The following is a 72,089-nucleotide window of genomic DNA, read 5'->3' as shown; positions in this document are numbered from 1 at the left end:
AATGACAAATAGGATTATATTTCCTAAATTATTAGAGTCCCATTCAAGAAACCATTGGCTTTACTAGTATCTTGAAGTGTTTTCACCATGTCTTCTGGTAGTTTTGATCCCTTTTTAGTTTATTTTCTACAGGATGAGAGAGGAATCTAGTTTCATTCTCCTATTTTACAGAGCACCACTTGTTGAAGAGGTTATATTTTTTCAACATATGTTTTTTGACTCCTTTGTCAAAATTCAAATGACTGTAGATATGCAATTTTATTCCCAGTTCTTCTATTCCATTGGCCTACATACCTATTTTTCTGTCAATATCATACTATTTTTATTAAAACCATTCTATTATATATTTTGAAATCAGGTATTGTAATGTAGCCATCATTACTGTCTTGCCCAATATTGTTTTGGGGTATTGGGAGTCTTTTTTGCTTCGATATGAATTTCAAGATCATTTTTCTAGTTCTTTGAGGAATGTCATTAGATTTAATAGAATCTATAGATTCCTTTTTGCTGGCATAGTCATTTTATTTTATTTTGTTTTTAAAATATTTTTTAATTTGTTGATAGACATTTATTTATGGCATGGTCATTTTAACAATATTAACTTTATCATTCCACAAATATAAAAGATCCTTCCATCTTCTAGTGTTTTCTTCAATTTCTTGTTTTATATTTTTCATTGTAGAGATCTTTCACCTCCTTGGTTATATTTATTTCTAGGTTTTGTTTGTTTGTCATGCTATTGTGAATGAAATGGTTTTCCTCATTTCTACCTCAAGGAGTTCATTAATAGTCTATAGGAAAGATAATTATTTTATGTTGATTTTGTACTCTACTACTTTGATGAATTTGTTTGTCAGTCAGTTCTAAGAGGCTTTGGGTAAATTGTATTTATAATATTAAAGTAGCAATTAGTATTGGAGTGTGAACACAAAACCACAGTCCTACCTCGTGAGACCATCCCTGTTCTTCATACTTATTCTGGGATAAACATCATCACATATTTTTGTTTGTTTGGGCTAATTTCCTAAAGGCCAAAAACTGTCCACCACATATTTTTAAAAATAAACTTGTATTGGAATAAAAATGTACACATTCATTCATGAATTTTTTTTGTCTGTCTTCAAACTGTATGGCAATAAGTCCAATAGTTTTCAGAGAGACAAGATGACCCATGAAGCCTAACTATTTACTCTTTGGCCTACACAATGTCCAGTGTGTGACCTGGACAGATAAATCTTTGGTATGGCAATTAGGATGAGATCCACAGATGGGCGGTCGGAAAGAAGGGGTGAGCTTGTAAGTGTACAAATAATTCCAATGTGTCCCTCTCAAAAGCTCTTCTCTTTCCATAACTTCTCAGGATTTTCAGTGTTCCTTTGGCTCCCATTTTTGATATTCTGGCAAAGATTTTGCTTATTTCTAGGGTCTATGGTTAAAGAAGAGAAAGAGAAAATATTATAAAGCAATGAGGGGGCTGAGGGTGTAGCTTAGCAGTAGAGTGCTGGTGTCAAGAAAGAGCAGAGAGAGGCCTTGAGTTCAGTCCCCAGCAACAGAAACAAACAGAAAAAAACAATTAGGATTGTCCTCACTATCATGGACCTACAACTCCGCCAAGCGGTGAGACTTTCCTATTCTTAACTTTTGTTCTGTGAACTTAATTAGCTGCTACTGTCACCATGACAACTGTGAGGCTTGAGGGTTGGAGCAGTAAGGATGGGGGAGGAGGTAGGAAGAGGGAGAAGAGAATTCTGCATACTTCTTTTTTTTTTTTAGTTGTAGATTGACACATTGCCTTTATTTTATTTATTTATTTTTTTAAATTGTAGTTGGACACAATACCTTTATTCCATTCATTTATTTTTATGTGGTGCTGAGGATCGAACCCAGGGCCCCTGCGCATGCTAGGCAAGGTCTCTACCACTGAGCCACAATCCCAGCCCTATTTTATTTGTTTTTATTTATTGATTTTTTAATGTGGTGCTGGGGATCAAACCCAGTGCCTCATGCGTGCTAGGAAGCACTCTACCACTGAGCCACAATCCAAACCCAGTATTCCATTTTCAATCCTCAGACTAGAGCTGCCTACTAGATATCAAACAGAGAACTTTGCCCTAGGAATCATGTTATATTTTAAATTTCCATGAATTTACCTAATAATGGCTCTTTATTCTAGTTATTTTTTTAACTTGTTCTAATTAGTTATATACGATAGCAGAATGTGTTTTGACACATTGTACACAAAAGAAGCACAACCTCTTCCTCTGGCTGAGCATGGTACAGAGTCACACCAGTAGTGTAATCATAGATGTATATAGGGTAATAATATGCATCTCATTCCACCATCCTTCCTATCCCCACCTTTTCTTCCTCTCACTCATCTCTGCACAATCCAAAATGCATTGCTTGATCCAGAAGATTTTGAGATACAGTCAAGTGTTGATTAATGATGAAGATAGATTCTGTTAGGCAGTTTCACCTCTGTGTGAGCATGATATAGTATACTTACACAAACTAAGACAGATAAGATATCATTAGGCAACATAATCCTATGAGACCACCATCCTATCTGCAATTTGCCATTGACAAAAATATTATTATGAATTCCTTAAAAACCTTATTTGTCTACACAGAGGACTAAATAACTAAGGTAAGGAGGTAAGAGATAGCATACATGTTAGTGTTTTGCAAAGAAACCATGTGTCATATCCATGGATTTGAGAAAAAAATAGCAAAAAAATGGGGATAAATTGATAGTTAGGATTCTTACTAGTTTTACTTATATACAGCAGAAAGCCACTGAAGTATTTTAATCTACAAAAATAACAAATCATATTCGGTGTGCCTAAAAATAACAAATCATATTAGGTGTGCCTAATTCCAAAGGGAACCTGATGCAACATTCTATTCACTTTTTATCTACTGAAAAACTGAGGAACCACATGGCCTGTCCTCTGCCTTGAATGGATGATAGCAGGTGTTCAGAATAGAGAATGAGTCTGCTGCCCCACATATAGCAATCAAGTGGACATTCAGCCAAAGGACAAGACTTCCCATTGCCATGAAAAGGATGCAGGGAACTGAGGATGTAGCTCAATGGTAGAGCAGATGCTTAGCATAAAACAGGTCCTGGGTTCAGTCTCCAGCAGCAGCAACAACAAAATGGATGCCATTTAAGAAGTAACAATAAAGCATGTCTAGTAGAATAAAACAAACAAAAAGGCATAGTCCCACAAAAAGCCTGAGCATTAAAAATTTTGAAGCACTATAGGAATATTAACAAGAATATGAAGCCCATCTAGATTTTCAAATCATCTTTGCCATAGTCATGAGTTCTGGGTTTATTAATTATTCACCATCTTAATTAGTCTTAGGAATGCCATGTTTGTAATTGCCAACCCTTCCCTTTGAAAAGGGGAACTTTGAATGGATGATAACAAGTGTTGTTCTGCCAGAATTGGACCCTGTTTGGGTTTTCATTTAACTGCCTCCTCATTCAGGTAAGTCACCTAGAAATGAACTCTGGAGTCAAACTATGGAAGTCCCTCCCTATTCATATTCTAGCTACCTCCTCATATACTTTGCATTATTGTCTTTCTGAGTTGTGTCTTGATAATTGATTTTGAATTTTTAGGTTGTTCTGTGAACTGAATGATTTTTTTAAATACAGAAGTTTGTTCTTTCCTGGCTCATGATCACCCCTTTTGTTTTTCAACCAGGCTAGAATCAGATCTTAAAATTTACTGGGCATGATGGTACATACCTGTAATCCCAGTGGCTCTGAAGGTTGAGGCAGGAGGATCATGGGTTCAAAACCAGCCTCAGCAACTTAGTGAGGCTCTAAGTAACTCAGTGAGATGCTGTCTCTAGATAAAATATATAAAAAGGGGCTGGGGATGTGGCTTAAGCGGTAGCGCGCTCGTCTGGCATGCGTGCGGCCCGGGTTCGATCCTCAGCACCACATACCAACAAAGATGTTGTGTCCACCAAAAACTTAAAAAATAAATAAATAAATATTTAAAAAATATATATATATATATGGGATGGGGATATGGTTCAATGGTTGAGTGCCCTGAGTTGAATCCCTGGTACCATAATAATAATATTTTTATTATTTTCAAAGGTATACATATCACATAAAATTTGGGTAAATGGGAAGAAAAATTACTGCCTAAAGTTTGTGTGGTTATCCTACCTATAATATTTTAGCAAGCATGTGTTTTCAATTTTGTCAATGATATTCAAAATGTTAACAATAAATAGTATCATACAGACATTAAGAGTACATGACCCTTCAATTTTTTCATAATAGAGTGCAACCTAAACTTCTGGATCTTCCAGAAGGAAACTAGTTTTACTTATATACTACAGAATGCCATATATAATGTGAAATTAGGAAAGCATAAGAAAACTAGAAATCCAGAGGCGTTGCAGTTCCTGTCTGGTAAGCCCTGATATAGGGGCATTTGGGGGACAATTGTGGCCACCTGCCTCTCCCTCCCCAACCTCTGCCTGGGACCACAGCCTACATCCAGAGCACCTGGTTAAAGAAGCATGGCCTCACCCAAACTGGGAGCTGCGGGAAGGTCACCTTGCTAGAGGAGAAGGTAGTGCTCCTTAAGGACCATTCTAATGGCACCTGCATAGTATGGATGGGGCAGAGGGATATTCTGCATAGCTCCTCCCACTCCCCCAAAAGACACATGACCTCCAAATACCTCTCTTGTCCCTGTGGTTTTTCTACAATTGGATTTTCAATAGTAATAGCCATCAATGTCAACATTTCAGTTTTTATCACTTCAAAATTTTAAAAATATATGTATATTTATATGAGCTTCATTCTTTAAGTATTATTATACTCATTGTACAGTATAAGTTATTGCTAGTACAGTATTTATAAAGATGTAGTTTATTCCTGGTGCTGATTATAAGTGTCTGTCACAGTTTAATATGTGTGGTCAGTGTAAAGAGGAAAGGTGGGATTGAATGTGAAATTAGGAAAGCATAAAGTGGTGAGGTTAACATTGACCCAATTTTCCACTGCACAGACCACATTCCTCACTATTGAGCTGGTATACCCAGCACCATATTGAAATTTTGAAACCCCTGAGAATTTGTAGCGGATAGCTTTTGGGTTCTTTTAAATTTTGTCCCCTTAAAAGTTTCCTTAGTCAGGCTCAGTAACTTGTGCTTATAATCTTAGCTACTCCAGTGGATAAGGCCTGAGTATCACAAGTTGGAGGCCAATATGGGCAACTTAGGGAGAACCTGTCTTGAAAATTAATCAATTAAATAAAAAATGGCCAAGGTTGTTGTTCTGTGCTATAGCCCTTGCTTCACATGCACAAGGCCCTGTGCTTGAATTCTAGTACCCCTCTGCATGTTTCCATAGTACATGAATGAGCCACACTTTCCTGTTAGTAGTAGTATTCAATATTTTTATTTATTTTAATAGTAGTAATAACTTAAAAGAAACCGTGTTGGGATAAGCATGCCTAGACATATAAACTAGAATTTAAATTTCTTTAGTACAGATTTGTAAGATCTTATGGGATTTCTTTAAAAGTCTTGCTAGTCCTTGCCAAATTGCTTTTGAAATCTTCTCCAAATATGGCATGGTTATCTAATTCACTTTTTCTATATACTCAGAAACTTTTATATTTATAAAATATAGATCACCCAATTTATAAATTTGTCACTTCTATGAGACATATCACTAGTCTTCTGTTTTCCTTACTGGATTCTTCCCACATTCTCTGTAATATTTATCACCTCAGCCAAAAGCAAAGTGGTACTAGCAAACCACAGGACAAAACAGAAATGAGTGAGAAGGAGGCAATGTTGAGGAAGGAATTTGAGGTGGCTCTTTTGTGCATTGTTGTTATTAGAGTTTTGTGCAGCACATGCTGCATGGCCATGTTTTATGCACCAGTATATGAAACAACACATAATACAATTAAAATGAGTTTATTTGACATATGCATGAAAAAAATTGAGCATCAGCAGGTCACTACTCTTCAAAGAGCAGGTGTTTTTTTCATGGATTCAGAATGTGCCTGGTTTCTGTTTCTGCCAGCTTAGTATGTAGACTTTCTTCTATTCTCGAAAATGTGTTGATTCTCTTCTTAACCATGTGTTAGGCTCCTGATCCTTCTCCTAAGTCCATCTGTGTACTTCCTTATAAAATCTAGTTTTAGCAAGAACCCTAATAAACCACTTTATCAACTCCCATCCCTTGGTTGATACCTGATGAAGTTCCTCATCCTCCACCATTCTCCAGGTAATATGTAATCATTCTGGCTTGTCTTCTGCAAGAATCCTGCTTGATCATCTTAGCTATAATCCCCCTTATTGTTGATGTTGCATCTTAGTATTTTTCCATTCATTCTCCCTGACTACTTGCCTGTGCTATATTCTGGATTAAGCCCAATCTCTTTCCCTCACTACAAAACTCCCATCACTGCAATCCCTGATATCTGTCAGTCCTGAATAAAGTCTCTCTACCATGCATTAACAAGTATCATTCAATATTATTGTTTCTTTAACAGATTTTTTTATATTTATTTTTTAGTTTTCAGTGGACACAACATCTTTATTTTTACGTGGTGCTGAGGATCGAACTCAGTGACCTACGCATGCCAGGCAAGTGCGCTACCGCTTGAGCCACATCCCCAACCCTTTAACAGATATTTTGAGGAAAGGATTTGAGAGTCCACATGAGTAACAGTCTCATGGGGCACTTGTCCAGGTAAATATTTTCCCTACTTCTCATTCTTGCTAATAAAATTCTGAGTTCAGTAGAGCACTTTATGATTTTATTCAGGAGATGTCCAATTAATTTTCAATCAAAGCTGTATTAGTGGGGCTGGGGAAATAAGAGGCACAGAGGAGGCTAGAAGGCACAATGCACATCATGTGACCTATAGTATAGAATTGGTCTGTGAATGAGCAGGCCATGTGGAGAAGCAGGATGCTCTTCATGTAGTACTGGATACATTACAGAACATCTTCAGAAAAAAAATGTTCATATTCCAAAAGATTAAAATAAGCTTGTTTTTCAGCTTGTGGGGAGCATGTGTTGCTGTATGTCCACTACATGTGAGGGACTCACAGAGGAACAGCATATACAAAGTTGTCATATTCTCCATTATTTCAGTCCAGTAGGTATTCAAAAAACTTTACATAAAACTCAACAGCAGGAGAAAGAGTTTCACTTGGAACTCAGAAGACACAAGAGGAAAGGTGTGTCCATGGCACAGTCCAAGGTATGAGAAGAGGTCAGTTTGGAACAGTCATATATAAGGATGGTGGGGGCAGGAAGTCAGAGCATAAGGAGAATAGTCAGGTTAAAAGAGAGTGAATTAAGAAGCCATTCAGGGTCAACTCAAAAAATGCATCCTGTGCTACAGAATTTTGAGTTTGTGTCATGTCTATAGGATCTGCCTGTCAGGAAGACATTAAAAACAATTGACAATGGTCCTTATCCACCAGGAAGGCCTTTGTGCATTACTATGAGGGGTTTGGGTGTGGTGAGAAATAAGAATGGAGAAGAGCAGACATGTCCCCAAGTGGGTGGATGGACAGGCTCCTGAAACTTTGATTCTCCTATTCACCTTCCTTTCTCCATTGTTCAGAAACTCCCATCCCACCCTTGGTGCAAATTCCTGTCCCTCAGTCACTATTCAGGTAGGTATTAATAGTGGATCAGTAAGTCCCCACCTGTAGTCCCAGCTACTCCAGAGGCTGAGTCAGGAGGATTGCTTGAGCCATGGAGTTCAAGGCCAGACTAGGCAACAATAACAAGACTCTGAAAGAAAGGAGAGGGGGAGGAGGAGGAAGATGGGGGGGTGGGGGTGAGGGGGTGGGTAGCAGAAGAAGAAAAAGAAAAAAGGAAAGAATTCAGAGTATGGCCAACTGGTATGCATACTCTGAATGCTGAAAATAGCCTAAAAGGAATCTGCAGATAAGGGGCTGCCTGCAGCTGCATAGGAAAAGACCTGAGGCCAGCAGTACAGGTGAACTTGGCGGGACAGTACAAGGTATGGGCAGTGGAGGGTAGAACCTGGACCTTTACAGATGCTTCTCTGCCAAGTATATGTATATTTGTGGTCTTAGCAGCTCTTTGCTCCTACAAACCTCTTGAGTCTCTCTCTCTCAAGTAGAGACCATTCCTATTATAGTCCCCTCATCAGCTGTATGCCATGATGATGTATCAGTTAGCCAAAGCTAATATTGGTGGATTATTAACATGTCACTGGTAAATAATATTTACCTCAGCTCATTGTGTCTTTGATCATTCTCAGCTTTACATTTGTTCCTTTCTCTCTATTCTGTCTTCCATCTTTTCTTTTTGGCATGTTACCTCTGACAGATTCTCTACTTGATCAAACGCTGGCAATGCTCCACCTTCATTGTCCGAAAAGACTTGTGCAAACACTCTTACAATTTCTTTTTCCTTTATTTTAAAAAAAAATTCCCCATGGTGCCAGGATTGGAATCCAAAGCTTTCCTCATGCTAGGCAATAGCTCTACCATGGACCTTCACCCTCAACCTCTACTACAATTTCTATCACTTCAGGATCACAGACCTGGGTGGGGAAGCTGGGGTTGTGGCTCAGTTGTAGAGAACTTGCCTGGCCTATGTGAGGCTTTGGGTTCAATCCTCAGCACCATATATAAATAATTAAATACAATTTTTTAAAAAAGATCACAGACCTAAAATGATTCTATTTCCTGGTAAAGTATCTGAGAAAACTAGAGGCTCAAAGAAAATTTTGAATATATACAACACTTGAGAATGGGGCTCTACCTCCTAGTCTGTGGAAGGAAAAAATTCTACTTTTAAGTAATTGTCAGGTTGCAAACACATCTACTCTAGTCACATTTACATTGTACAACCCTTTGTATTTGGCGGGATGGGGGGTGAACTGCAAGTTGAACCCAAAGATGCTCTACCACTGACCTACATACTTTTTTGTTTTTGAGACAGAGTTGAACTGAGATCTTTTCACTGTTTTAAATTATTACTAGTTAAAATCCATCCTTGCCACTTTAACTAGTATCCAGTTTTGTTTATTGTTTTTTTTAATCTTACTAACTTTGCATTGGTCCTTTTTGGAGTATTATTGTTTTGTGCATTAACTTTTGGTATTTTAACTTCTGAAAACTGGCTTTTGTGTGCAGATGTACCAAGGATTAAACAAGGGCACTAAACCCCACTGAGCTACATCCCCAGCCCTATTTTGTATTTTATTTAGAGATGGGGTCTCACTGAGTTGCTTAGTGTCTCACCATTGCTGAGGCTGGTTTTGAACCCTTGATCCTCCTACTTCAGCCTCCCTAGCCACTGGGATTACAGGTGTGCACATCATCGCACCCAGCTGAAAACTGGCTTTTTGATTGCCTGGGTTTTAAGGGCTGTTGTTTTATATTTTACTTTTACTATTATGGTAATTTTTTTTCTAATATGTGGAAGGAATTTAAATTGTTTTGGTTGGGGCTAGAGGTATAGCTCAGTGGTATACAGTATGTGCTTAGTACTGTGTTAAATCCTCAGAATTATATTTTTTCAAGTAATATTAAAATCAATTTTTGTGGTGTCAACCTATTATTATTTTGTGGAGATGAAATTTCTAAAAGCTTTAAAACTACTATGCAAATATTCAAACACAAAGATAAATATTTTCAAACACATGTATAATACTTCACACCCAGCTAATTATTTGTTTCATATATGATGGGCAATTATATAACAACCCTTTTTTCAATTAGACTCATATAACACCTTTCATTCCACAATGTGCTCTTTGTTGTTTACATAGAGATTGAAAGACCTATGATGAAAATAAAAATATGAACAAATGTAAGTACTATTACAATTCGGACATTTTTATGCATATAAGTTATATAAGAGAGCAGGGCTGTGGATGTGGCTCAAGCCGTAGCGCGCTCGCTTGGCATGCACGGGGGCCCTGGGTTCGATCCTCAGCACCACATACAAATAAAATAAAGATGTTGTGTCCACCGAAAACTGAAAAATAAATATTAAAAAAAGAGGCTATTGTGAAAAAAAGGCTATTATGGCTTTTTTCTTCTAAACCCTTTAGCCAGCATCTGCAAAACAAGAAGTATATTCTCTTATAACTGCAATACCTTGACCATACCTAATCAAAATGAGGGGTGGATTTCTGAAAATTTTCTTGCTCCTTTTCTGCTTTCAGATTTTTCCAACACTTGGGTTTTCAATCAGGATGCACTGTAGATTATAAACTATAGTTGACACTTCTACTGTTAATGTCTTTGTGAATCATAGGTAATCTCCCAATGTGATTCCCCATTTTGGAATTTTAATTACACTCTTTGAATTTCATTTAATGGAATTTCTTCTTTATTTCTTTTCCCTGTTTTCCTGACCCTTCCAGGGGCATTTCTACTCCATAGCCACAAGGCATACTTCCATATTCATCTGTGTGAGAGTAGAGAAAGTAAGAAGCAGGAGACATGTAATCCCCCAAATTAAAATAAATTAGCATTTTTATTAATGAATGTATATGTTTGTAAACACACACAAGTACAGTTTTATTTTTATGTATACCACCTAAGCTTTGCAGTGATTTGTTTTTTGTTTTGCTTTGGAACTTTTTTATTCTAAAGAAAGACATGCATCGATTCCATGTGTAAGAATGTGAAATTAATTATTTGATTTTTTCACACCTTAACAAGGAAGATAGTTTATTATTAGATGCTGCTTGTTTTATTAAGAACCATGACATTTTCTGTTTCTGTGAAATTTTTTGTCTGTGAGACATTTTTATGCTAAGAGAAAAAGAAAATCTCTTTGATTGATTTTAAATTACAATGGTTTTGTCTTTAGTAAGCATTAAGAACTGTCAAGAGAGGCAGGCCAGGGCTGGGTTAGTTGGTCAATCATTCAAACAATGACACAGACACCTGGTTTCCATTTGCTCCTTACTTAAATGTGTAGTTCTACATGCATATGTTTTCGTCTCATAGGAGTGTCAGGTAACAAAATATATAGTCCCAAACATGGCAACTTGGCATACTGTGAATTTTAAGCTCAAGGAAATTGAGAAAATGCATAATCAGGAATATCACACTCTAATTTCTCCCTTGAAGCAGTTCATGTAAAAACTCTCTGATTTACATTTACTGAAAATAGTCATGAAGACCCTCATTACAGAGAGGTCTAGCGCTATACCAAGAGATTTAAAAAGAACTGACTAAGGCTGGGGTTGTGGTTCAGTGGTAGAGCGCTTGCCTAGAATGTGCGAGGCCCTGGGTTCAATCCTCAGCACCACATACAAATAAATAAATAAAATAAGTGTATTGTTTCCAACTACTTAAAAAAAAGATTTGATTCTGAATACCTATAAATTTAGGTGAATTCCTCTCTTCTTGGGGTCTTTAAAATATGCTAAGGTTCATGAACCTCATGGTCTGCCAGAGTATTACATTCCTTGTTCTCCTGTAAAGTTAGGAATACTTTAAGGTATAATACAGTTGTTTTCCAAAGAAATTTTATGTATATTATCTCTTTAAAGCAAGCCTTATTTCCTCAAAGTTGACTGGTTATTTCTCATTTTATGTATTGTTCTCTAAAGATATTGTAGTCAGAGTCTTAGTAATATAATATTTCCAATTATGCCCTATTATAAAGAGAACAAACTCTTATTGAACTTAAACAAATAACTACATTACCATGAAAGAACTTATACAAATAACTATATTACTATGAAAATGAGAGTACTAATAATTTATAAACTGAAAGGATCAGGTAGGGAGAAAAAAATTTCTTTTAATTGTTTAAAGTATAGTTGTGATAGTAGGAGCAAATGTGACTCCATTTTGTTTTATGACTTCATCCTGTAAAACAACCATGCCAAGTAGAAGAGGCATGACTGGAGCAAGATGTTCTTTTCCTTTTGCTATAGAAACCTTTAAGAACATGGAACTACCTAATGGAGTATTGTTTCTGTAACTAGGGTAACGGGGCTCTGTTTCTGTAACTGGGGTGAGTGGGCTAACTGTGATTAGTTAGGTTTCCCTCTGCTTGACTGCACTGTCCCACTTCTGTAACCTGGCTTTCTTGCATTGGCAAGACCCCCGAACATCCCTTTTGCGGTTTTCAGGCTTATAAGGAGTGCCCTTGCAATTGTTCGGGGCTGATCAGGGGAACAGCTTTATGTTCTGGTCAGCCGCCACCGGTGTGCTTCAATAAAGGCTTGATTCGATTATACGTGAGTGGTCTGGAAATCAGTTTATGAAACCCTGGGACAAAGCTTTAACTATAACATAGTCACCAGATTCTGTAAGCTTTGCATAGTTTAAGAGAAAAGGGTTTTTTTTTTAATCTTTAAAATAAAACATTAAGAACCAACAATGTTTCCAACAAAAAAATTCATAAAATGCTTATAATCATCTTAATCAGTTCATTAAATGCCATATAATTGATACTTTGATTGATATTGGGTTTTATGAAAATATAAGTTTCTTTATTAGGGCTCTAGAATTTGTTTTTGTTTTGTACCAGGGATTGAATACATACTAAGAACACATTTTACTACTGAACTACACTCCCAGTCCTGAGCTGTAGAAATTTGTATCTAAGGGTAGGGATGTGGTTCAGTGGTAGAGTTCTTGCCTGGTATGCATGAGGCCCTGAGTCCAATTGCCAGCATGAAAGACAGAAAGAGAGAGAGAAGTTGGGGGAGGGAGGGAGGGGGGGAAAGAGAGAGAGAGAGAGAGAGAGAGAAAGAAAAGACAATTCTTACCTAGTTCAAATGAGTACAATATGGTGAGACTACACTTAAAAGTCTACTCTCTTAGCAATTCTCAAGTATATGATATATTGTTATTAACTATAATCACCATGTTGCACAACAGATCTCTAGAACTTATTCCTCCTAAACCAAAGATACTCCCAGATACTCGTAACAACATTCTACTTTCTGCTTCTTTTAGTTAAAAGTTTTAGATTCCACATAAACATGAGATCATGAAGCATCTGTCTTTCTGTATCTAGTTTATTTTTAGTCATCCTCGGTGTGGTTGATCAACTGTGCTTGCTTTTGTAAATGATGGATGGATTAATTTCAATTCTTGGTCTAGAATATATACAAAATATTAAGTTTTTAAAAGAGCGCCTCCTATGCAGTGAACAAACTAACATGCTCCTAAAGCATATCTATAGGACTACTTTCCTCAGGACAGCTATTTCAAGGCCTTCAAACCATGGTTGGCATGTTCAAAATCATGAAGGTTTTCATCCTTCAGAAATTAATAGAACTTGCTGGGTGTGATGACACACACCTGTAATCCCAGTGACTCAGAAGGCTGAGGCGGGAGGATTAAGTTTGAGGCCAGTCTCAGCCATTTACAGAGGTCCTATGTCTCTTGCCTCAAAGTAAAAAGAACTGAGGATGTTCCTCAGTGGTTTAGTGCCTCTGGATTCAATCCTTGGTACCAGAAAAAAAAAAGTCATAAAAGAAACCCCTGAAGTCATCAATACAGTCAGAAAAATCCCATCAAGAAAATCAGACCTACTCAGACAGTCCCTCCAGGTTGAGGGGAACAGGGATTGTGTCAGAGATTCTGATGTATGTGGGAAACCAGGGCCAAATGATATTAGTATACAGAGTCACTAGTTTACATTTAAAGTAGTTCTGTATGTTCCCATGATGAATTTGAGACCCATCAATGGCAAAACAACCTATGTCATGAATGGTGTACTGGTATTGAAGAATTGGAAAACATGCTAGGACCCTGGTTTTGTTTACCTGTTCTCATTATACTGATTACACTGCTTACAATAGACCTGGGAGAACTGTAAAAGTGATCCATACAAAGCCATCCCACACATATCAGAATGATGACCACAGCCAGAATGTGGTACTCTGTTTGTTTTAATAGTTGCTTCCTATAGTCCCACTATACTAGTGTCACTGCAGTGCCTATATGTATAACAGAGGCATTGCTTGTCCACTGTCAATGTCTCTGCCAAGGCCCATAAACTAAAAGGATAGTGGGGTCAGGTCTAGGGTAGAGGTAGTAGCTTCCTGCCTTAGGGAAAAAAGAACACCAATTCATTCCAGTGGCACAATCCACCCCATATCCTTCAAATGTGTATACTTAAGGTCCTGGGTGACAGGTCTAGATTCCCATGATGAATTTGATCCTATACAAACTGGTAGCATCAAAACTGTGAAAGAAGGGCTGGGGATATAGCTCAGTTGGTGGTAGTGTACTTGCCTTGCATGCACAAGGCCCTGGGTTCAATCCTCAGCACACACACAAAAAAAAAAACTGTGAAAGGAAAAAAATACTATTTTTTAGGCACACTGTGATAAATAATAGAGACCAGTAATGTAATTGTGCAATTGTGCAGTAGGGAATAGAGATATGGCGCAATTCAGAATATAGCACAGGCAAGTGGGAATTTATATCTAAGAAGCAGGGGAGGGAATCAGTGGATGGAAAAATCAGTAAGAAGAAACATCAAGGGTAAGATGGCTACTGGCTAAACTCATATAAAAGGATAGCTGAATACAGAGTGATAAAATATCATGGGGAATGAAGGAGGATAAGAAAACTGATAATACACTGATTAATAATAAAGGGTGATTAGTAAAAAAGGGTAGAGAGGGAGGTTTCTTTACTGAACTGACTTATGAGAGTTTTTGCTAAAACTAGATTTTTACGAAGAAATATACAAATGGACCAGGGAGAAGATTCAGATGTCTGACTAGAAGTTTGGGATGCAGCTCAGTAGAAAAGTGCATGCTTAGCATATGGGAGACCCGAAATTCAATCCCCAGAACCATAAAAAAGCCTAAATAAATTTTAATCAACCAAAGAATTTGTCACCCTTTTTGCATATATTACACTCCCTTTCTACATTAGAGCTTACTCTGCCACGCTAATGTTATTGTCCAATTGATAGTTTCCCAATGTTGCTCTCCTTTTGGTTTTTATTAAATATTCAAAAAAATATAGAAGAAACTTATATCTGTTGCATCATACACACAACATAAGCCAGTTGGTATTACAAATTCCTCCCAAATTTATGAAGTCCCCATTTTTGGTTAATTATTTGGAATTTAATGTGGTGTGTATCTGTGTGTTTTTTACTGGGGATTAAACCCAAGGCATCAAAACCTGCTAAGCACAGAGTCTACTACTGAGTTATAATTCTAACCCTGGAAATTAACTTTTTAAATCAAAGACTATTGGGACTATAAAACATTTGAGAGGGGTGGGGTTGTGGCTCAGTGGTAGGGCACTTGCTTAGCATGTATGAGGCACTGGGTTCGATTCTCAGCACCACATACCAATAAATAAATTTTTAAAAAATTTAAAAATTCATCAACAACTAATAAAAATATTTTTCAAAATTTGAGAGACCAATTCAAAAAACATAAAAAGCTTTGTGACAAATTTAGAAATGACAGTCAGCTAGTTCCAGAGTTATATACATATATAACATGCATACATACACATACCTTTTTCATATTGATTTTTAAGGAGAAATATGTGTTATTACAAACTCAAAGAATTTAAAAGTTTGGAAATGAAAATGTACCACAGCCTTCTGATTATTGTAGTCACACTTTGCAACATCTACATTTTGATTTCTTTCTATGCAAATTTACACTTAAGAAATGCCTGAGGATATGGCTCAGAGGTAGAGTGCTTGCTTAGCATGTATGAGGCACTGGGTTCCATCCTCAGCACCACATAAAAATAAAATAAAGATATTGGGTCCACCTACATCTAAAAAGTAAATTTTTTTAAAAAAAAAAGAAATGCCTTGATGAGTGGGTGTGATGGCACACACCCATAATCCCAGCAACAAGGGAGGTTGAGGCAGAAGAATGGCAAGTTCCAGGCTAGCCTCAGCAATCTAGCAAGACCCTCAGCAACTTAGTAAGACCCTGCCTCAAAATAAATAAATAAAAAGGACTGGGGATGTAATCAATGGTAAAGGACCTTGGGGTAAATTCTCAGCACCAAAAAAAAAAAAAAAAAAGAAGAAGACAGAGAGGGAGGGAGAGAGGGATGGAGGGAAGGAAGGAAGGAAGGGAAGGAAGGAAAGAAGTAGGGAGAAAGAAATTGATGAGGGCTGCAGGTGTAGCTCCGTAGTAAATCACTTATCAGTGTGAGGGCCTGGGTTCAATACCCAATATGACCATAAATAAATAAAAGAAGAAAGGGGGGGGGGGGGGGAAACCGCTTTTTTTTTTTTTTTTTGCATTTCACACTGTTTTTTGTAGACTACATAATTGAATTAGAATTAAATCACACAGCAGCAGCCAGTGTCTTTAAAGAACATAGATGTGTCAAGTTTGAAATAATAATCAAAGAACAAATTTTTGACCGTCCTGTTTTCGTCAAAGTAGGAATATAATTAAGCTAAGGAAAACTTTGTTTTGAAATCTGTAACATATACCCCCCACCCCCGGCAATGATTCAATTCTTTCTGGATCAAATATTTCTCAAAAGGATATGTTTTTTGGTATATCTTATGCTGTCTTAATTTTTTAAAACTCCTACTTGGGCTGGGGATGTGGCTCAAGCGGTAGCGCGCTCGCCTGGCATGCGTGGGGCCTGGGTTAGATCCTCAGCACCACATACAAACAAAGATGTTGTGTCCGCCAAAAACTAAAAAAAAAATAAAATATTAAAAAAAAAAAACTCCTACTCTTGGACCACCCTGAGAAGATGAATTTAAGAAAGTTATTACATATATATATTTTTTTCTTTTTTCTTTCTGGCCAGCGTTTTGAAAACCGCTACTACTGAGGTTTCATTGCAAGTTCCGCATCCACCAAGCCTCTAAGGCGCTGGCTCAGCACAGAGTTATTAAAGCTCTCGCAGCCAGAGCCGCCAACAGGAAATACGCCATCAACAGGCGCAACCGTCTTAGCCTCGGCGCACTCTGGGAAGGTGACGTACAGATTGGAGATAATGGTGGCCCGCAGAGACTGAATTTTCTTGGGTCTTCACAGCCAGGCGGGGCGTGGGTTGACGTCACTCTCGATTTCTGTGTTTTCGTGGTTATTGGAGACGGACGTTTTATTTATATTTTCCTCTTGTTCTTTCGTTTTCATGTTTAGGGTGTCGCATTTTAAAACATGTATTTGTATCTGTTCTTGCTAATATACATTATTAATACAAGTTTTAAAGATACAAATATTTGCTTGTGATCCCACCAATCTATCACTTTTCTACAATTATCTTTAATGACAGAGAACAGAAACAAGGGATTTTTAGAGCCTATTTGCCAAAGTGCAACATGTTTCATCTGATTATATGGGCTTTGCTTAACCTATCGTTATATAGCTGTTTGGATTCTGGTGTGTGTGTGTGTGTGTGTGTGTGTGTGTGTGTGTGTGTAATTTAAAAATTATTCACTGAATTTTTTTAAAGCCTGGCAAAACTGGTTGGAATAGGTAAAGAGGCCACTACAACAGTCTTTCTGTGGGGGAGAGAAATTGGCTTAACTCAGAATACAGAACAGGCAAGGAGGAATTTATAGCTGAGGAGCAGGTGGAAGTCAGTGGCTGGAAAATTACTAAGTGGTATGGGTATCAGATATCACTTCCTGGGGGTGGAGGATGAGAAACCTAAACAGATATCCAGGTGGGGGTGTCTTTCTTAACTGAGTTAGCAAGGCTGTTTTCTAAAACTGGATTTTATAAGGCAGTCTGCAGATGGTCCTTGGGAAAGGTTCCAGATCCTGATTAAAATTTGATTAAGCCTAGAATCTTTGTCAGTGTGAGGATTATTATTATTATTTTATGTAGTACTGGAGACCAAACACAGCCTTGTGCATGCTAGGCAAACACTCTAACACCAGCCCAGGAATTCAAGTTTTCTTGAGAATTTCTTCTCCAGAATTTTCTCCACAGGGTTTGCTGTCTCTTTCACCAGACACTGAAGTTACTTTCTCTTCTGTAAATACAAATGTTAAGTATCTCTAGCATCTTCCTCTTTACCCTCCGTTTACAAGTATGGTCTAGTCTGCCACTTCTTCTGTTATAGATGCTTTTAAAACTTTTAACCAGAATCATTTTTCATACTGCGCAAGCTGTTATAATTTTATTTATAATTCCAGAATTCAGCCCTTTCCCTCTTTTTGGATATTAGCTCTTCTCCAACATTCTGCTTGACTCTATTTTCTGGCAAACACAGTTGTTTTCCCACTTGCAGGTACATTAGCATCGCCTGGGGGCTTGTTAAAACACTGAGTGCCACCTCCAACCTATGGGTTCTAATTCACAAAGTCTTGGTTTGTGGCCTGATTATTTGCATTTCTAACAGGTGTTGGGATTGATCTGAGGAACACCATGAGAGACTGGCCTGACCTCTTTCACCTCAAGTAGAGGAAAACCCCTAAAGTGTACCAAATCTGAGGAGAGATAAGAGCTGAATTCCAGTTTCAGTATGTGAATGAATGCTTTACACAGACTACCTCAAGGGCTAGGGGTTGGACTAGGGAAGTGAGTTAGAGTCATAAACTTAACCACAAACCTAGAATTCATAATGATTCATATGTTCATTATAGTTTCATAATCCATGGTCTATATTGCCTCCCAAATCTCAAGTATCAGTAGCAAAACTCAGCTCAGAAAGAATTTGGATGAATAATGCTTTTTGTTCTAAGTAAGTTGCCTTTTAAGATTTGTTATGGAGAATTATTCAACTGTGCTACCTTTCCAAATAGAAAAGGAGTTAAAGAGCATATCCTTGGCCTGGTGATATAGCTTAGTGGAGCACATGCCTAGCATGCACAAAGCCCTAAGTTCAATCTCCAACACTGCAAAATAAAACAATATAAGAAGTTTTTCCTAGATGTATTCTATTTTTCTCCCACCACCTTTGAATAGCTAACTGATGAGTCAGGTACTTTCCATGATTTGTCTGGTGGATATACAAATTCTGAAAGTGGCATAGAACCAAAGATAGCCACAATATTCTGGTTACCCAAGGTTTTTTAAAAATATTTTTTTAGGTGTGGTTGGACACAATGCCTTTATTTTATTTATTTATTCTTATGCTGTGCTGAGGATCAAACCCAAGGCCTCACATGTGTTAGCTGAGCGATCTACCGCTGAGCTACAACCCCAGCCCTCTACCCAAGGTTCTTTTGAGAGGTTCATCTTAATAAAACTTCATCTTTGTGAAGACTAACCATGCAGGCATATATAAGAAAATTGATATTTAAGCAGATGAGCAGAATTTTTCAGAGATTCATGGAGGGACTTTGTGAGGATGCAGGTGCATGCTATCGCCTGATAAACAGAATCATTAAGGATTTCCCCTCAAGAAGTGTTCCTGCAGAGTAGCACCTGAAGCATGGCTGTCTGTTCAGGTAGAATCATCCTTCCATTAATTCAAGGAGAAATCAGCTATTTACCAGGTAAAAGAATGGGATGAAAATGCAGCATGGGGCTGGGGATGTGGCTTAAGCGGCAGTGCGCTTGCCTGGCATGCGTGCGGCCCGGGTTCGATCCTCAGCACCACATACAAAGATGTTGTGTCCGCCAAATACTAAAAAATAAATCTTTAAATTCTCTCTAAAAAAAAAAAAAGGAAGAAAATGCAGCATGGGGTTGGGTTTAATCCAGGCAAACAGCAGGATCAGTTTGTTTAAATCATCCTGTGATTCAAGGGGTCCAACCAGAGAGAAAAGCTGAATACCAAGGGCAGCAAGCAGCCTACGGTTTAGTAAATTACCTTATGTTCAGCCTGGGCCTCTCATAAATTTCTGAGGTGCAGGGCTTGTTTCTTGCTTTGCGTTTGCCAGTCACCTGGTCAGTGCTGGAGAGTAGGAGGGCATAGACATGTAGGACAATTCACTGTGGTACTGCTTGGTTGATTAAAACAAGTGCTCTTTTGAGCACAGTCCAAGATTGTAAAAGATTGAATATGGCAGACAATGTAAATGTTCCCAGTATTGTTCAGCATCTTTTGAGTACTTATTCTGTATCAGCCACTGTTCTTGTTTTCCATGGTATGTTCTTTTTGACATATGATAAAATATTATATTTTCATATTTAACTCTGATATGTAAAAATTCAGTTTATTTTCATTGCAGAAAGTATTCTATCACCATACATATATATTTTACTACATATGTATACACAGTATATGTGTGTGAGTATCAGCATATGTACACTCACACCTTAAATATAGTTACACCATATATTTATCCCATAGTAGGTGAATCTCTTCTATGCCTCATAGTTGGGTTTTGTCTAGTTTGCAGTTATCAAAACTCTGCTGCTAAAAGTAGCTAAATTCATGTATCCTGATTTACATAGGTTCACATCTCTCAACAGTCTGTACCTGGAAGAGTGGAAATAATTCTGTAATTCAAAAAGTGCTTACAAGAGTGTTAACAAAAATAATTACTTTGGAAAAATTTGTACTATTTCTTACAAAAACATATGGTGTACCTTAGGCACCTGCCATTCAGCTCTGCAGTATAGACTATAGAATATTAAATGCTCAGTTCATGAAAATCTATGTATTTAAATCTTCATAGCAACATTATTTTTTAAAATGTTCATTTTTAAATATGAAAAGGGCTGGGGATGTGGTTTGGTGTTGAGCAACCCTGGGTTCAATCTGCAGTACCAAATAAAATAAAATGTTCATTTTTTAGCTTTATTTTATTTATTTATGTTTATGTGGTGCTGAGGATCAAAACCAGTACCTCTGGGGCTGGGGATGTGGCTCAAGCGGTAGCGCGCTCACCTGGCATGCGTGCGGCCTGGGTTCGATCCTCAGCACCACATACAAAGATGTTGTGTCCGCCAAGAACTAAAAAATAAATATTAAAAAATTCTCTCTCTCTCTCTCCCACTCTCTCTCCCACTCTCTCTTTAAAAAAAAAAAAAAAAAAAACCAGTACCTCACACATGTGAGGCAAGCACTCAACCACTGAGCTGCAACCCCAGCCTAACAACATTATTTTTAATAGCAAAACCCATAAATAATCCAGAAGGAGTAAGTAAATTTTAGTATATGTATCCAGTGAATTCCAAGTATACAATAAAAATTTAACAAACTCTACCTATATGTAAAGACCTTGATGAATTTTACAAATATAATGTTGAGTATAATAATCTAGGAAAAAAAATATTGTTATGATTTCATCTCTGTGACATTCAGAAGTAAATTATGTAAAAAGTCAGGACAGGGGTTACCTATGAAGAGGTAAGAGGAATTTTTTTCCTTGAGAAGATCACTGGCCTCTTCTCAGCTGGTGGGTTTCATTGTGTAAATTTAGGATTAGATCATTTTTGTGTTTTTAATTTATGTTTATATTTTTATTTTTTTATATTAAGTGGAAAAAAATTCCTCAGCAACCACCTTTATTTTAATGGGAAATCTGTGGACAGAAGAAAAAGAGAAGTACCCCCTGGCCCCAACCAACACTAGTTGAGCTTCTCCTTGGCAGAGGAGACTTAAAGTTTGCAATGTGAAAACTAATAAGCAAGGATTATTGAAAAACACCTGCTTATCTGACAGAAGATTTGGGTGGAGATGAAAGACGAGTCCTTTGGTTTAGCTGTGGTGATTTTCTGGCTACTTAAATTCAAATTCCCTTAAACTATTTCCAACTGCATTGGACTGTGAAAATAATAAGAATAAAATTCATACGCTTATTTTCTTTGTCAAATTAAATAGAAAAATGTGTGAAGGCTCATACTGAAGTTATTCAGGTTTGAATCAAGAAAGGCTAAATTTCCAGCATTATTTTTTCTTTTTACTGATGCCTACAAGTGCATGGTAAATGTATAGATTATTAGTTTATAAAGGACCCCTGGGACAAAGGACATTTCCAATGTTGTATGTCAATCATAGAAGTATCTACATGCTTCTTTGAAGTTCTTTGATTCTCAAAAGTATGATTGCTATTGCCAGTTGCACAGTTCTCTCCCCACACTTTTCTGGTTCCATGTCCTTTTTCTTGTTTTCCTATTTTGCCAATATCTTACTCTGTGAAAGTTTCAAAACTACTTAATTGGATCCTTCCTTTCTGAATTAATGTCTTTTAGGGAATGGAGATCCTTTTAAAATTAATTATAACAAAGCATTTAGAGAAAGGATAGGGGCTGAAGGCTATAGTTGAGGTGAAAATGATGGTGGCTCAATTCAGTAGAGCTGATGAAAAAAGGCTGAATCTGAAACAAGTATAGATATTTAGCTTTCTGCTTTTGGTAATACTCATGGAATAGACCTCCTCAATCTTAAATGGCTACTTTATGTTTGATTGGGAGGCTATTCCAATAATGTTTATAGTTTCTAGTGTTCATTATATTTATTAAAATTTAGGTGCTTCCTTAATTATGCATGCTAATTTTTATTAGTGTATTTGAATAACGAATATGTTAATCTAGTTTAAAAAGCAAAGCACATAAATGACATGTAGTAAAAAGTCTGGGGACTGGAGTTGTGGCTCAGTAGCAGAGCGCTTGACTAGCATGCATGAGACACTGAGTTCGATCCCTGGCACCACATAAAAATAAACAAATAAAATAAAGGTATTGTGTCTACATACAACTAAAAAAAATTTTTTTAAAAGTTTGCTTTCCACTCTCAATGGCCACAAATCCCCATTTGCCTAGAATAGATGCAGTGTATCATGGTGTAATTCTGAATCTTTCTTTAAGAAGTTTGCAGGTATGGAAAATAAAATATATAGGCACTTTACTTAGATCACTGTTTCCTCATACACTGCCACCCCACCCCAGGCAGAGACAAATGAGGTATCATTGTTCTTGAGGTTCTGTTTATTTTTTTGTTTTGTTTTACTTATAAGCAAATAATTGTGTCCATGCTATTTTATTTAAATTTTCATTTGAAGCAAATTTACATTTAAAGAACTTCCAAGAATATTAAAAAGAAATCACATTTATCCTTTACTCAGATTCACTTGTTTTCATATTTTCTCACATTAATTTATCAGTTTTTTCTTCCTCCTGATCCCCTTCCTACTCCCTCTTATTCTTTCTCTCTGGTTCTCTATTTTCTTTCTTCCTCTCTCTTCTGTTCTTCTGTCAACTTTTCTTTTGTTGCTGTTGTTGGATTCTGAATAATTTGAGAGAAGTTTGCATATATCTTGCCCTTCATGTTATTTCCTAATAACAGGGATAAAAATTTAGATAACCACAGTACAGCAATTAATTTAGGAAATTTAACATTCATAACTTTTAAAAAATTTTTAGTTGTCGATGGACCTTAATTTATTTATATGTGGTGCTAAAAATGGAATTCGGTGCCTCACACAGGCTAGGCAAGCGTTCTACCACTGAGCCACAACACCAGACTTTCGTAACTTTTTTTTTTTTTTTTTTTTTGGTGGGGGGATCGGGGTTGGTACCAGGGATTGAACTCAGGTGCACTGGACCACTGAGCAACATGCCCAGCCCTTTTCTGAATTTTATTTAAAGACAGTGTCTCACTGAGTTGCTTATTGCCTCACTGTTGCTGAGGCTGGCGTAGAACTTGCTGTCCTCCTGCCTCATCCTCCCAAGCCTCTGGGATTACAGGTCTGTGCCACCGTACTTGGTGTTCACAACCTTTTTTTTTTTTTTTAAAGAGAGAGTGAGAGAGGGAGAGGGAGAGAGAGAGAGAGAGAGAGAGAGAGAGAGAGAGAATTTTAATATTTATTTTTTTTAGTTATCGGCGGACACAACATCTTTGTTTGTATGTGGTGCTGAGGATGGAACCCGGGCTGCACGCATGCCAGGTGAGCGCGCTACCGCTTGAGCCACATCCCCAGTCCCCTTTTTTTTTAATCTAAATATCATAATTCAATTTATTCATCTGCCCCAACAACATTATTTTTTTCTTCTTTCAATTCTGGGGATCAAACCAAGGCCCTTACATACACTAGGCAAGCACTCTACCACTGAGCTACATTCCCCAGCTCTTTTTAAAGTTTTACTTGAAGACGTGTTCTTACTCTGTTGCTTAGGCCATCCTCACAGTTGTAATCCTCCGGCTTTAACCTTTGGAGTAGCTAGGATTACAGGCATACACCACTGCACCCAGAATCCAATTATGTTCTCGATAGCATTTTTTTCCTGATAAGTATTTTATTTAAACCAGGTGTGGTACATGGCTCTATTCTCAATAACTGGGATTCTTTTCTTTTCTTTTTTTTTTTTTTTTTTAGTTGTAGATAGACACAATACCTTTATTTTATTTATCTATCTTTATGTGGTGCTAAGGATTGAACCCAGGGCCTTACGTGTTCTAGACAAGCAAGCACTCTACCACTGAGCTACAACCCCAGCCGAGTGACTGGGAATTCTGGGGCAGGAGGATTAAAAGTTTGAGGACTGCCTTGGCAACATGATGAGACTCTGTCTCAAAATGAAAAAAAAGTGTGGGAAGGACAGGTGCTGGGGATGTGACTGAAACAAGCAAAAAAAATCATATTTAAAACTATAAATAGCATCATGATTCCATACCTTTCTTTTTTTATACCAGGGATTGAACCCAGGGACACTTAACCACTGAGCCATATCCTCAGACCATTTTATATTTTATTAACTGTCTCACTGAGTTGCTTATTGCTTCACTGTTACTGAGGCTGGCTTCAAACTTGCCATCCTCCTGCCTCAGCCTCCCAAGCTGTTGGGATTACAGACTTGCTCAGCCTCCAGAACTTTTTTCAAGAGAACAAAATAATCTTTAATCTGTATTGGTTCCTCAACTTTTCATTGCCTTTCATGTTGTTAGTTATTTTTAAGTGCTCTAGCCATGTATTTTATAGAATGTCTTCAGTTTGAGTCTGTCTGAACTGTCCTCAAGACTGGATTTAAGCCTCCCATAGGATACATGCTTGTAATCCTAGTGATTTAGAGGCTGAGACAGGAAGATCATAAATTCAAGACTAGCCTCAGCAATTTAGGGAGATTCTGATATAAATATGAAGGGCTGGGGATGTATTTCAGTGTAGAGTGCTCTTGGGTTTAATCCCCAGTAAAACACACACACACACACACACACACACACACACACACACACATACAAATATACACACACAGAGTCTGGATTTAAGTGATGCCTTTTTGGTCAGCAGAACAAAATTTTTACTATAATCATCCCCAAAATGATGTCTGGTAACTATAGTTACATGTCACTTATAACAGGAAAATCATCATTGTGTGAATATTAGAGTATATATAGACAAACCTAGGTGACATAGCCTGCTATTCATATAGGTTATGGGTATATTTGTGTGTATGTATGTATGTGTATATATATATGTGTGTGTGTGTGTGTGTGTGTGTGTGTGTGTGTGTGTGTTTACATGTATGTTATATACAGGACATACACATATTACCTATATGTATGCATGAATGAATGTAGTAAATAAGTACACCTATGCATAAAATGAGCTGTTGTATCTATAATAGCCTATTGCTTATAAGGCTGTGGTGAACAAAACAAGAGATTAAATTAAGCACAGGAGGAAATGATCCAATCAAGTTACTTATTAAACATGAGACATATGACTACTAGCTGGACCAACATGGAACACTATTTTACTGTAAATTCTTTTTATAAGTAAGAGAAATAAAAGGGGTATGGTGGAATATGCCTGTAATCCCAGCTACTTGGGAGGCTGAGGCAGGAGGATTGCAAGTTTGAGATCAGCATTAGTAATTTAGCAAAACACTCAGTAATTTAGCAAGACCTATCTCAAAATAATTAGGATTAGGAATATAGGTCATTGGAAAAGCCACCCCCTGCGGGGGTTCAATCCTCAATTCCAAAAATTTAAAAAAATAAAAATAATAAGTAGGAGGATACACTCTAATAATCAAAAGTATAGTAAGGTAAATTCATGAACAAGTTTTTTTTAGTTACTTATTATCATTATCAACTATTATGAAATGTCCATAATCGTATGCACTGTATGTTTATATGACTATCGGTGTATTATGTTTATTCTATCATTAGTACAAATATATGAGTAACATGTTGCACTGTGACATTATCAGAGGTGCAACATCACTAGGTAGTTGGAATTTTTCAGTAGTATTATAATATTATGGGGACCTCTATATGTAGGTTGGTCATTAATGGAAATATTGTGTAGTACATGGCTGTACATCATTCCTTTAGTATTTATTAGTTGGCATTCTAAACAAAAAAAAAATCTGCCCTTCTTCCACATACCCAATGTCTGTCTCTTGTTTCTTTGTCCCTCTTTTTTTCCTGCTTCTCTTATCCATTTATTTCTCTCTGCTACTTTCTGTCTCTCTTTTGTTCTCTCATTCATTCCTTCATTTTCCTATCCATTTACATCAGTATGAACTCATGAATACTTATTTTATTCAATAAACTATAATCTTACTTTCTATATGTTTATGTTCAAATTTCCCCTAATTTGACGAAAGGGAGCTCTTGTGTCCTTTGGAATATTATCATAATTTTAATGCTTCTTTAGGTTCTGACACAAGGACACATTCCAAGATCGTAGTCCCCTGTCCCAGCTATGGGCTCACCCATATTTCCCCAAAGGCCTTGATTCCATATAATGGAAAAGATGTTTAGAAACCAAGGTCTTTGTGCTACTGATGTTTTAGTCCTTTCAGATGCAAAATATGTATATATGTATATATGAATATATGTATATATATAGCATATGCATTTTATGTATATTCTTTTCATATGTTTATGATATTTTCACCCAATTCACTCCATAAGGTCTGGAGTTTTCATTGTTGTTTGTTTGCTTGTTTGCAGTACTAAACTACATTATCTCCAGCCCATGTTTTTTTTTTCATATTTTATTTTGAGACAGTCTCCCTAAGTTGCCAAGATTGGCTTTGAACTTGCCATCTTCCTACTTCAGCCTTCCGAGTTGCTGGGATTACAGGGATGTACCACCATACCCAGCCACCCCATAGGGTTTTTCTTTGCCTTTTCTCATTTTCTATTTGTATGATCTCCTTCTGTATTAAAAATTTTCTCACTCAGTGAGTCTGTATACCCATGTCTCCTTCCCTCCTCCCTTCCACCATCTCTGTTGTTCCTCTTATGTCTCGCTGATTGCCAGACTAGAGGAGCACAATGCAGGCATTGTGGATTTAAAATTAAACTTTAAAATTTTTCAAAGAAAATGCAAGCAGGAAGTGAAAAGGACTAAGTCTAGGAGAATAGGGAATACCCACAGGCACCTGGACCCTTAAGCACCTTTGGAAAACTCAGAGAAACCTGCAAGAACCTTTTCAAGTGGCCGTCGCCTCATGACAACAGCAGACTAGGGCCAAGGCCTGGTCAACCCTCCTGGGGACTGCCACACCATTTTCTATGAAAGGCGTAAGTACATTTTTCTTTTTCCAAGTTAGAGCTAACTTTTTTTTTTCCTGTTGGATAATGGAGAGCATGAGGGAAGGCTAACTGTTGTGATTCTTCTGTCAGCATCAATCTCTACAATAGAAGAAAACATATTTTTGTTTTTGAGACAGTGTCTTGCTAAGTTGCTCAAGCTGGTATCAAACTCCAGGGCTCAAGCAATCCTCTGACCTCAAACTCCCAAGTAGCTAGACTGTAAGCACATGCCATAGTGCCTAGGGCAGTACATATTTTTCAAATAAAATTGAACAAAGCCTGGGCACAGCATCACATGCTTGTAATCCAGCAACTAGACACAGTGACAGGAAGATCACAAGTTTGAGGTTACCCACAACAGCTTAGCAAGCCTCTAAGCAACTTTGAAACCCTGTCTCAAAATCAAAAATGAAAAGGGATATAGCTCAGTGGCTAAGCAACCCTGGATTCAATTCCCAGTATGAAAGAAAGAAAGGAAGAAAGACAGAAAGTGGGGTGGGAAGAAAGGAAGGAGGAAAGGAGAAGGAAGGGAAGAGAAAGAAAAATAAAGGTGGTAATGTTTGTCCAAAGATAATGCATAAAATCCTGTTTGTTTAAGACTAATCTACACTGTTATTGGGTCTATGAGTAAATATGGGATAAGTAATTTATTGGTTTTAAAGTTTGAATGATATGATGGACAATTATATTTTTACATAATGCATAAAGAATATTTTATTCATGCATATATTTAATTTTGTCTATGCCTCTAGTTTAAATTCTCAGAATATTATTATCCCCAAACATTGTTTCTCTATCTAATTGGAACCAAGCTTTAACAAAAATTTTTAAAAACCTGTTTTATATATTGCTATATGTTACTTTTTCCCTTATATTCTTCTACTACTAGGAACTTCACAATTGGTTTTGTTTCATCTGGTTTTTACTTTTGGCTTAGTGGTGATACAGTCCTCCTTAGACCCTGTCTTTACTAGCAATGTTGGTAATATATATTGAAAGATTTCCCGTTTGTTTTCTTCCTTCATTATGATTTTTAAGAAATTTTTGACGGGATTGAACTCATGGCTCTGTGCATTTTTAAAAATTTGTCTAAAGATAAAGCTGGTTACTAGTTAAAGACTTAATCAGTAACAAGTATTTATAATAGGGAAGAGATTCTAGCATGAACAGAATTCAGAATTCAACTTTAATAAATACAGAGGTAACTGATTATTTTAAAGGGACAATGAAGGAATAGGAAGAAGGGCCAGTGAATGGAGGCTCAGTGGAGTCAGAGTCGTGAAAAATTACAAAAAGCAGTAAGCATGGATCTGGTTCATGTGAAACCCATCTGGGTTTGCTAACTGTGATATTTGTTATTTATAAATGTCTCTACAAATGCAGGGAACTTCACTGAACTACATCCCCACCCCATTTTGTTTTTTATTTTGAGACAAGATCTTGATAAATTGCTAAGACTGGATCCTAACTGGCATCCTCCTGCCTCAGACTCCTGTGTTGCTGGGGTTACAGGCATTCACTGCGGAGACCCATTCAAATGGGTTTATAGAGAAGTTAGATTCCTACCCTCCTGCAGAGGCTAAGAGACAAAGGTCTAATCTTCAGGTGTTGGCTAGAACAAACAAATTTGAGATCCTTCATTTTTTTCAGATTAGCATTTGCAAAGGACTGAAGAGGAATTTAGGAAGTCAGGCTTGAGCTGTTAGAAACTCTTTTAGTGTTTTATTCAGCTCTTCTCATTGAGAAGGGGGCTCAGAGGAGCCTGATCAAGGAGAGAATCTTTGTCAGTTTATAATGTTTCTCCCAGCAGTAAGAGTCATTGAAGAAGTTCATTTTTGCCAGCCCCTTTGCCAATTTTTGGCAGAAAATTTATGGCCCTTGAGGAGATAGTATAGTACATATTGTAAGTGATTGGATAATTCTGATATCTGTTAGAGGACAGTGAACTTGTATGTTTAGGAGCCCAGAAGAAAGTGGCCAAGGGGAGACTTCTAGGGAAAACAGTGGCTGGGTTGGGGCTCCTTTGTTATGGAGGTAGAAAGATTTGATGGATATTCACAAACAAGGGACCTGAGCACATCAGAGGGGCTGTCAAAATTATAGGAGACCTAACTCACAGATATAAGGAGGACTAGAGAAGAATGAGACAGGTATAGGATCTGCTATGGTCTGGGTATTCCTCAAAGGTTCCTATATTGGAAACTTGGTCCTAAGGATGGTAATATTGAGAGGTAATGGACCTTTAAGAAATAGGATCTGCTTGGGATTTCTGGGCCAATTGAAGACTGCTGTCCAAAGCAAATAATGTTTTGGGTAGAGAGGGGAAGTTGGTTAGTTCTTATGAGATTGTTTTAAAAGCCTGAGCCAAGCCCCATCCACTTTCTGTCTGGATCTGTATTGAGAATGATCACAAGCTAAATAAACCTTTTTCCCCTTCATAAGTAGCCAGATTCAGGTATTTTATTATTTTTTTATTCCCCACCAAAAAAAGATGAACAGAGAGTCTAACTGGTAGGGAGGCAGGCCCCATACAGTAAAGGGGCATGGCATGAAGGATTTTCATCAGGCCAGTTCTCTGATAAGATGTGGGGAAGTCTGCAGTCTAATTTAAAAAAATGAATGAATGGAATCATAGAGATAAATTTAGGAACTGAATTTGTCTAAATCTATGTACATTTATCTATATCAGGAATCAATCAAGTGTAGACTGTGTCCAAATTGGGACTGCTTGTTAGCTAATAATAATAATTTTTATGTTTTTAAACAGTTGAAAAGACCTGAAAGAAGGATACTATTTCATGAAAATAATGTAAAATTCAAAACTCAAATTTTAATGTCCATAAATGAAGTTTTATTGGAATATAATCATGCCCATTTTTAAAAATATTATTTATGGTTGCTTTCACACTACAGTGGTGAAGCTGAGTAATTGCAAGCTGTGGCCTTCTAAATGTAAAAAAAATATTTAATATTGGTCTTTCTGCAGGAAAAGTTACTGACTTCTGATTTGCTCAATTTAACAATTATTTTGTTGAAAGCCTGTGTTATGTGTATGTTACAGGGGATCACAGGTTAACAAGACAAAATTGTATTTTCCAGTACTGGGGATTGAGTCCCAGGGAGCTTTATCACTGAGTTAAATGCCCAGACTTTTTTATACTTTTAATTTTGAGACAGTCTCCCTAAATTGTCTAGGCTGACTCAAATTTGATATTGACCTGCCTCTACTCTCTGAGTTGCTGGGATTACAGGTGTGTACCACCATGCAATGAGTGACAAAACCTTTTATTTTAAAGGGTTCAATATGGTGAAAATTGAATTTTTCTTGACTAGATGGGTTTGTGCTGAAAGCTGGGTTCTTGTCCCTGATGCCAATCCAATAATGAGGACATGATTTTGAGTAAAAGAAAAAAGATTTATTGCTTTGCTAGCAAAGGAGAAACACAGGGGACTTCTGTCCCAAAGGCTGTGATTCTGCCTATCTTCAGGAATGGGGGCTTTTAAAGATTCAAAGGCTACAATCCACAAGTTCTCTGTCTGGAATTATAATTCACTTGTTAATTTGGGAGAAAGGCATTTCTGAGATCTTCTGGTACCATCTTCAAAGTCTGGATTACTTTGTTCCTATGGTGGTTGTGTACTAAGGGACAGATAAATCTGTGGAAAATGGGGAAGAAAGGTAATCCTGTTCTGCTGATATTAGGGAGGGGAAAAGATTAGGGAGGAGCAGGGAGAGAAGAAGAGAAAGAAACATGTTCATTTAAAAAATAAGTTGTGGTGGCAGAACAGCAAGGGTTATAGTCAAAGCATAAAGTGGACCACTGTTACAGGTTTATTTGAAATATAGATAGAAATGCTGATAGATAGAATGTACTTTATGTTAAGGGGTCTATCTCTCTGCAGATTTTTCATTAGAAAGTTCATGGAGGTTATGCTATCCAAGTTAAAATCAGAAGGACAAAGATCCTAGGCTAAATGCAAGGGTCTTAGCTGAGACTTGGATACAATGGGACCATGGGGGATAGGAAGTATTTCATGTCTCAAGTGTAATGTGAGAAGTGAGAAGCAGGGAAGTGAGAGAAGTCTGAACTGGTGATTGGAGATGACATGTTCAATTTATGTCAAAAATATGTCATAGAATGTATTGCTATTTGGAGCAAATGCAATCAGGAATTTTAAAGCAGGAGAGAGAGATAAAGAGAGAGAGATAGATACTGACTTTGCCAAAGATCAAACCCAGAGCCTTATACATGGACAAGAAATGGTTGTAACTGGAGAGTGGGGACTACAGAGATAGTGTGTGTGTGTGTGGGGGGGGGGGGGTGTGAGATGCAGGAGATTGATTCAAGTCCTCAGCCATACTAGGCAGGTGCTCTCCCACTGAGCTGTACCCTAACCCTTTACCTATTTTTAATTATCAACAGAATTCATTTTTTATAAAAAATGTATTTGATCAATACTTTATAGATCAATAATTAGAACCAAAATAATTTCTTGGGAATGTTTAATATGTTAACATTTTAATATTTAAATATATTTCATTTTCATGAATCTAGTATTTTTGCTCATATGTGATAATGCTGTGATTATCACATATGAGCAAAGATTATCACATAGAGAAAGCAAGAGAAAGTCTTGCTTTCTCTTCTTTTAGGTAAATACCCAGAATTGAAATTGTTGACTCCTGGTGTTAGGTGCTCAAGTCTTAATTTATAAAAGAGACTGAGTGATGACATGATCAGGCCAATGTTACAGAATGAAGATTTTTATTATTTAACCTTTCCCCATAGAAGTGGATATGTCACATCACATCACAGCACATCACTTCACATCAAGTGAGGCATACCAGGTTTCAGTCAGGAGACAAAAAAGGAGTGGAAGGAAAAATGTAGGCTACAGCCTTTTGAAATCCCTGGGAGAGTCAATGTGTGTCAGAGTAAACAGTCTAGGATAGGCTAGTTTGCATAATCAGGATGACTGTAGGCTATGACTAGGATGGTCTCAGGTGGTACCTGAGTTGGGTAGATTGAGGGGAAGTATTATTTTGTGAGAGTTAAATAATGAAGTGACTGGGATTGATCAGTTTGCATATGAAAGACATGATCAGAGGGCAGTTGTTAATAGGAATTAATAATAGGAATTAGTTAATTTGGGGAGGAGCAGTTTTCTAGGGGTTCTAAGGCCTTCAAATGCCAAAGCATCCCATCAAGAATGCAGAAATTAAGAAAAATGATAGTTAATTGGCCCCATGATGAATGAATGCCATATAGATAAAGAATCTAATAAAACACAGCACAAGGAAATTAAACACACAATTTTTGAGGAAACAACATATTGTTTTTTATCCTGGATGCATCATTTTACATTCCTACTACCATTGCTCAAGTTTTGCAACTTGTTGTGCAAACATCACAACCATCTCTGGAACTCTTTTCCAAATACAGTGTAGCCCTAAGCAGTGAGACCCTGCCTCAAAACAAAAAATTTTAAAAAGGGGGTGGGGATATAGTTCAGTGGTAAAGTATCCCTGGGTTCAAACCCCCCTGACAAAAAAATTAAAAATGAATAAAACATATAAAATAATAACTATCCCAATGGATATAAATGAAAACCTCATTGTGGTTTCAAATTTTCATTTATATAATAAATAGTAATGTTGAACATCTTCTCATGTACTATTTCCATTCCTTTTTCTTATCTTTTTTGGAGAACTCTATTCAAGTCCTTCGCTCATTTTTTAATCATATTTTTATTTGTTTGTTTGTTCATTTGTTTTTCTTTTGCAGCACAGGTCTTGTTGTGTTGCCCTGGCTGGCCTCAAGTTCCTGATTTAAACAAAATTTCTGCTTCAGCCTCCCAAGTAGCTAGAACTGCAAGCATGGGCTGCCACACCTAGCAGGAAAGTTTGTATGTTTATTTTGGGTACCAGGAGCACTTAACTACCAAGCCCTTTTATATTTTATTAGAGATAGTGTCTGCCTGAGTTGTTTAGGACCTCACTAAATTGCTAAGGCTGGGTTTGAACTTGCAATCCTATTGCCTCAGCCTCTGGAGTCACTGGGATTACAGGTGCCTGCCACCAGCTGAGCTGTTTGTTTTTTAAGGTTTTTGAATTTTAGCATATATGTTTGATATGTATGTATATGTTATGGATATTAGTTCATTATCAGATATATGATGTACAAATATTTTTTCCCATTCTGTGTGGCTTTTCACTTTGTAAATCATGTCCTTAGCTGCATAGATTTTAAATATTTATTTATTTGTTTTTAAATTCTTTTTTGATGTATTGGGTATTGAACCCAGGGGATCTCTACCACTGAGCTACATCCCAAAGCCTCTTTTCCCTTTTATTTTGAGACAGGGTCTTGCTGGGTTACCCAGGCTGGCCTCAAAATTGCTGGCCTCTTGCCTCAGCCTCCTGAGTCATTGGGATCATAGGATGATGGACAATACCTGGCTTAAATTTTTTTATATATATATACTCCAATCTCTTTTATTGTTGCTTAGTTTTTGGTGTCATATCTAAAAACTAATTGCCAAATTCAATATTGTAAAACTTTCTTTTCCAAAACACTGATAGTTTTAGTTATTACATTTAAGTCTTTGATCTATTTTTTATATAAATTAATTTATTTCAAACTGGCAATGCAAACATAAAATTGTATATTTTGATGGGGTTCAATGTGAATTTCAATACATACATACATACGTTGTCTTCTCCCCAACATTTTTTTTTTAAAGTAGTGGCCCAACAGAGTCCATAGGGATTTATCTAGCTTTGAGTTAACTTTTGTATATGATGAAAGAAAAAAAAGTTCAACTTCATTCTTTTGCATGTGGATATCAAGTCTTCCCAACACTATGTGCTTAAACTGTTTCCTTTCCCCATTGAATGGTCTTGGCACCCTTGTCCAAAATCATTTGAATATATAAGTGAAAGTTTAATTTTGGGGTTTCTATTCTATTTCATTGGTCTATATTTTTTGCATTTTTTTAGAATATTTTTTAAGGACTTATGGGTATAGCTTAGTGGGAGAATACTTATCCAACATTCAAGGTCATTTATCACTCTTTTCCTTGATATCCTATAACTGAAATACAATGATTTAAAGTTAATAATACCTACCAGGTGTGGTGGCACATGCCTATAATCCCAGTGATTCAGGAAGTTAAGGCAGGGAGATTGCAAGTTCAAGGTCAGTCTGGGAAATTTAGCAAAATATTGTATCAAAATAAAAAAATAAAAAGGAATGAGGTTGTTATCTCAGTGCAGACTGCAGAATGACCCTGGGTTCAATCCCTAGTACTGCAAAAAAAAAAACAATACATAAGTACTCTGAGATGAAGATAATGTAAATTATGTTAAATAGTAAGGGGATAAGAAAGGGAAGAAAACAAAAGCATTTTACACACACACACAGAAACTTACTAATTAGGGGCTGGGGCTGTATCTCAGTGGTAGAACACCTGCCTCGAGCCTATAAGGCACTGGGTTTGATCCTTAGCACCACATGAAAATAAATAAAGACATTGTGTCCAAGTACAACTAAAAATATATTTAAAAGAAAAGAAAAAGAAACTTACTAATTAAATATTAGGTAGAAATACTAAAGACAATTGCAATCCTTATGTTTGTAACTGTCATGTAGTCCAGCTGGTATTTGTAACTATCTTCTACTACCCATTTTGAATTTTCTTTGCCCTCAACAAGCACCTTAACAATTAGTAATTATTTACCTGAGGGGTTACAGAAATATTTTATTTATTTATTTATTTAAGCATGTATGTCAGTAGGTATGTTTGTATGTGTTCTCTCACTTACCTACTTACTGAACTCCAAAGGACCCAGGACCTTGCATATGCTAAGGAAACACTCTACCACTCTGCTACATCTCCGTGTCCTAAACTTTATTTTTTGAAATGTCTGGGCCATTTGCCATGCCTGACTGGGTTGTTAAAAGTTTTTCCATTGACTTTAGTCACAAGATTTGATAATACTAAGAGGCATTCTACATACATTCTTTCTTACCTCCTTTATGAGGTAGGAGTTCAGTTTCCCCTCTTGATAATCAGGATCAATTCCTCCATCTAGTGTGGAAACTTCCTTAATTACCTGTTGATTCAGAGGCATGAAAAGCCTAAAGTGGCTGGATGGTAGTGTTTTTTTTTTTGTTTTGTTTGTTTGTTTGTTTGTTTATACTGGGAATTAAACCAAGGGGTGCCTTACCACTAAAGTATATTCCCAACCCTTTTAAATTTTTTAAAATATTTTTTAGATGTTGATGGACATTTATTTTATTCATTTATTTATATGTGGTGCTAAGAATTGAACCCAGTGCCTCACACATGCTAGGCAAGTGCTCTACCAGTGAGCCACAATCCCAGCCCTTAAATTTTTTAATTTTTTGTTGTTGTTGTTATGAGTCAGGGTCTCACTAATTTTTGAGGGTCTTGCTAACTTGCTGAGGCTGACCTTGAATTTATGATCCTCCTATCTCAGCCTCCCAAATCACTGGGATTATAGGTACAGGCCACTGTACCCAGTTTAGATGATAATCTTAATTTAAAACAGTGGAATTACTGTTTTCCTACTGGAGGAAATATTACTTCTGATATAACTAAGACTTTTAAGCCAGCAGAGCATAAGTGCATGCAGACAGGAAGTTAAATTTTCTGTGGATCACTACAGTAATAGTGAATAGGTACTACTCCCTTTTCCATCGTATATTTTCTAGACCTATTAATCCAGATGATGGAAGAAATAGCACCATAAATTGGACATTTATTTGGAGTCTATACATTCTCCTGTAGAACCTTTCTACCCTGAGAGGTATTAGCACCTAACTGGTGCTGCAACTGTGTGTTCACCAGCTGAGCATGGTGGCTTATACCTGAAATCCCAGTGACTCAGGGGGCTGAGGCAAGGTTCATCAACTTCCAGACAGGCCTCTGTGATTTAATGAAAAGTTGTCTTATTAAATAATAGTTACCATGATGGTTGATAAGGCATTCTTTAAATTCACTACTCATAATTTGAATAGAAACATTGTATGCAAGGAAGGCAAATTTTTATCCAGAATATGTTCATTCTAATAAGAACAAATTGATATCTCTCTCGTGATGGAAGTGGTCTTTTATCATCCCATGCTAACAGTGAGTCCCTGATAAGGCACTATTTCCTGGGTTGAATTAAATGACCGTGCTGATCTAACCCATGAAATAGTGACATATCAGTAACTCACTGTCTCTGGTGCTAGTGCAGTAGATGGTAACTATGGCCTAATGGGCCTTGATGAATGGAAGCCCATGTTGCTGATCCCATGCATAACTTCTATCCATTGCATTATGGCCATCTTTTTCATGAGCTGATTAGGCAAGGCAAGGTTTGTTGAGGAAAAATGCCTGACATCCACAGAATAGGCCATCCTATCTCCTCAATTACTAAAATCCTCCTTTGCCGAGGTTGCCCTTTGGCTGGCATTCACATGCGACACAAACATCTTCACTTCTTTTTTTCTTAGCTGATGCAGATGGGCTTATTCATGTATCTTTTTCCCAGACTTCCTTGTTTTCAATTTTCTAAACATGTTCCTTTCAAGTCCATTGGCCATAATCCATAAATTAGGATATGATAGCATATTTGGCCATTTATTCTTCAAAGTAAAATAAATAAACAAAATCACTCTACTCAAAATTAGCTTTTCAAGTCATTAATATAGCACTCAATATGGAAATTTGAATCCCTGCGCTCACCCTTTTCTTTCTCTACTTTGTCTAAAAAAATTAGGTGCAGGGGCTGGGGATGTGGCTTAAGTAGTAGCGCACTCGCCTGGATGCTTGCGGCCCGGGTTCGATCCTCAGCACCACATAAAAACAAAGATGTTGTGTCAGCACCACATAAAAACAAAGAGGTTGTGTCCACCGAGAACTAAAAAATAAATATTAAAATTCTCCCCCCCCCCACTCTGTCTTTAAAAAAAAATTAGGTGCAAAAAAGTGTATCTTGATATACTTGTTGGTTTGACAAAAAATGTTTGTTGTTATTATATAAATGTTCATCATGAACCTTGCCTGTGTGTGTATGGGTGTGTGGGTGTGTGTGTTACTTGTAATTGAACCCAGAGCTTCCCATATACTAGGAAAGCCCTCTAACCACTGGGCTACAACTCTAGCCCTTTATTTTATTTTGAGACAGAGTCACCTTAAGTTGCCAGGCAGGCCTCAGACTGTTGATTTGGAGTATCTCTAGTGTCACATCATCCCATAGACTGTCTGTTTTGTGTTTAATAATGGAAATAGTTATTAATGCCTTTAAATATTTTCAGATTAGAGAACCAATTCCAGAAACCCCAAAACAAATCACCGAATCAGAAAATTCACCCTAAAAGTTTGTTAATCTTAGCTGAGTGTAGTGGGTTGGGTCATGCCTGTAATCACTCAGGCAGCTGAGGCTGGAGGATCCCAAATTTGAGGCCAGCATGTGCAATTTAGCAAGACCTTATGTTAAAATAAAAAAGTCTTGAGATATAGCTCACTAACAAAGTACTTGCATAACACGCATTAGATTATGGGTTCAATCCCCAGTACTTTAAGAGGAAAAAAAAGGAAAGATTTGTTCCTCTAAAGCCACTCTCCCAAATCTGTATTAGTCAAGAGTTCTTCAAAGAAACAGAATCAATAGGATGTGGATATACTCAGAGTCAGTCTCCCTGCACCTATGATCTCTCTCTCACTGTCTTGGTTTTTTCCCTGCTTTGGTAAGAAATCGAGTCATGTGATAATAGAGACCATCTGAAATCACAGGCCAGTCTAGAGACAAGGAAGATTTAATGTTCCAGCTGTAGACCAAAAGCAGTCTAGATACAGAATTTCATCTTCCTGAGGGAGTTTATTCTTTTTTTATCCTGAGTTTTTCAATTTAGCAGGTGAAACCCAACCTATTAATGAAGGGTAATCTGTCTTATTAAGTTTATTGATTGATTGATTGATTTTCTCTTTTTCTAGTCAGTCTTTCCCCTCTTGTCCTTCAATTGTATGAGCTAGGAGTCATCCACTAGCTGAATATGGATTGCAAATGAAAGTTATATTTCTATGCAAATAACTAATAAATGTACAAGCCTTATTTATATGCTAGTTTTAAAATTCTCAATTTTTTATGTATAATTTAAACAATTCAACAAATATTACATTAGCAACATAATGGAATAAAAAAAAAAGAATTTAACCTTCCATATTCATTCAACACTTACTGCATCTGGTTCCCACCTCTGCCCTTCTCTCTCTCTCTCTCTTTCTCACATACTCTCTCATCCCATCTCATTGATTTTATTTTTCATTTGTTTTTTTCTTCTCTTTTCCTTTCTTTTTTAAATTTTTTCTCTCATCTTTTCATATCTCTTCCTATAAGGTGTTTAATCCTTTGTTAAGTTTTAATTTCTGTAACCGAAATAGCTGACCAGAACAACTTAGAGTAGTTAACCATGACTCTGGGCCCAAAGTGTAGCAGAGTATCATGGTGGAAGGCCATGGGATATGGAAGCTACTTTACCTCCTGGGAGCCAGAAAACAGAGTTCAAAATCTAGTGATTTAAATGTTAAGTCCATCTAAAAACATACCAGCATAACACATCCAGGTCAGTGATTAACCAAATATCTGTTGAATTTGGCCTAGTCAAGTAGACACATAAAATTACCATGGCAGCCAAATAGCAAATATTTTTAGCCTTGAGACCATATGGTTTCTGTTGTAACTACTTGACTGAACAGCTGTAGTCATAGATAATAAGTAAACAAATGGGAATGGCTGAGTTTCAGTAACACCTTATTTATAGATATTGAAATGTGAACTTCTTATACTTTTCATGTGTTACAAAATAAACTTTACTTTTCTTTTTAAAATTAATTTTTTTAATAGTAAACAATTTCTTTTTAATATTTATTTATTTATTTTTAGTTTTCGGCGGACACAACATCTTTGTTTGTACGTGGTGCTGAGGATCGAACCCGGGCCACCCGCACGCCAGGCAAGCGCGCTACCGCTTGAGCCACATCCCCAGCCCTTTAAAATTAATTAATTAATTAATTTTTATTTTTGTACTGTGGATTGAACCCAGGAGCATTCTGCTTATAAGCCCCCTCCCAGCCCTTTTTATATTTTATTTTGAGACAATCTTGCTCAATAGCTCATCTAGGTATTGAAGTTGAGATCCTCCTGCCTCAGCCTCCCAAGTTTTTGGAACCCAGCTAAAGTTTTCTTTTGATCCTGCCCTTGAACCATGTTAAAAATATAAGGCAGCAGATGGGATTTAGCATAATTGCTTGACCAAAAGGTAGATAGAGTGAGAGTATGTGTAGGGGCTGTGATTGAAGAGCTTTTCGTTGTTGTTGTTATTGCTTCTAATTCAGATGGAACATTCTCAAAAATAGGTAATTTATTCCTCTGCTCAGCCTTTTATTGAACTAGTCCTGGAACTATCCAAGAAGGCTGTTCTTAAAGTATCTTCCCCCAGCTGCCACTCTGTTTGGGGGAAAGTGTCTGTAGCAAAGATTTCTTTTCTTGTTAGGCTGCACTTGACTGCTTTCCTTTACAACAGATTGTGCCTGTAGGGAAAAAGAGAACCTGTCAGCTACTCATATCCCTGTGCTTTGAACAAAGAGGCCGATTGGGGCGGTGCTTGGGTTTTGGTTCTCAATATTATGTGTCCTGTTTAGTTTTTCACTCATCTTTATGCTTAGGCTTTAGATTTATATATTTGAATTTGTACAAAGTCATTGTACAACAAAATTGATAAGAGAGTCAGTATAATTCAAGCACAAGAGGAAAGTTCCTGTGTTCTCAGAAGATTCACTGGAATGAGTTGATAATTGACATATTAAATAGAGTAAAAGATAAACAAATTTATTATGTTAATGGAAGAAATCACAAAGTATAATTACTCATTAGTTCAAAATGATTTAAATTTGTACAAAGTCATTGTACAACAAAATTGATAAGAGAGTCAGTATAATTCAAGCACAAGAGGAAAGTTCCTGTGTTCTCAGAAGATTCACTGGAATGAGTTGATAATTGACATATTAAATAGAGTAAAAGATAAACAAATTTATTATGTTAATGGAAGAAATCACAAAGTATAATTACTCATTAGTTCAAAATGATTTAAAAGCTTATATATGCTCTCTGTACAGGGGAGGAGGAGAATGAGAGTTGTTGATTTTTTTTAATGTTTATTCTTTAGTTGTAGTTGGACATGATATCTGTATTTTATTTATTTTTATGTGGTGCTGAGGATCGAATCCGGGGCCTTGCATGTGCTAGGCAAGTGCTCTACCACTGAGCCACAATCCTAGCCCTGTAGATAATTTTTAGGGGAATATTAAATGATTTTAAGGGTCTCAATGGTCTTGGAGAAACTTACTGTGGCCTGGGTCCAAGTCTACTGGATCCATGGGAAATAATGGATTTTAAGTGATTCCCTTTGAATTATCAAATTGGACCGATATGGAAGACAATGATGTCTGGCAAGATTATCTGTGAATGTTGACAAATTTCAGTTTTTCTTTTGTGGTATGAGTTTCATTAATAAAAACTCAAGCTAAGGATAGAAGCTAGGGATAGAAGCAAGTTTTCTTGCTGATGGGTCCATACTTTAAACAGTGAGATATCAGAATACTTCTTCCAGCATCTGCTTTTTCTGAGTTCCTCTGAAACCGTATTTTTGGGTGACAGTACCTAGAATCCTTCAGTAGGGTGGTGGTAAAGAGACACTGCACTAAGCTGGGCATAGTGGTACACATCGGTAATTCCAGCTACTTAGGAGGTTGAGGCAGAAATATGGTAAATTTGAGGCCGGCCTGATCATTGTAGGGAGAATGTTACAGCGATGAGAACTTCTGGGAAACTGAGGCAGTGTGAAGGCCTCCCTTCAAACCCCAGTTCTTATGATCAAGTCAAAAAGATTTCAGATGGGTCACACAGAGTAACAGGCATGAGTTCATTAGAAGGGACTGGAAAGGGGAAAAGGGAACACTCTGAAGCAAAATAATGAGTCCTCTTGGAGAGGCATGCCTCTCCTGCCCTCCAGTTTTGTTTTTTTTTTTTTTTGGTACCAAGAATTGAACTCAGGGGCACTCAACACTGAGCTACATCCCTAGCCCTATTTTGTATTTTATTTAGAGACAGGGTCTCATTGAGTTGCTTAGCCCCTTGCCTTTGCTGAGGCTGGCTTTGAACTTGAGATCCTCCTATCTTAGCTTCTCAAAGTGCTGGGATTATAGGCATGAGTCACCACATCCGAATGCCCTTCAGTTTAACTGGGGATCCTAGGGAAGTTTCCTGAGAGTCTTACCAAGGTCTGCCTCTTTATTTTTGGCTGACAGCAGGATAACATAAGATGTTGAAGTCCCTGGTGCCTTGATTACTTTAGGTTATTTTGGTCCATGCTGACCAGTTCTAATTGGAATCTGTTCTTGCAGATTTTATGGTTAAGCAGAATTATTCTTGTCTTCCTAAATTTCAGGATCTGGTCTGTGTAAAGGTCACAAAAGTCCTTCCCTTCAGGGTTACTTGTGTTCCTCTTATTGACATTATTTCAGGCCTGCAGATCTCCTGCAGATGATAAGTAGATTGCTGAGGAATGTAACATATCCTGTTCACTTAAACCGGGCATGGCTGTGATAAATTGCTTCTTCTTATTATTCTCCTTCTTCTTTTTAAATATTTTTTTAGTTGTAGACAAACACAATATCTTTATTTTATTTATTTATGTGGTGCTGAGGATCAAACCCAGGGCCTCATATGTGCTAGGCAAGTGCCCTTCTTCTGAGCCATAACCCCAGCCCAGTAAATTGCTTCTTGAAAAGAAAGCATGTGGGATCTGCACAGTGGGCCCATTTTATGAATTATTTCTTTAATCTCATGTTCCCACCACTCATATCTGTGTGTTCCCTATAAAGACCCTGTTTCAAAATAAATAACAGTTTAAAAGGGGCTGGGAATATACCTCAGTGGTAGAAGCCTTGCCTAGTATGTACAAAGTCCTCCATTCAATACCCAGGAGTGTAAAAATAGAAAAAAAGAAAGAAAAGAAAAAACATTGCACAGAAATCAGGGCGCTGTGTGACTTTTAGGATGGTTCTTTACCTCTCTGAGCCTGTTTGATAATTTGTAAAAAAAAAAAAAAAAAAAAAACAGAAAAGAAAAAAAAAAAAAGAAATGCATGGTGGTGCATTCCTGTAATCCCATCTATTTGGGAAACTGATGCAGGGGAATCACACATTTTAGGCCAGCCTAGGGAATTTAGCAAGATCCTGTCTCAAAATAAAATTTAAAAATGGTCTGGGGATTAGCTCAGGAGTTGAGTACCCCTGGGTTTAATCTTCAGTACAAGGGTGGGGGTGGGGGTGGGGGTGGGAAAGGAGAAGAAGAAGGGGAAGAAAGGAAAAAGGAAAGAAATTTTAAAAATGGGAATGGGGATGTACCTTAGTGATAGAGTTCTAGCACAGCATGTGTGAGAGGCCCTAGGTTCAAATTATCACCATCACCAAAAAAACCCAAAAAACAAATGGGGGAGGGGGTTACAGATAAAAACTAATTCACATGGTTATTTTTGGATTAATGTTAAATATCTAGAAGAGCAAAGTATCTGGTGCATAGTAGACAAATTACATGCTTGTACAATAAATAAATGAAAAAGATAGTGGTAGAGCATGTAGAAGCAGATTTCAACACCCACCCCCCCCCCTCCGCCCTTTTTAAGATACTGGAGATTGAACCCAAGGACACTCTACTACACTGAACTACATTCCCTGCCTTATTTATTTATTCACTTATTTATTTATAAATTTTGAGATGCAATCTCACTAAATTATCAAGGCTTGTCTCAAATTAGCAATCTTCCTCTTTTAGCTTCCTGGGTAGCTGGGTTTATAGACATGCACCACTGAATTCACTACTATTTATGCTTTAGAGTTTTATCATCATGAATTTCTTTTTCTAAATTCTTTAATTTTGTTATTAAAGAGGATTTTAATCCCTCTGAAGTATTATGCCAACATTGTTGTCTGTATATGTTTTGTTCTTCTTCCTCCCAACCCATGTCCACAATGTTTTTTTTCCTTTGTTCTGTTTTTTTTTTTTTTTGATGCTGAGATTGAATCCTTCCTCAAATCTTAATATCTTAAAAATATAATAAGAATAAGAATAAGAATAAGAATAAGAATAAGAATAAGAATAAGAATGACCTTTATCATAGAGCTATATCCCCAGTCCTTTTTATTTTATTTTTTATTCTGAAGTAGGGTTTCAGTAAATTGCTGAGTCTGGCCTCGAAGTTGCAATCTTTCTGCCTGAGCCTCCTGAATTTCTAGAAAAACAGAAATGTACCACCATGCCCAGTTTCTGTTTTGTTTTCCTTTATTAACTTTTTATTTCAAAATAGTCATCTATTTACAGAATTACTTCAAGACAGTAGAGAGTACCCATATGCCTCTCACACATTTCCGCCACTATTTACCTTTTACAATCTTCTTGTATATTATTACAATTAATGTAACAATAATGAAACCTTATTATTAACTGAACTTTGTACTTTATTCAGATGTCTTCAGTTTCTTTAGAATGTTCTTTTTCTGTTCTAGGTTCCCATTCAGGAAGTTACATTGCATTTTATATTTGTATCTTGATTCTTTTTGGTTGTGACAATTTCTTAGACTTGAATTTTGATGATATAGACTGTTTTGGCAATTACATGTTTACAAATACCTTTCTCAATTAGGATTTTAAAAAGCTGATTTATAATTTACATAGCCTAAAATGTGTTCCACCTCCCTTTGGTACTGCTGGTTAGTGAACTCAGGGCTTTGTACCTGCTAGGTAAGTGTTGAGCTAAGTTCCCAACCCCCAAATATACACTTTAAAATTACATAATTCAGTGCTTCTTTTGTATGCATAATATTTTCCAACTGTCCCTACTAGCTAATTCATCCCCCAAAGAAACCTTACAACCATTAGCAATCACTGCACATTCACAGCTCCCTGATCTATCCACAATCATTAATCTGTTATCAATATAGATTCATATATTCTGAACACTTAATAGAAATGGAATCATATAATATGTAGGCATTTGGGTCTGTTTTTTCACTAAGCACAATATTTTCAGTCACTACTTCATTTATTCTTGTGGCTGAGCAATGTCCCATTATATGGATGTACATAGCATGCCATATTTTGTTTATCCTTCTATCAGTTGGTGGGCATTTGAGTTGTTCCCACTTTTGCTTATTATTCATAAATCTGCTATGATAATTCACATTTGTGTTTTTGCATAGGTTGTTTCTTTTTTCTGGTGGTGCTGGGAATTGAACCCAGGACATGGGGAATGAGAGGCAAGCACTCTACCAACTGAGCTATATCTATTCTTTTTTTTTCTTTTTATTTGGTGTTATACTAAGGAGTAGGGATCATGGTAACTTAATGGCTAATATTTGGGGGCATTTACAACTGTTCTCCAAAGTGCCCACACTGTTTTACATTCCTGAAAGCATCTTTGAGGATTTCAATTTCCCCATCTCCTTTTCAACACTTATTGACTTAACCTTATGCATGTTAGGCAAATGCACTACCACTGAGCTAAATACTCAGCTTTATTGTCTTTTTTGATTTTTAGTTGAGGGTTGAACCCAGGGTCTCCCATGTGCTCTACCAACAAAGCTACCCCCTCAGTCCCTGTATTGTCTTTTAAATTATTTGCCTAAGTGACTTCTCACTGTGATTTTCACTTGTATTTCCTTAATGACAAATGGTAGTGAGTGTCTTTTCATATGCTTATTGGCTATTGGTATACTTTTTTTTTTGAATGATCTATTTAAATCATTTGGGCAATTAAAGAAAATAAGGGGGGGTCTTTACTTTGCATATTCTCTATGCTATACATACTCTTATCAGTTTTATTACTGGCAAATATTTTCTCCTATTTTGCCTTTTACTTTCTTAATCCTATCCCTTGAAGCAAATGTAACTGTCTAATGGTGATTAAGTACTATAAAACTATGGTAAAATCCAATTTATATTTTTATTTGCTTGGCATTAGGTGTTATTTCTAAGAAGCCATTGCCTAATTCAAGGTCATGCAATGTATATTTTGTTTTCTTTCTGAGATATTTATATTTTGCCCTTTTTAGGTATGATCTATTTTGAATTAATTTTTGTATTTAATGTAAGTCAAGGTATCAGATTAGTTTTTGAAAATCTCCACAATAGTTTCAGTTTTAGTGACCCTTAAGGTCAAACCCCTAAGAGTTTAGTTTGTTGTTATGTGTATTCTTTGGAAAAAAATGGAATAATTGAAACATATTAGTTAATAATAACATCAGACATTAGTGAATAGCAACAAATGTTTCCATTTCTCATCCCAGAAGTACCACTGTAATATTGGTGCAACTTTAACAACCATCTGCTGTCCTTGGAGTCTGTACTGGAACTTGACCTAAATATACATGCATGTAACCATATCTAATTGTCAAAATGTTGTGTAATATAAGTGCCTCCCCCCTAATTTTACAGATAAGGAAAACAATGTACAGAAAGTTAAGTAACTTGCCCAAGTTAACATTGCTTTCAAGAATCAAGGCTAGAATTTCAATCAAAAGAGCAGAAGTCCAAAGGTATGATTTTCATTACTTAGACCATAATTGCATGTATTCTTTGATAATTTTTTTATGTGCAAATAAACATGATTACATAAAACCTTTCATACAATTAATTTTGCTATTAATTTCCAAGAGTGAGTTTTTCACATTGCTTTATGTAAATAAGTAAAATTGAAATAGTAGAAATTGCAAATTTTTAGAGATCAAAAACATTTGAATATTGACAATTTTATATAATTTAACTAAATATGTCATTATTAGTAGTCTCAATAATGTATTTTATTGCTTAAATATATGTGAAGTTATTTAGCCTGTTTTCTAATTACCATTACATAGCTTATTATGGGAAAATCTGTGCACACCTGTTTGATTCTATGATCACTAGGAAGTCAGCAGCATTTTATTGGGGTAGGGAAGGAATTTTAGCCACTTAATCCCCATTAGTCTCCTTTCACCCTGAATTCTTTGAAATGGACAATGGAGAAAGGGCAAAGATATGTAAAACACTATGCAAATATAGCTTTAGGGTTATTTCCTTAGCTTTCTAATCTTTATCATTGTCCTTTCCCAAGGAACACAAACATATTAGTCTGCAGACAGGATATTATTAATGTAAAAAACTTTATTTATATTTGTTCATTGGTGCCTATTTTCCTTCACTACATCTATCACTGATTTTTGGTAAAAAATTAAATGTTCCCAAATTTAATAGGCAAGGAAAACTATTATATTTTAGACTTTAAGTACGGTCCTATTGTGCAAATGAGAAGCCAGTGATCATCCATATAGTATTGAAGAGGTGTTTTTTTTTTTCTTTTTAATTAAAAAATTTCTATTTTTAGTTGTCAAGACTTAATTTTTTTTTTTTTAAAGTTGTGAGGCTGGGATGAATTGTGGCTCAGCAGCAGAAAACTTGCCTAGCATGCGCGGGGCCCCGGGTTCCATCCTCAGCACTACATAAAAATAAATGAATGGAATAAAGGTATTTTATCCAACTACAATTAGAAAAAATAAATAACTATTAAAAAATTTAGTTGTAGATGGACACAATACATTTATTTTATTTATTTATGTGGTGCAGAGTATTGAACCCAGTGCTCCATGCATCCGAGGCAAGTGTGCAACCACTGAGCTGAAACCCTAGCCTCGGTCAGTAGTCCTTTATTTTATTGATTTTTACATGGTGCTGAGAATCACTGAGCCACAATCCCAGCCCCCAGTATTAAAGAGTTTACATTCTGATTTGGGGGAATAATTTTGACAGTTTACAAAAGAAATATTAATTCAAAAAGGGGGAATAGTTTGCTAGATTTGAACAACATAGCATCATTTTAGAGAGAGGAATATTTTCTTCTGGATAGTATTTCAAGAATCTGGCATATTTGTGTTGACTGTGGTTTTGGTTAATTTAACTTTTCTGAAGCAGTTTTGTGTACTGCATAGAGTAAAACCTGATAAAGACTGTAAGTCAGGATTATTTGGCCTGTGACATCTGCAAAGGCTTCTTGGTTTCAAGGATTATTTCTTTACAGCTTTACACCTATTTTTAAAAAGCAGAAATACCTGGGCTGGGGTTGTGGCTCAGCTGTACAGTACCCGCCTAGCGTGTGCGAGGCACTGGGTTCCATCCTTAGCACTACATAAAAATAAATAAAATAAAGGCATGTGTCCAATAACAGCTAAAAAAAATTTTAAAAAAGCAGAAATACCTAATATTATAATCTTAAAATTAAAATAAATAAACAAACAAAAATAGCAGACAGATTCATTAATTTTAGATGTTTGTGGTTTTTGAAGTCCTTCAGTTAAGGCATCAGAGATGTGGATTATTGGGGTCCAATAACCAATGCACTCGGGTCATTCTGGTTTGAGAACGTGGGACCCTCTGCATTGCGGCAAATAGACACGCATGTGCAGCACTAGGGGGAGTTGGTACGCATGCGCCGGCCGGAGGTGCGGTGAATCTGCGCTGCGGCAGTCTTGCGCAGAGCAGAGCGGCCCCTGGAGATGCCTGGCTCCTCGGCCTGAGGAGCGGTCAGCGACGCGATGGAGCGAGCAAGGTTAGCCGTTTTGGTGGCTTCTGTTATCTTGGGGAACTTTCATTTGTTGTCTACTAAATGGAGTACTGTACAAAACTGGAACTTCAGGGCCTTTAGCCCTTTGTTTTGGAGAACCAGATAGACACCTTTGGAGGCTTGGAATTTATCTCTTCTGTTCTTTGGTGTCATGCGGCATTTTGCCGCATCCTCTCATCTGTAATGCCGCGACAGTTCCTTTTGTGGGTGAACCTTTGCCTTTCAAATACGAGGCAGTTACAGTGGGTTGCCCGCGGTCTTGTGGGGGAATACTGAGAGTGACCTAGGAGCGCTGAGGGTCCGCTGAGGTGGGGGTGGGGCTCACCGTTCGGCGCCATGAAGGAAAGGTATACAGTGCCTCTGAGTTTCGGGGACGGTATGCGGAGGTGACCATGCCGCGCTGGTCCATAGTACCGAGTGATTTAGCTTACGGGATAGGGCGAGGTTACTGTAGCGCGGATGGAAGTGGATATACTGAGGGGACTACCGTGTTGTTTTAGGGAAGGAATTCAATGCCACATAGTTTGGGCGGTTGTCTGAGGGGACCCTGGTGCAGTTTGGGGGTTATGCCAGGGTGACCGTGGAGTAGTTCTAGTAGGGGGTAATGCTGAGGTGAAGTTGGTGGGGGAGGGTACAGCAGGTATCTACGGGGCACTGGAGTATTCTGTCTGATTTTGCTTGTAACGGAGATGGTACAGCTATAGTTCAGCAGGTAATGCAGGGCCATTGGAGCGCTGGGGACTCGAGGGTAGGTTGGAGAGCCCATATTGTTGTCGAGGCCACCATGGTTTCTGATGTGAGTGGGAAGAGTGGGAAGCGGTGGTGGATGTAGTGGGGGACATTGGGGTGTTCACAGTGGCAGTGGTAGTGTGGGGAACGTTCGTTGGTGCGTATGGCAGTAATTACAGGGCCTGCTGGGTGTCCGAAGTGACTGAGTGGGTCAGCAGAATGACCTCTGGTGTGAAGGGGAGGGGGTGAGAGGACGGATGGTTGCAGACATAAGTAGGGACTTTGAAGGAACATTAATTTTCTCATGATCTTTGGATGTTGTGCATTTTGATTTTTATGATTGTGCTTTTTGCTTTCTTAAGCTGCTGTGCCCCTACAATGAAGTGCTAGTTACAGAAATTTGGTTTGGTTTTAAACCAAAGTGTTATCTTCACTTAGGTGGCTAACGTGTAAGAAAGGGAAATGGCGTGCACAATTTAGTGTTGTGTATCTTCTCACAAATTGTGAGGTGATGCCACAGAGGCATTGTTTTTCATTGTTTTTACTTATCATAATATAGTTTTCAAAGGCTATCTCAGGATTGGAAGAGGGTAATATTTTGCGTCACCGCCATTGTGCACTTTCCCAAAGATGGCCGCTGCTGCAGAGGCAATAGTCTGCGCAGGCGCAGCAGGGTGGGGCGGATGGTCGCCCCCTCCTCATCATGTCACAGCAGGTATGCCACTGTTTGCACCTGTTTTCTCATTTTTGCCCTGCTGAAATTTCAGCCATATGCTCTCGAAAGTGCTTGGGTGAGGTAGGAGAAATGTTGGGTGAGGTGTCCGCCCCCTCCCCAAAGTGCTGCAGTGAAGGGTGCGCAGGCGCAGTGGGGAGGATAGCTGCCTCTACCTGCCATGCGGTTGGTAGCGGAGAACATGGTTATGCAGCATCAGCTTGGAGAGGATAAAAGCCACCCCTTCACCTGGATGCTATAACAGCTGCTGTTTTACCTCACATTCCCTATTGTGTCGCAGTAGAGGGTGGGGGAAAGAAGGCAGTATTGCACATTCTCAGAAGACTTCGCAGCAGGCCTGTCCCCACAGTACCACGATAGGGGTGTGGTGGATGAAGGAGTATGAAATGAAGGAGAGGTCAGGAATTTGCAGTCTCCACAGCTGTCCTGTGACCCTCCTTTTCTGTGCTGAAGTAGACTGGAGTGGTAAGGATCTATAGGACATCAAATGTGCATCCACCAGAGTACCTGATGTGCTGCTTGAGGCAGCCTCTATTACTGGTGGAGATGTCAAATTTGTTTTCAAAGTCACCTTTTAATTTTTGTAGATTGTTCTTTTACTGTTTTTTATGGTCTAGTTTCAAAGTGCATTAAGTAACCCCTTACACATTCCCCTTCCTTTTCCAGATTTGATAATTTAATAGTTGCATCTACCATCAAGTATATATTAGTTTAATCTTCTGATGTCCAATTTTTTATCCACCAAGAGATAATTTTATTAAAGTAGGGGAATCAGGAGCATGCCAAACATTGAATCATCTTGGGCTCCTATGATCTTACAGTTGTGTTTGTTAAAAGAGAAGAAAATGGAATCAGAAAAGTGGTGAGAACCCTATTGGTTTGGGGATGTGCGTGGGATCAGAATCACTGCCCAAGACTATTGCCTGCAGAAGAATTTTTAAATTAAGCTTTTGATAATTTTTGAAGTTGGAACTACTGTGAAAATTTGATGATGAAAAAGAATAATGAACCAAATGATAGGATTATTATATACCATTACTTTTAAAAATCTTTTTTTCCTTTAGGGATTTTGTTTTCCTTTTTGCTTATCTTCATTTAATCATGTTTTTCATTTTATCTTTGGTAAGCAGTATGTCTGGTTTTCTTCAGTTGAAATTAACAAGGCAAATCTAGTTAGCTTGAAAAGCTTTATTATGGAGTTTTCTATTTTTAGTAGTTAGAAAAATAGAATATTGTGGGCAGTATTTATTTCATTTGATCATTTTTTGCTGGCTTGTAGGAAGATGTTGCTGCAGATATATTTTGGTTTAACTTCTGAGTCTTTTGACTCTTTATAAAAAACTGTGTAGGCTGGCCTGCCATTTTGTAGTCTTTGATTCCGACTCACCATCCCAATATGGCAGATCATTTTGGAAAGACCTCATCCTGTTTCAAGGCATCTGAAGATTTTTAGGTCTCTGATCTGTTCAGCACTTTGCTGGGGCTTTTTGAAAAGGAGGAGTGCAAATTCTTCAGGTGATTTAGATGAAGGAAGCTTGATTGAGTGGGAATTCTAACCAAAAAAAATGATTCAATTAACAAGCTCACGTGTGGCTCCAATCTTCACATGGATGCATCCTTTTATATTTAATATTTATATATATATATATAAAAGGATGCATCCGTGTGAAGACATATGTATACGTATATATATACATATGTGTATATATACGTGTATATATTTAGTTATTGATGGACCTTTACTTATTTATATGCAGTGCTGAGAATTAAACCCAGTGCCTCATACATGCTAGGCAAGTGCTCTACCACCCCCCCCCTTTTTTTTTTTTAGAGAGAGAGAGAGAGAGAGAGAGAGAGAGAATTTTAATATTTATTTTTTAGTTCTCAGCGGACACAACATCTTTGTTTGTATGTGGTGCTGAGGATCGAACCCAGGCCGCACGCATGCCAGGTGAGCGCGCTACCGCTTGAGCCACATCCCCAGCCCTCTACCACCCCTTTTCTGTAGCAATTTCTGAGTATTAACTGGCCCAGAATTCTCCTTTTTCATAATTCTCTTTGTTTTGGAGGCATTGACCTTTCCTATATTAGGCAAGTGCAGATGGGAAGGATCTACTGTTAGCTAATTTTTAAAAATTCCTGAGGTCTTTATTGAATTTTAAAATATAAAGTATATTAAACATTTTTATAGGAAATGATATAATAATAAATTGTGGTATCCCATTAGTTTTTACTTTTCAATATATTTTTGGATTTTGATTTCAGAAAAATTTTAATATTTTTATAACTATTTTTTTCTGAACTAGTTAATTTTCTATAATGTTGGTTTCTGGGTTGAGGATACAGTAAGGAAGTTTATAAATGTACCTGTGCATATGTGATTGTATCTGACACAAACCAACATTTTTGAAATAAAGTTTATACATGATTTATTTAGACTAAAAATTGAAATATTAGGATATTTTTGTAAGTATTTTAACTGAAATGAGATTTTTTTTCACTCTGAGGAACTGATAAGGGTAAAAGTATAGATTTTTTTGATAGTGGAGTATATGTAGTTATACCATATTGGGTTTAACATAATTTGGTTGATAGATTTTTTTATTGTGTTAAATTAAGAGAATGCATTTAACTATTAAGTACATTTGTGAACTCATAGCATGTTTCAGTATTCCATTGTGTAGGCAATATCATATAACGACAATTTATTTATCCTTCAGCCAGTAGGCATTTAATTATTAATGCTTTTTGCCTATTATGAGTTATCCCTTTGGGAACATTAGTGTGCTACAAGTTTAGCGTTTTAGTATCATATATCCTGTAGAGGAATTGTTAGATCATTATTTTTATCTCATGGTTAGCACATTTTATGTAGTGCTAAGGGCTGTGTCATATTATAGTCCAACTAGCATTTTATCAATCTCCTTCCCAACTCTAGTGTTTTCAAGAGTATATTATTATAGTGCTTTTGATTTGCATTTGCTTAGTGACTAATGAAGTAGGAACTTCATATGATATTTGGCCATTTATATATCTTATTTGAAGAACTGTGTATTCAGATCCTTTACCCATTTTGATTTTTTGGGGGAAGTGCTGGTGCTGGGAATCACATACAGGACCACCTGTAAGCTAGGTAAACATTCTACCATTAATCTATATTACCAGCTCTTCTTTACCAATTTAGAAAATAGATTTTTTTGCTTTTTATTGCTGAATTTGTATGAGTTTCTTTATATTCTGGGTCTAAGACTTTATAAACACTCTTGAAGTGTGATTAACATACAGAAACATTTAGATAGTTAATGTATATAATTTGATGTTTGGAGGTTCTATCAGTGCCATAAACTTATCTATCACTTCCAAAGAACCTTTTTTTTGTTTTGAATATTAGACTCTCATCTCATATATAATTTATATACTTTTTCCTTTCTTGATTATCTTTCTCCTTATTTTTTGGAGGGAGGAGTACTGGGGGTTTTAATTTACCACTGAGCTACATCCTCAGCCCTTTTTGTTTTTTATATTTTTAATTTTTTGTTTTTAAATTTTGAGAGAGGGTCTCACTTGCTAAATTGTTGAGGTTGGCTTTGAACATGAGATTCTCCTGTCTCAGCCTGCTGAGCTGCTTAGATTATAGGTGTGTACCACTTCATTGGCTTCATTTCACTGTTTTTAGTGCCTTTTATTAAAGTCAAATTTATTTATTTATTATCTTGCTTGTCCTCAGAGCTCATTTAAAGGACCTACTCCATGGTCACTAAAATTAGCAATGTGTAAATTTTACTGTGTAAAAACCTTTTTTTTAAACATTTATTTTTTAGTTGTAAGTGGACATAATATCTTTATTTTAGTTTTATGTGGTGCTGAGGATCAAACCCAGTGCCTCATGCATGCTAGGTGAGTGCTCTTTCTCTGAGCCACAACTCCTCTAGCCCCTGTGTAAAAATCTTAATGTATAGGCATATGTGATTTTTTCCCCTCTTTGGGTACTAGTGATTGAACCTAGGGGTTAACCACTGAGGTACATCCCCAGCCCTTTTTAAAATATTTCATTTAGAGACAGGGTCTCCCTAAATTAGTTGTTTAGGTCCTCCATAAATTGTTAACAGTAGCTTTGAATGCGTAGTCCTCCTGCTTCATCCTTCCAAACTGCTGGGATTACAGGTGTGTGCCACCGTGCCTGGCAGAATATATATATATATATATATATATATATATATATATATATATATATATATATATATAAATGATTTTTAAAAATCATTTTATGCCTTAATTTGAATACTTATACTTCTTTCTTTTAAGGGCGGGGATACTGAGGATTGAACTCAGGGGCACACAACCACTGAGCCGCATCCCCAGTCCTATTTTGTATTTTATTTAGAGAGAGGGTCTAACTGAGTTGCTTAGCCCCTCACGCTGAGACTGGCTTTGATCCTAAGCTGCTGAGATTACAGGCATGCATCTTAAAGCAATAAAATAATAGGGAGAGTTTACTAACCTGCTTTATTCTAAAACTCAGATACTACTTTTAAAAGTAGGAAGGATGTTAGGCATGTTGGCACATGTTTAAGGCCAGCTTCAGTAATTAAGTGAGGTCCTAAGCAATTGAAAACCTTGTTAAAAAAAAAAAAAAAGCGTTGTGAATGTGGCTCAGTGCTAAAGCACCCCTGGGTTAAGTACCAAAAAAAAAAAAAAAGTTCAGATAATTGGATTTGGGGGTGCATAGTAAATGTAAAACATTAGTTGCTTGACTTTTGTAAAAGGTCTTTTCTGTCTTCTAGCATGGAATTTCTGAATCGCAGTTTTATGAGTGATTCCTACATTTCCTAACATGGCTGCCTCCAGTGGTTGATTTGATTCTGTTCCTAAGACAGCCATTTTATGAGATGGTCTGCAGATCTTATTATGGTGGTGTTTTTCCTCTGTGTTGGTAGCTTTTTGATTAAGCAACCCTTGTTTTGCAAATATTAAAGCAAAATTTGTGCAAAAGACTTTTTAAAAAATCAGTTCGTTTTTAGTTACACATGTCAATAGGATTCATTTTTTTAAAATATATTTTTGTAGTTATAGATGGACAGAATGCCTTTATTTCCTTTGTTAATTTTTTTTTATGTGGCGTTAAGGATCGAACCCATTGCCTCACACATGCTAGGAAAGCGCTTTGCAACTGAGCAACAGCCCCAGCCCAATAGGATTCATTTTGATATAACTGTGAAAGCATAGAATATATTTTTTTTCTAATTTAGGCTCCATTTTTAAAAAATAGACATTTTTCCCTTTAAACTTAATGTTCTATAATTTCAGTATACAAAATACTATTTATTATGATTTAAAATATGCTTCCCAAGCCACTTTTGGAATTACCTTTGCTATTTTGGGCCAGAAGAATGAGTATGTAGTGGTGGTATGTTACTGAATGCGTGTGTGTGAGTATTTTTCTGTACAGATGAGTAAATATAAATGGAAGTGAATATGTCTTTCATTTCTTGATATTTTAAAACCAGATTGTCTGATAAGATTGGCTGTGATAGTCAAGATCCTGATTGTTTGAAGGGTAAAGATCTTCTAATATTTTAGTTTTATTTTGTTTTAATTGGATTTTGGACACTTTCATAAGTCAATCATGAGTTGCTTCATAAGTTGATGAAGTCGACCAAATCATTCTTTTTTTTTATCTGTTTCAGGGATCGCTTACACCTGAGACGAACTACAGAACAGCACGTGCCAGAAGTGGAAGTCCAAGTCAAACGCAGAAGGACAGCCTCACTGAGCAATCAAGAGTGAGTACAGTCTGGGCTGAGAACCAACTGAGGTCAGAATCATGTTTTCGTTTAGAACAAAAATATCATGGAATGAAGAGACTAAAAATAAACAATTAAAAAAACACATGAATGTAATATAGATGATATAGTAAAATGGTGAGATTGATTGAACAGGTATTGATAGAACACCTGTCTACTGTCCCTGAAACCCTAAGTCCTAGAACAGGACAAGGGTGTTGGGGCACTAGAGAGTCTCTTCTTCATTTTTTTGGTACCAGGGATTGAACCCAGGGACACTTAACCACTGATCCACATCTGTAGCCCTTTTTGAAATATTTTATTTAGAGACAGGGTCTCACTGAGTTGCTTAGGATCTCATTAAATTGTTGAGGCTGACTTTAAACTTGCAGTCCTGCTGCCTCAATCTCCTGAGACACTAGGATTACAGGTATGTGCCACTCTGCCCGGCCTAGAGAGTCTCTTCTTAAAACCACTATCAATTCATTTCCCTTCCCACTCCAGAGATAATTTTTAAGTACTTGGTATTTATCATTTCAGAATTCATCCTATACATGCTTATATGTCTGTTTGTATACATTGCGATTTGTGATTCTTTTCTGACAATACGTCTTGGGGATCTTGCTATAGTGATATATGTAATTCTATATTATTTTATAGATTAGGGTTATTTTAATTATTAACCTACTTGATACTTATTTTGTTTGCATTCCTTGGCTTCTAACAGTGAGGATATGAACAATCATTCTAAAATGCAGTGTATAATAATTTATTTTCTTAACTGTAGTATTTTTTAAATTGTAGGAGGTAGGTAACAGTTAATGTCTTATTGTTGTCATGTATTCATTGTGTATATGAAAGACTGTCAAAGGATTGCACATTTTATTTTATTTTTTTATTTAGTAGGGCCACTGAGAAGTGAGCCCAGGGGTTCTATACCACTGAGCTACGTCATTTTTTAAATTTTGAGACAGAGTCTTGCTAAGTTGCTGAGGGTCTTACTAAATCATGGAGGCTGGCCTTAAACTTGGAATCCTGTTGCCTCAGCTTCCCAGATCCCTGGGATTACAGGTGTATGCTGCCATGCCCAAAAGATTAGCACATTTGAAATTACTGGTGAGAGTAAAGATTTCCCCATTTCTTCTAATTTTTAGAAGAATTCTAAAAATTCTTTTTTGAGTGTATTTTTATTTTTGAGTTTCTTGGGATTGGGCCTCATTCATGCTAGGCAAGTGCTCTACCACTGAGCTGCATCCCCAGCCCTTTTAAACAATTTTTTGAAAGAGGGTCTTGTTAAGTTGTTTAGAACATCCCTAAGTTTCTGAGGCTGGCCTTGAATTTGGGATTATTCTTTCTCAGGCTCCCAAGTCCCTGGGATTACATGCATGTGCCACTGTGCCTGGCTTATATATATATTTTTTTCATTTTGATACCAGTATCACTAACATTCCTAAACTGGCCTTGAATTTACAATTCTTCTACCTCAGCCTCCCTGCACCTGGGAGTGCTTCAACATAAAAACCTCCCTTTAACTTCCAAAGTTTTGAATGTTCCTAGAGTTTCCAGTAGAGTTTAGAGAGCTTGTGGTAGAGTTTATGGGGAAGGGCATCTGTTGAGGGAGGATCTTTTTAGTAAATGGAGTTCCATTGTGTTTTGTTACGAGTTTTTATTTTATACATTCTGAACCTAGATTAATACAAGTGATCTCATGCTCATCTTGTTTTGGGATGAAGTGGCCTTCTCCAGTTATCTGTCTGTCTTGTTCATATCTGTGGAAACAGTTTGATTTTTATGAAAACATAACTTGAGTTTTTCTGATATATACTGTGTACGTTATATATTAAACTTCATAGTCCTTCCTGTATTGGGGGTAGGATCTGAGATGAGTATTGAGTTAGGGAATTGTATAATTTTCCAGTTCTCTTCATTCTTAGAGTAAATATATTATGGAAATACATATTTAGGATTTTTATTATTGATATATATATATGTGTGTGTGTGTGTGTGTGTGTGAGAGAGAGAGAGAGAGACAGCGGAATGCATTGCAATCCATATTACACATATAGAGCACATTTTTTTCATATCTCTGCTTGTATTAAAGCATATTCACACCAATTCATGTATTCATACATGTACTTTGGATAATACCATCGCATTCCACCATCATTTCTAATCCTCTACCCACTTCCTTCTTCTCCCATCCCTCTGCCTTATATCTATAGTTCCTCTATTCCTCCATGCTCCCCCTCCCTACCTCACTATGAATCAGTCTTTTTATATCAGAGAAAACATTTGGTATTTGTTTTTTGGGGGGATTGGCTAACTTCACTTAGCATTATCTTCTCTAACTCCATTCATTTACCTGCAAATGCCATGATTTTATTCTCTTTTACTGCAGAGTAAAATTTCATTGTGTATATATGCTACATTTTTTATACATCAGTGACAAATCCTCTGAAAGGGAAATGAAGGAAACTACCCCATTTACAGTAGCCTCAAAAAAAAATTCTTAGCAATCAACTTAACAAAAGAGGTGAAAGACCTCTACAACGAAAACTACAGAACACTAAAGAAAGAAATTAAAGAAGACTTCAGAAGATGGAAAGATATATCTTGCTCTTGGATAGACAGAATTAATATTATCAAAATGGCCATACTACTAAAAGCACTATACAGAATTAATGCAATTCTAATCAAAATACCAATGGCATTCCTCATAGAAATGGAAAAAGCAATCATGAAATTCATCTGGAAAAAGTAAGAGACCCAGAATAGCTAAAGCAATCCTTAGCAAGTAGAGTAAAGCAGGTGGTATCACTATTCCAGACCTTAAACAATACTACAGAGCAATAGTAACAAAAACAGCTTGGTATTGGCACCAAAACAGACTGATAGACCAATGGTACAGAGACTAACCCACAAAATTACAATTATCTTATATTTGACAGAGGTGCCAAAAACATACATTAGAGAAAAGAAAGCCTTTTCAACAAATGGTGCTGGGAAAACTGGAAGTTCATATGCAACAAAATGAAATGAAATCCCTATCTCTCACCATGCACAAAACTCAACTCAAAATGGATCAAGGACCTAGGAATTAAACCAGAGACCCGTGTCTAAATGTAGGATTAATAGAACTTGTATCATGGTTTATATATAAGCTCAAAATTTCATAAGCCAGGTACTTGTATATTTTATTAAACTGAATCTTCATTGATATTTATCCAATTAATATCCTACCTTCTCTCAAACAATAAAGATGGGAGTCCATTCTGCTAGAGGGATTCTGTTGATTCCAGCCCTAAATAATTATTTTATTCATTCTAGAAAGTTCAATACAAAACTAAATAAAAATAGCACAAGATACAAACTAATGAGTATGAATAGAACTGTGTTGGCTTTTGTTCCACTCGTGGAATTGATGGTAATTTTGTCTTTCAGTAGATATGTCACCACATCATCTCTTGTTCTTGGGATAATATCTTCCCTGTTAGTTGATATATTTTCAGTTTGAGGGAAATTAGGGTTGGAGAGTCATCTTTATCTATTTTAGGTATACCTTCAAATGTATTTCCTGATTAATATTCTGCTTTTTGTGATGTGTAATGCTATATAGCCTGCATCTTGCTTTCTCATTCTTTTTTTTTTAAGAGAGAGAGAGAGAGAAAGAATTTTTAATATTTATTTTTTTTAGTTTTCGGTGGACATAACATCTTTGTTTGTATGTGGTGCTGAGGGTTGAACCCGGGCTGCATGCATGCCAGGCAAGCGCGCTACCACTTGAGCCACTTCCCCAGCTCCTTGTTTTCTCATTCTTAACCTCAGTTGTCTTTAGGCTCCCAGAGTTAACCAAGGAGGATAATTAATAGGAAATTCTCTTAATTCAAGTTTCAAGAAGCAAAGTTGTTTTTTTTCCTTCTTCCTGCAACAGTTTTAAGACTTTGTTAGGTCATAGAACTGGTTGCTGTTTGGCAACAGTGAGACTGAAATGAGGAATACTTAGATTATTTATTATTCAGACCTGGGCATATAGCTCAGTGATAAAATGCTTGCCTAACATGTATAAGGACCTGAGGTTGCATCTCCCAGCACTGGTAGGGGAGATTTTATTATTTGGTGATTGGGGTAGGAAAATTTAAATGTAACTGAGGCCAACTAACTTAAATTATTGCACACTTCACAGATATTAATATTCTCTCCATTTGATTGTCCTTAATTCACACATTAGCCCACAAGCTGCAGAGTTCCCATGCCATAATACATCTGATCCAGCTAGCTTGTGAATCTGTGATTCCCAGTGTGCTTTCAGATTTGATTATTTGGGAAAATGTCTTAGAACTTAAAAATAAAACATAACACATAAATACCTCTCTCTGAATATGTGTACATATTCTTTATAGGTATATCTGTGTGATTTTGTAAAAAATGTGATGGGGATTTAACCCAGAGCCTTATGCATGCTAGGCAAACACTACAACTTAGTACAAGATTTATAAAATTTACAAATGAATGTAGGTCAAGGTCTGAGAGGCTCTCAAACATAAAGCTACATTCTTTCAGGATGTACTCTCTATGTTAGTAGATAAAACCCATTAGAAAACATAACAGAACTTCAGAAATCCACTGTAGTGTTGGGGTTTCATTATGTAGACAAAATTAACTGAAACATTGGTCATGTGATTGAAATCAGTCTTTAGGTTCCATCCTATCTTAGGAAGTCAGGTTCCGAAGCCTTCTCTTTAACATTTGTTTGTTTTTTCTTGGGCCTGGCCGTATCCCAATCTGAATTATCTCACTAGCATAAACCACCAAGAACAATAAAGATATTTCTGTCTTTTTGTAAATTCCAAGGAGTTATATGTGACTTCCTGATAACCTGGGACAGAGGCCAGCTAATTTTATGTATGTATGTGCTGGAGATTGAATCTAGGGTCTCTTTGCCACTGAATTACATCCTTAGTCCTTTTTATTATTTATCCCAAATTGCTGAGGGTCTTGCCAATTCTAGTCTAGGCCGATTCTCAGCCTCCCTAAGTCGCTGGAATTACATGTCTATGCCATGGCACCTGGCTTAAATTCTTTATTATTTAACAGCATGTTTAACACACAATGAAAAATCTATAGACAAAAAGTGGAAACTTGTACCAGTCTCATTTTCAAATCCAGTCCTATTAAATATTTTCAAATATATTTTATCATTTTTCCCCTTACCAACAGGGTAAAATTGCTAATATCAATACCAGACCTTTCCTGTTGATCAGCAAACTATAATTTCCTTTATTTATTGTGTGTGTGTGTGTGTGTGTATGTGTGTGTGAGAGACAGAGAGAGAGAGACAGCAAGCATGTGCACATGCTGAGGATCGGACCTAGAGTACTTTACCACTGTGCTGCATCTCCTTTGTTTTTGATGTTTATTGTGGGCTTTGCTAAGCTGCTGAGACTGGGCTTGATTTTGTGGTCCTCCTATCTTGACCTCCAGAGTTGGGATTATAGGACTGTACCACAGTGTGGCCATCTCTTATTAGATTCACAGCAAGGTTACTGACCCACAGGGTATGTGGAGGGTTTTCTTATAGAATTCCCTGCTTACTAATACAGATGGTTGAATCACATAGTTTGAAAGCCCTAAATCTCATGGACTCTGCAAGTTATTAGGTATTTATTTATGAAGACAATGCTTCAGATGAGACAGCCTTTATGCATCATTAATGTATGCTGAGCAAATACCCTCACTCTATTGCAGGGGAGTAAGCATTTTAGGATAATTGGAAATTGAATGATGGATATGGTACTAATAGTATTTCTACAGGAGTAATAGTTCTTAGTTTTATAGTTCTTTGAAAATATTTCCAGATTGGGTAAGTATCTGCTAGTTTCTTGTACATACTTATGTGTCAAGATTTTGTGTTTTGTGTTAATAGTTAACTTACTAGATAAAAATGGTCTATTGTGAACATAAAGAAGAACCTTCGTAAGTTTAAGGGTCTTTGTGTTTTATTTCATATAATTGCACATGGACAAAAATCTTAGTAATAAGATGTATCTTGTATGTGTGTATTTATATGTGTGTGCATGTATATATATATACACATATAAATATAGATAGAATATATATATATATATATATATATATATGAATATAAATATATAGATAGAAAAAATATATATATTGTATTCTTTTAATAGGTGTCAGTTGTACCCAAGGCGTTCTCAGCAGCAACAAGTACCTGTGGTGGATTTTCAGGCGGAACTGAGACAGGCCTTCTTAGCTGAGACACCAAGAGGTGGTTAAAGCAATACTGGAACATCAAGCTAGCTGATTTCAAGAGAAACAAACAAACAAACAAAAAACAGGTTAGAGCTGATACTATAATGATCAGTGTTATAAAATAAGCACATTGTATGACATTTAAAACAATAGAAGTCTGAACTTAATGTCCCTCCCCTGACATTTTGACATGTTTTTGTGTCACTTCCAAACATTTCATAGTGCATGCTTTTCAGAAAGTTTTATTCATATTTTATTTTGCATAGATTATCCACTTTATATGAAAAATTTTTATGAATGGGCATTAAATATCTTAGTGAATGTTTTATTTATTCATGTTTTAGTTGTCAATAGACCTTTATTTATATGTGATGCTGAGAATCGAACACAGTGCCTCACACATGCCAGGCAAGTGTGCTACTTCTGAGCCACAGCCTCAGCCCCTAGTGAATGTTTTATAATTACATTTTGTGATAGACTTCATTTTTTTGTGTGTGTCTAGTTTTAAAGTATTTACTGTTTTAATTTCTTAACCTTCCAAATGTAGTATGTCACTTTTCACTTTGACCAGTTTTGGCATAAATGAAAATTGTAAATATATCACACATTCATTAGCAACGAGTGTTAAGAGAATCTAAGTATTTTCCTATGCTTATTTACTAATTTTTTATTTTCCAATTATAGTTCTTTTTTAAATATATTTTTTTTAGTTGTAGTTTGACACAATGTCTTTATTTTATTTTTATGTGGTGCTGAGGATCAAACCCAGGGCCTTGCACATGCTAGTTGAGCACTCTACCGCTGAGCCATAACCCCAGTCCCCTAATTATTTATTTTTTATTGTCTTTTTCTCACTTTCATGTTTTCTCTAATGTATTTCCTCTTGGAATCAGCAATGTAATAAAGATACTATCCATAATTTTTCAATGTAATGAATATTTATTTAGTTTGTATTTTTTGTTGGTTGCTCACTTTTTTTAAATTTAAATTTAAATTTTTTAGTTGTAGGTGAACACAGTATCTTTATTTTTATTTATGCGGTGCTGAGGATCGAACCCAGGGCCTCACACATGTGAGATGAGTGCTCTACCGCTGAGCCATAGTTCCAGCCCTTGCTCACTTTTTTTAATAGGAAAAAAGACATTCCAAATTTGATTTTGATTTAGTATTCTGTTTTATTTTGCAATTATTTTCTGTTTCAACATTACAGTGCCCAAATTCCTAGGATTTACTTGTACATTCAAACATGCACACATACATGCTCAGTTATTTAATTATTATTTGTTTAGAAAATAAAACTTTAGAAGAAAAGGGTTTTATTGATGAATTCTCTGTAGATTTTATTTTTGTTTTTTGAAATGTTACTCTTTAGCATCTTCAACATGAGTTAACAAGGATTGTTTATAACCATCATTTTGAATTGAGATCTGAAGAGACAGCTTTTCTGAGAAATCATTACATTGAATCCTTTATGCCCAACATTTTGTAATAATTATATGGACTTGTGAATAAATACTGGAATCTGATCACTGTCCTCAACTGTTCTTCAGAGTAAAGGCATTTTTCAATGAGCAGCTGTTCACAGATTAAATTTTTTAACCTGGCAATTTTTTTGGCTACCCAGGTGTATATGAAACATTAATTTGAATTTGACATTTGTTACTGCCTTCTGTATATCTCAAGATGTGTATGCAAATATTCTAGAGTCTAAAACATGAAATCTGAAACACTTTTAAACTTTTGGTAGCAAACATTTTGTATGAGAGCTATTCAACCAGGAGTTCCTTTATATTTTATTTTTTAAATTTTTTGTAGTTGTAGATGGACAGGATGCCTTTATGTGGTTTATTTTTATGTGGTGCTGAGGATCAAACCCAGTGCTTCACATATGCTAGGCAAGTGCACTGACAGTGAGCTACAGCCCCAGCCTTTTATTTTTTAATTAATTAATTAATTTTTTGGTGGTGTTGGGGATTGAACCCAGGGCCTTGTGCATGCAAGGCAAGCACTCTACCAACTGAGCTATATCCCCAACCCACGCTTTATATTTTATTTTAAAAAAATTTGCATACTGGAGATTGAACCCAGAGACTCAACCCAGACAAGTGCTCTACCTCTGAGTTATGTTCCTGGTACTTTTTTCAAAATTCTGACATGGGGTGTACCTAAAGTATTCAGGCTGACCTCTAATTTTCCTTATTCCTCAGCCTCTGGAGTAGCTTGGATTACAGGCTTGTGCTACTATGTCTGACCACAGGTACATTTTTGGCCTCTGAATGTGTATTAACATTAATTATCCTAGTGCAGAACATAGAGTATAAATTTAGTGAAAATTTTTATTTCTTCTTTAAAATATTTTTTTTGTAGTACGATTCCTAAATTTTATCTTATCACTTTCTAAGGGCATCTGAGGAAGCGTTTAGTAACATGAAAACATACTTAGGTTCTCATATTTCCTTTGGGTATTTTTTGTCATTAAATAAAAGTTTTGAAGGAAATATTTTTGCATGTGTATGCTTGCCATTTATTTATTTGCTTGTTTATTTATTTATTTTCATGATGAGATAGGGTCTCGATAAGTTGCCAAGGTTGGATTTAAACCTACAATCCTCCCACCTCAGCCTCTCCCATATTGTGGGGATTATAGGCATGTTCTACTGCACCCTGGTCATGTGGTTTTAATTCACATTGTTTTGTAGATGAATATGTCCCATTTGTATTTTCTCCTGTTATGTCATTGGTAATCATATTTTGTACATTTTTCTATAGAAAGTCTCAAGTTTATGATCATTTCAAAGTCTATATTTTATAAAAGTTTGACCTTGCTATGATGATTGATCTTAGGTGGTTTACTTTGCTTTTATGTCCTTTCATTTGATAAGATACACAGTGACTACTCATGCATCATATGATGTGAAGCTGCTGTTTTACTTTGCAATTATTATGGTCAATAGTTTGAGACCCTGTACTGTACTGGCTATAACTGACTACATAGGAAGTCTTAAGAAGATTCATATTATTTGGTGAAGAAAGATTACCTAATATAATTTTGAACAGGATTTAGGGGAAAGAAAGAGAACCTTGCAGTTGAAAATTGACTAAATTCAGGAATAATTGAGATATTGATGTAAATTTTGGAGTTGGGAATTCATGTTTACGTGGGACATTTAAGAATTAGAAGGTAAAATAAATGAGTTTTATTTCTCTAGGTGTGCCAAATGTGGGAATTAAGATGAGGGAATACTGAAATTTGTTAGACTCTTGCTATGGCAGCATGAGAGGAGGGATGTTTTGAATGTGTGTGGTAGTGATTTTAGTGCAGAATTAAGTTGTTTAAAATATGATATATTGCAGTGTAGCTGTACCATGCTTTCCTCTGCAGGCTCTGTCTACTATTTATGAAGCTTCTGCCCAGCTTGCATTGTTTATAAGAGAACCTTCATCATACTTTTATCTGTACCAAGCCTTCCCTTAGGTATTAAGGATCCCCAGATTTTATTTTTGACATCGGCTTTGGTGGAACAGCAATCATGGTAAGATGTACATTAAAGTACAGGGGTGGTAAGATGCTATAAGGGCCCAAAATAATAGTTTCCCAAGGTGTGAGGAGCTTTGGGTTTTAAAAGTTAGGAAAGAGAATATATTCATAGATATGTATTCTTATTGTATTAAATAAAAACTGGAGATGAGAAATGTCTGGTTCCTATTATCGGTTGGTTGTACAAGTTATACAAATCATGCTGAAAAGAGAAAGATAACTTATGATGTAAGAAAATACAGAAGCAGTTTTTGATGATCATTGCTGTTTTAAGGAACCATCTTGCCCATTGGTGACTCTTAATTTCTGAAGACTTACAGACTACTTAGGAAAGTTTTTTCTCCTTTTTAAGTATAGAGATTGATCTCCAGGGTGCTCCACTACTGAACTATCACCAGCCCATTAATTATTTTTAACTTTTTTTTTGTTTTTAAAGACTGTCTGGCTAAGTTGCTGAGGCTGGCCTTAAAATTGCAGTCATTCTGCCTCAGCCTTCCAGGTTGCTGGCACAAAAGAATCTGTTGGTTAATATAGATGAAAATAATCTGGATAGAGTATTCTAATAAAAATTTAATGATTCTGAAAATACAGAGCATGCATTCTCCAAGAGTATCAAAATTGGTTCTTGACGTATCAAAAAAACAAACAAACATAACATTCTATATTGTTTTATAATACCACAAAGAATCACATTATATTAATATAAGGAGATCATGACTCTATATTAAATTCTCACATGGGAGGGTTACTGTGATAAATATCTAAAATGGTGCTGTAGGGGAACAAAAACGAAAGAAAATGTGGAGAAACAAATTTGGAAGTTCTGAATATTGTTGTAGGTGTTATGGATCTGAAAGTCTTTACAAAGCTAAGAAATACCATGCATTATGCTTTAGTTAGGTTGATGGGATTTGTAGTTTTATTTTAGGTACAGATTTGTTCAGGGTAAAACAAACAGTTTATAAAATCAAATGATCAGAAAAAAGGTAGTATTTGGGAAGGGAAGAGAGATTATAGTTCTAAAAGGTAACCAACTGTGAGCTGAGGGATTTCAGAAAAAAATAAAATGAGTAATGATGGGAAAACTGCCTAAAATTTTAAGAAGTAAAGTTTTTCTTAGAAGAATCTAGTGATCCTGGGTCAAAATTTAGTATATTTAGTGAGAGAGAAGAAATGTTGCAGAAAAGGCATGGAAGAGGACTTGTTAAGGAAACCAGATTTGGATTGATATGGGAGCAGGCAAGTAATGAGACAAATTGACTATTTACATTCCTTTTAATAATTCCAGACTGTGGGCAAGAGTAGCAAGATGCTGCAGCACATTGACTATAGAATGAGATGTATCCTGCAAGATGGCCGAATCTTCATTGGCACCTTTAAGGCTTTTGACAAGCATATGAATTTGATCCTCTGTGATTGTGATGAGTTCAGGAAAATCAAGTAAGTCTGAGGATTGGGTAACAGTTGGAAGCAAAAGCAGTGAAAATCCAAGGGCAGAGATAAAGTAGAGTTTATAAAAGGTGACTTTCATGTAGAGAAACTATAGCAGGGCCAGTCTATTGTCTAATCTCTTAAAGTCATGTCTGACTTGGGTTAGAGCTTTAAAGGCATTGCATCCAATGTATTAGTGTAAATTTGCAAAAACAGCCATGCATTACTGGGAATAAAACAGCACAATATGATTGAAATATCAAATTATATTTATTTCAGAAAATTAGAAGTATTAATTGACTGTCCTCTGTGACAGTGTTACATTGAAGGAGAGAAAATAATTGTCCATGGTTGGGGAATTGTGTTATGATTACCATTTGGTATCCCTTCTCTCTATTACTATTTCTTTTATTTCAGTTTTGTATTCAAGATTTATTTAGTTAAAAGTGATTTAAAAAAATTATTTTCCACTTCTTTAATGTTTTCTTAGTTGTTGATAGACATTTATTTTATTTATTTATTTTTATGTGGTGCTGAGGATCAAACCCAGTGCCTCACACATGCTAGGTAAGCACTGTACCACTGAGCCACTATCCCAGTCCTATTTTCCATTTTAATGTGGAAATAGAGTTGAAAATTTTGCCTACCTTAAAAGGCTAAGTCTCATCATTTCCATCTATATTTTACAAAAGTAATTCACTTTTTGTAATATTTGTGTAATATCCAGGAAATATTCTGGAAAGGACAATAGTTAAAATAGGAAAGGAGCTTTGCTATTTATATATGTAAATTGAGATTGAATGTTTCATTTAGGAGATTAAACTGAATAACTTAAGTGAGAATCTTGGCATTAGTTTTTGTCTTATTTAGTACTTTTGTTTAATGAATAATTTGAGGATTGCTAAAATTTCTCTCACTAAAATTTCTTCTTATTCATAGGCCAAAGAATGCAAAGCAGCCAGAGCGTGAAGAAAAACGGGTATTAGGTCTGGTGTTGCTGCGTGGGGAGAACTTGGTATCCATGACTGTGGAGGGACCACCCCCTAAAGATGTAAGGAAGATGCAGGGCAGGACAGAGCTCTTTAAAATTTTGTCTTTGAAAGTAATTTTTTGTTGTTTTATTCTTAATTGGTATATAAAAGGAAATAATTTAAATGTGGGAGAATATTATATTCTTTGAGATGGCTGAAATTGGGGGACCAGGGAAACACCATATAGTATACTTTTGTCAAATGTGTTCAGAACTTGATGCTAGCTAATATTTGAACTTTTATGAATTAAAAGTTTTTTGATGGTTTACTTTATGTGCTGGGTTACCTAGGTAATCATGGGAGTTGTTGATTTATTTCCACATGGTATGTGTCCTAACAATTTGAAAAATATATATGTGGAGAATTATCTCCATGGTATATATACTCATTTTTTCCATTTGAGTGCTGAAATTAATGTTAGATGGGTGGCCTGGGAACATAGTGGGTAAAACTGATTTTTGTATCAAAGTGCTGAGAACTTGAGTAAGTCATTCAGTTCTACATTATAAATTTTCTTATTTCAGACTGGTATTGCTCGGGTGCCACTTGCTGGAGCTGCAGGAGGTCCTGGGGTTGGGAGGGCAGCTGGCAGAGGAGTACCAGCTGGTGTACCAATTCCCCAGGCTCCTGCTGGATTAGCAGGCCCTGTCAGAGGAGTTGGAGGTCCATCCCAGCAGGTGGGTAACAAGGAAAGGGTTTTAGCTTAATGGGGAAATGTGAGTAGATTCCTGGATTGAGGATATTTAAAAATGTGTATTTGTTAAGCAGTATATGTTATAGAATAAGCAGGGAGATAAATATAGAAGCAAGGAAATAAAACTAGTTACTTAAAATGGTTACTGGGTATTTAAAGCCACCAGTAAAACTATCATTTGCTTATTCAGAAAAATATGAATGTACATGTCAGATTTGGAAAAAAGAGAAGAATAGCTGCTTTGATATGTCATACCAATATTTTAAAAAAATATATTTCTTATTTGTTGATGGGCCTTTATTTTATTTATTTATATGCAGTGCAGTGCTGAGAATTGAACCTAGTTTCTCACACATGCTAGGCAAGTCCTCTACCACTGAGCTACAACCCCAGCCCATAATACCAAGATTTAAAAAAAATGCAGAACTCAGGATGGGATGTATCTCAGTGGTAGAGCATGCACTTGACATGTGTAAGCCCTTGGATTTCATTCCCAGTGCTGCAAAAATAAAATATGAATGAGACAAGTATAAAATTGCAGTAATTATTTAGCATTTAAGAGGTCATACCTAATATTTATTTTCTGTGTTTAAAAATGTGAGCATGTTTCTTCTCATTTTTATTGTCTTCCTGGCTCTGCCCTCTCAGGTAATGACTCCACAAGGAAGAGGTACTGTAGCAGCTGCTGCTGTTGCTGCTACTGCCAGCATTGCTGGAGCCCCAACACAGTATCCACCAGGACGGGGGACTCCACCCCCACCTGTAGGCAGAGCAACCCCACCACCAGGTATGGGATTTGTGAAAAAGAATAATTTGTGTCTCCGAGAGTTCATATGCCATTATTTAAGTCAGTTTGAGACAACAACAACAACTGACTTAGATAATGGATTCAGACACAACCTAAGTTCTCAATTAGAGATTTTGGGAGTATATAATTAGTTTTTTATGAAAGAATAGGAATTCTTTTTGAATTGGAGATGGCAAACAGGAGCAATATTTAAAAAGAAATTATTTGATCCTCATTGGCTGCTGCTTTTCCCTCTTTCTTTCTGGATTGAACCCAGCTCATTTCTTTAAACATTACTTTGGGCTGAAGTCTAACTTTCCTGAGCCAACTTATAAGGTCTTTATTTCTGAATTGTTTTCTTTGTAGGCATCATGGCTCCTCCACCTGGTATGAGACCACCTATGGGCCCACCAATTGGGCTTCCCCCTGCTCGAGGGACGCCAATAGGCATGCCTCCTCCTGGAATGAGGCCCCCACCACCAGGAATTAGAGGTGAATTGGGATTATAGGAGCTTGAGAGTGGCAGCCAGGGCTTTGAATGTATATATATTATTTTTATGACTATTTCATTGAATTTTGTTTTATTTTTTGTTTTCCAGGTCCACCTCCCCCAGGAATGCGTCCACCAAGACCCTAGAATACTGTTGATTCATCTAAGTCACCTTTATCCCTGCTCTGCGTCTTGTGAATTGTGTAGATTGTTTGTGAGCTTTTTGTCCCCTTTCTGCATTAATAATAGACAATAAATGCATAGAGCAATTAAACCATGAGATACTTGTATATTTTTTCTTTGCCTATTTATATTGGTGAGGTCAGAGTGAAATCATTTTTTCTGGTATTGAATCCTATTAAGGAATTTATTCAAATTGCTTTTTAAGGTAAAATGATTGTGTTATTTGTTTCTGCTTTCTGACTTTCTTCTACTTTGTGCATGACCAGTGTTGATTGATAACATTTGCAGATAGGAAACTCATGAAACAGGGGCTTTAAGTTGTTATGAATTCATAAATAGTCTTCTGCTTTTTACTTTACTATGTCACAATATCTGAAATAAAGTAGAGATGAATGCAAGGTCTTGTAAGGATACAGTATTTACTGAAGGAAATTGTGCCACTGACTTGGACTCTGTGCTCATTAATTTTAATTATTTGCAACAGGAGATAGCCTTTTCTTGGAAATTTACCTTAGTTAATCAATTTTTACAGTATCCTGAAATCAGAATAGAAGATCTGATCCTGTTGTCTCAAACTGGCTTAGATAAACATTGTCTACCTGCATGTAAGTATTCATTTATAAAATACTAAATGAAGGGCAGACTGTTGTTATAGGGAGACAGAGATTTGCAATTTGAGATAATTAAGTTGTATTACTTAAAATGTAAAAAGGACACTTTGTAAATTACACACTAAAATTTATATTTCAATATTCCTAACCATATCAATAGTGATGTATTTAAATTATGGAGACAAATAAATTGTCTTTAAGTTAAATAGTTAAGAATACCCTAATATCTCCTTCTTATTTGTTATGGAGAAAAAATTCATTTTTAAAAGGAGTGAGTAAGATGGGGTGATTTTGCTGCTAAGATTTTTAATAGGTAGTGAGTGAATTACCCATATTGATGGTAGGAAATTAATTCCTTGTGTATTGCCATTAGAGATTCGTGTTAACTACATGAAGAACGGTAAGTTGATTGTAATTATGCTTTCTTAATTTTACGTATTTATTTTTTATGTGGTGCTGAGGATCGAACCCAGTGCCTCATATGTGCTAGGCAAGCACTGTACAACTGAGCCCAACCCTTGATTGTAAAGGAAACCCAAGGAAAAGGAACCATCAAAGTGACTATCCCTACTATAAAGGTAGTTTCTAGGATTTATTACCACTAGCTATCCACTAAGGAAGTGGCGAAATCTTAAATTGGTTAAGAAACTCATAACAGATGCAATATTGGTTTTTGATGCTATTTTTCAGAGTTGATAAATTTTAAAGCAATTTTGTTTTATTAACAAGCATTAAGTTAAGACAGTGTGTATAACATGATAGATACTTTTGGTCTTAGAAGTATATGGGTGATATGAAAACGGGTTTTCTGACCATCTGTTTTTTAAACCAACATATTTATAATGCAATTCTTTTTATTATAATGCAATTCTTTTTATTTTATAGCTAAATATTTCATGTTTGTATAGGACTTCTGGTATGGATATTTGCCTCTTATTTAGATTTTGAGTGATAGGTTTTCTATTTTCTAATGCTATTCCCTTAACTAGAAATGTTTTTTTTGCAAGTTATAGGTGAATTTCAAGATTTCTGCTTTCTGAAAGATGTTTATTTCTTTTCTTAAAATACTTTCTTTTTAGTTGTAAGTGGACACAATACATTTGTTTTATTTATTTATTTTTATGTGACGCTGATGATCAGACCCAGTGCCTTACATGTGCTAGGTGAGTGCTCTACTGCTGAGCTACAACCCCAGCTCTGTAATATGCTTGCTTCTGATAGTTATTTTGGTTGTGATAATACTACTCATTTTTGCCTGAAGTTTCTTGGACTTTTCAAGACCCCTATTTATAGGTTGTATACTAGAAGATGACTTGGGACATAATATTTTCATATATTTGAGTGGATTTAAATAAATATATCAATATTTTGCTTTATACTGCCAGATCTATGCTTCTTTAGACTTCAATTAGGGACATATATTGACATCAGTCTTCAAACATCCTTGTTAATAAATACTTATAAATCATTGCCAGATACGGTGGTGCATGCCTGTGGATTTCAAGTTCTAGGCCAGCTGCAGTAACTTAGCCATATGCTATCTCAGCAAAAACAAAACAAAGGGGCTGATAATGAGGATAGAGTTCCATGTCAGAGCACCCCTGACTTCAATTCAAAACAAAAACAAAGAAATCATCCTACATTCTGATATTCAAGTGAATTTATGTCTCATCTGAAATAAGTAGACAATAATTTTCTGATTTCC

At 36.3% G+C, this 72,089-nt stretch overlaps 2 protein-coding genes across 2 annotated transcripts; both read left to right on the top strand.

Annotated features, from left to right (window-relative positions):
* Positions 1–47,992: 47,992 nt before the first annotated feature.
* Snurf (SNRPN upstream open reading frame) lies at positions 47,993–61,643 on the top strand. The gene is made up of 3 exons (XM_076848738.1): positions 47,993–48,089; positions 55,254–55,349; positions 61,538–61,643. Exons 1-3 carry the CDS (start codon positions 48,076–48,078, stop codon positions 61,641–61,643), a joined length of 216 nt encoding a protein of 71 aa, XP_076704853.1. The 5' UTR covers positions 47,993–48,075.
* A 3,420-nt stretch (positions 61,644–65,063) lies between these two features.
* Snrpn (small nuclear ribonucleoprotein polypeptide N) lies at positions 65,064–69,870 on the top strand. The gene is made up of 7 exons (XM_076848737.2): positions 65,064–65,152; positions 66,446–66,597; positions 67,528–67,639; positions 68,144–68,296; positions 68,962–69,100; positions 69,467–69,592; positions 69,700–69,870. The coding sequence occupies exons 1-7, from the start codon at positions 65,150–65,152 to the stop codon at positions 69,735–69,737; spliced, it is 723 nt and encodes a 240-aa protein (XP_076704852.1). The 5' UTR covers positions 65,064–65,149; the 3' UTR covers positions 69,738–69,870.
* Positions 69,871–72,089: the final 2,219 nt, after the last annotated feature.

The sequence above is a fragment of the Callospermophilus lateralis genome, chromosome 3 (assembly GCF_048772815.1).
Source record: "Callospermophilus lateralis isolate mCalLat2 chromosome 3, mCalLat2.hap1, whole genome shotgun sequence".
In the NCBI taxonomy this organism is placed as follows: Eukaryota; Metazoa; Chordata; class Mammalia; order Rodentia; family Sciuridae; genus Callospermophilus; species Callospermophilus lateralis.
This window is presented reverse-complemented; position numbering and strand designations above follow the sequence as displayed.

Bases quoted from the DNA above. Each gene is read 5' to 3' on its own strand.
- Snurf (XM_076848738.1), top strand. The intron at 55,350-61,537 runs GTGAGTACAGTC...TTCTTTTAATAG, and splicing joins GCCTCACTGAGCAATCAAGA to GTGTCAGTTGTACCCAAGGC.
- Snrpn (XM_076848737.2), top strand. The intron at 68,297-68,961 runs GTGGGTAACAAG...CTGCCCTCTCAG, and splicing joins TTGGAGGTCCATCCCAGCAG to GTAATGACTCCACAAGGAAG. The intron at 69,593-69,699 runs GTGAATTGGGAT...TTTGTTTTCCAG, and splicing joins CCCACCACCAGGAATTAGAG to GTCCACCTCCCCCAGGAATG.